This window comes from Salvelinus fontinalis, unplaced genomic scaffold (assembly GCF_029448725.1).
Source record: "Salvelinus fontinalis isolate EN_2023a unplaced genomic scaffold, ASM2944872v1 scaffold_0961, whole genome shotgun sequence".
NCBI classification, from domain to species: domain Eukaryota; kingdom Metazoa; phylum Chordata; class Actinopteri; order Salmoniformes; family Salmonidae; genus Salvelinus; species Salvelinus fontinalis.
This window is the reverse complement of record NW_026601170.1, coordinates 7,130-71,523: the sequence shown is the minus strand read 5'-3', so window position 1 is coordinate 71,523 and position 64,394 is coordinate 7,130. Positions and strand designations below refer to the sequence as shown.

At 41.8% G+C, this 64,394-nt stretch overlaps 2 protein-coding genes and 2 long non-coding RNA genes across 5 annotated transcripts in view; all 4 read right to left on the bottom strand.

Moving 5' to 3' along the window:
* Positions 1-5,275: 5,275 nt before the first annotated feature.
* Positions 5,276-15,318, bottom strand: LOC129847943 (uncharacterized). Its single transcript, XR_008758474.1, has 2 exons — positions 14,717-15,318; positions 5,276-7,140 (listed from the first exon to the last, which is right to left on the bottom strand). It is a non-coding gene; the product is annotated as an uncharacterized LOC129847943 (long non-coding RNA).
* A 5,246-nt stretch (positions 15,319-20,564) lies between these two features.
* On the bottom strand, positions 20,565-23,502 carry LOC129847944 (uncharacterized). The gene is made up of 2 exons (XR_008758475.1): positions 23,056-23,502; positions 20,565-22,849 (listed from the first exon to the last, which is right to left on the bottom strand). It is a non-coding gene; the product is annotated as an uncharacterized LOC129847944 (long non-coding RNA).
* Positions 23,503-43,164: 19,662 nt separating this feature from the next.
* Positions 43,165-52,730, bottom strand: LOC129847946 (gastrula zinc finger protein XlCGF26.1-like). 2 transcript variants are annotated; one of them, XM_055915526.1, is made up of 3 exons: positions 52,642-52,730; positions 49,183-49,434; positions 43,165-45,616 (listed from the first exon to the last, which is right to left on the bottom strand). In XM_055915526.1, exons 2-3 carry the CDS (start codon positions 49,286-49,288, stop codon positions 44,238-44,240), a joined length of 1,485 nt encoding a protein of 494 aa, XP_055771501.1. In that variant the 5' UTR covers positions 49,289-49,434; positions 52,642-52,730; the 3' UTR covers positions 43,165-44,237. The 2 variants fall into 2 exon arrangements, with proteins under 2 accessions (XP_055771501.1, XP_055771500.1); XM_055915525.1 differs by lacking the exon at positions 52,642-52,730 and adding an exon at positions 50,007-50,139.
* Positions 52,731-59,978: 7,248 nt separating this feature from the next.
* LOC129847945 (gastrula zinc finger protein xLCGF3.1-like) overlaps positions 59,979-64,394 on the bottom strand; it is an 11,397-nt gene continuing 6,981 nt past the window's right edge. Inside the window, exon 2 of the mRNA XM_055915523.1 lies at positions 59,979-63,114. Within this exon, the coding sequence (XP_055771498.1) occupies positions 62,111-63,114 (1,004 nt within the window). The 3' untranslated portion in view covers positions 59,979-62,110. The remainder of the gene's footprint in view (positions 63,115-64,394) is intronic.

Sequence of the window (64,394 nt, the reverse complement as noted above, 5' to 3'; positions counted from 1 at the left end):
CCGGAGTCACCTCTACACAGTTGACGTTGAGACTGTTGTTTTGCGTGTACTATTTAATTAAGCTGCCAGTTGAGGACTTGTGAGACGTCTGTTTCTCAAACTAGACACTAATGTACTTGTCCTCTTGCCCAGTTGTGCACCGGGGCCTCCCACTCCTCTTACTATTCTGGTTAAAGCCAGTTTGCGCTGATTAAATTAAAGAAAATATATATTCTCATCAATCTACAAACAATACCCCATAATGGCATCACAATACCCCATAATGACTGAAATATGACATTTACGTAAGTATTCAGACCCTTTACACAATAGTTAGTTGAAGCACCTTTGAGTCTTTTTGGGTATGAAGCTACAAGCTTGAAACACTTGTATTAACGTAAGTTTGGAGCGAGCGGTCGCATTCGCACTTCGCTCCGCAGGTAGTATAACTTTTCATTACATTTCATTACATTTCATTATAGTACAACGGTTTGATTTGTCTAATCTTAGCAATTTCTTCTTAGCTAGCTACATAGCCGTCCTTGTATCAAAGATAATTGCGTAATTATCGTATTTCGTCGTCCTAACGTAGTCCACACTGCTATCTGCCCAGCAGCTAGCCAGCTAGCCAGCTAGCAAACGTCCACCGTCTACCGAATAGTAGTATAACTTTTCATTACATTTCATTATAGTACAACGGTTTGATTTGTCTAATCTTAGCAATTTCTTCTTAGCTAGCTACATAGCCGTCTTTGTATCAAAGATAATTGCGTAATTATCGTATTTCGTCGTCCTAACGTAGTCTACACTGCTATCTGCCCAGCAGCTAGCCAGCTAGCCAGCTAGCAAACGTCCACCGTATACCGAATAGCAGCACTGTAGAAACTATTACACTCAACGGAACGACTTGATTAGTGTAGTGTTAGCTAGCTACATAGTTGTCTTTGCTGTCTTCGTATCCAAGATAATTGGGTAGTTCAGAGTGTGTAGTTTTAGAGTGATTATCTTAATTTACCGAGGTTAGCAAGCCAGCTATTTGTCGTCCTTAACGTAGGAAACACTGCTAGCTAGCCAACAGCTAGCCAACGTCTACCGAATAGAACTTCCACATTCAACAACCCGGTCACATTCAACAACATAGCTAGCTACATAGCCGTCTTTGTATCAAAGATAATTGTGTAGTCTAGAGCGATTTTCTAGGTTAGCTAGCCAGCTATTGTCGTTCTTTTAACGCAACGTAACGTAATCAACACTGCTAGCTAGCCAGCTAGCCACCGAATAGCAGCACTGTAGCAGCACTGTAGAAACTATTACACTCAACGGAACGACTTGATTAGTGTAGTGTCAACAACGCAGCCACTGCCAGCTAGCCTACTTCAGCAGTACTGTATCATTTTAATCATTTTAGTCAATAAGATTCTTGCTACGTAAGCTTAACTTTCTGAACATTCGAGACGTGTAGTCCACTTGTCATTCCAATCTCCTTTGCATTAGCGTAGCCTCTTCTGTTGCCTGTCAACTATGTGTCTGTCTATCCCTGTTCTCTCCTCTCTGCACAGACCATTCAAACGCTTCACACCGCGTGGCCGCGGCCACCCTAATCTGGTGGTCCCAGCGCGCACGACCCACGTGGAATTCCAGGTCTCCGGTAGCCTCTGGAACTGCCGATCTGCGGCCAACAAGGCAGAGTTCATCTCAGCCTATGCTTCCCTCCAGTCCCTCAACTTCTTGGCACTGACGGAAACATGGATCACCACAGATAACACTGCTACTCCTACTGCTCTCTCTTCGTCCGCCCACGTGTTCTCGCACACCCCGAGAGCAGCTGGTCAGCGGGGTGGTGGCACCGGGATCCTCATCTCTCCCAAGTGGTCATTCTCTCTTTCTCCCCTGACCCATCTGTCTATCGCCTCCTTTGAATTCCATGCTGTCACAGTTACCAGCCCTTTCCAGCTTAACATCCTTATCATTTATCGCCCTCCAGGTTCCCTCGGAGAGTTCATCAATGAGCTTGATGCCTTGATAAGCTCCTTTCCTGAGGACGGCTCACCTCTCACAGTTCTGGGCGACTTTAACCTCCCCATGTCTACCTTTGACTCATTCCTCTCTGCCTCCTTTCCACTCCTCTCCTCTTTTGACCTCACCCTCTAACCTTCCCCCCCTACTCACAAGGCAGGCAATACGCTTGACCTCATCTTTACTAGATGCTGTTCTTCCACTAACCTCATTGCAACTCCCCTCCAAGTCTCCGACCACTACCTTGTATCCTTTTCCCTCTCGCTCTCATCCAACACTTCCCACACTGCCCCTACTCGGATGGTATCGCGCCGTCCCAACCTTCGCTCTCTCTCCCCCGCTACTCTCTCCTCTTCCATCCTATCATCTCTCCCCTCTGCTCAAACCTTCTCCAACCTATCTCCTGATTCTGCCTCCTCAACCCTCCTCTCCTCCCTTTCTGCATCCTTTGACTCTCTATGTCCCCTATCCTCCAGGCCGGCTCAGTCCTCCCCTCCCGCTCCGTGGCTCGACGACTCATTGCGAGCTCACAGAACAGGGCTCCGGGCAGCCGAGCGGAAATGGAGGAAAACTCGCCTCCCTGCGGACCTGGCATCCTTTCACTCCCTCCTCTCTACATTTTCCTCTTCTGTCTCTGCTGCTAAAGCCACTTTCTACCACTCTAAATTCCAAGCATCTGCCTCTAACCCTAGGAAGCTCTTTGCCACCTTCTCCTCCCTCCTGAATCCTCCTCCCCCTCCCCCTCCCCCCCCCTCTCTGCAGATGACTTCGTCAACCATTTTGAAAAGAAGGTCGACGACATCCGATCCTCGTTTGCTAAGTCAAACGACACCGCTGGTTCTGCTCACACTGCCCTACCCTGTGCTCTGACCTCTTTCTCCCCTCTCTCTCCAGATGAAATCTCGCGTCTTGTGACGGCCGGCCGCCCAACAACCTGCCCGCTTGACCCTATCCCCTCCTCTCTTCTCCAGACCATTTCCGGAGACCTTCTCCCTTACCTCACCTCGCTCATCAACTCATCCCTGACCGCTGGCTACGTCCCTTCCGTCTTCAAGAGAGCGAGAGTTGCACCCCTTCTGAAAAAACCTACACTCGATCCCTCCGATGTCAACAACTACAGACCAGTATCCCTTCTTTCTTTTCTCTCCAAAACTCTTGAACGTGCCGTCCTTGGCCAGCTCTCCTGCTATCTCTCTCAGAATGACCTTCTTGATCCAAATCAGTCAGGTTTCAAGACTAGTAATTCAACTGAGACTGCTCTTCTCTGTATCACGGAGGCGCTCCGCACTGCTAAAGCTAACTCTCTCTCCTCTGCTCTAATCCTTCTAGACCTATCGGCTGCCTTCGACACTGTGAACCATCAGATCCTCCTCTCCACCCTCTCCAGGTGGAGAGGAGGTCGCTCCTACCAGGTGGCGTGGCGAGAATCTGTCTCCTCACCACGTGCTCTCACCACGGGTGTCCCCCAGGGCTCTGTTCTAGGCCCTCTCCTATTCTCGCTATACACCAAGTCACTTGGCTCTGTCATAACCTCACATGGTCTCTCCTATCACTGCTATGCAGACGACACACAATTAATCTTCTCCTTTCCCCCTTCTGATGACCAGGTGGCGAATCGCATCTCTGCATGTCTGGCAGACATATCAGTGTGGATGACGGATCACCACCTCAAGCTGAACCTCGGCAAGACGGAGCTGCTCTTCCTCCCGGGGAAGGACTGCCCGTTCCATGATCTCGCCATCACGGTTGACAACTCCATTGTGACCTCCTCCCAGAGCGCTAAGAACCTTGGCGTGATCCTGGACAACACCCTGTCGTTCTCAACTAACATCAAGGCGGTGGCCCGTTCCTGTAGGTTCATGCTCTACAACATCCGCAGAGTACGACCCTGCCTCACACAGGAAGCGGCGCAGGTCCTAATCCAGGTACTTGTCATCTCCCGTCTGGATTACTGCAACTCGCTGTTGGCTGGGCTCCCTGCCTGTGCCATTAAACCCCTACAACTCATCCAGAACGCCGCAGCCCGTCTGGTGTTCAACCTTCCCAAGTTCTCTCACGTCACCCCGCTCCTCCGCTCTCTCCACTGGCTTCCAGTTGAAGCTCGCATCCGCTACAAGACCATGGTGCTTGCCTACGGAGCTGTGAGGGGAACGGCACCTCAGTACCTCCAGGCTCTGATCAGGCCCTACACCCAAAAAAGGGCACTGCGTTCATCCACCTCTGGCCTGCTCGCCTCCCTACCACTGAGGAAGTACAGTTCCCGCTCAGCCCAGTCAAAACTGTTCGCTGCTCTGGCCCCCCAATGGTGGAACAAACTCCCTCACGACGCCAGGACAGCGGAGTCAATCACCACCTTCCGGAGACACCTGAAACCCCACCTCTAAGGAATACCTAGGATAGGATAAAGTAATCCTTCTGACCCCCCCCCCCTTAAAAGATTTAGATGCACTGTTGTAAAGTGGCTGTTCCACTGGATGTCATAAGGTGAATGCACCAATTTGTAAGTCGCTCTGGATAAGAGCGTCTGCTAAATGACTTAAATGTAATGTAATGATTTGGGGAGTTTCTCCCATTCTTCTCTGCAGATCCTCTCAAACTCTGCCAGATTGGATGGGGAGCGTCTCTGCAAAGCTATTTCCAGGTCTCTCCAGAGATGTTTGATCGGGTTCAAGTCCGGGCTCTGGCTGCGCCACTCAATGACATTCAGAGACTTGTACCGAAGCCACTCCTACGTTGTATTGGCTGTGTGCTTAGGGTCATTGTCCTGTTGGAAGGTGAACCTTAAGTAGGTTTTCATCAAGGATCTCTCTATACTTTGCTACGCTCATCTGTCCCTTGATCCTGACTAGTCACCCAGTCCCTGCCGCTGAAAAACATCCCCACAGCAAGCTGCTGCCACCACCATCCTTCACCGTAGGGATGGTGCCAGGTTTGCTCCAGACATGACGCTTAGCATTCAGGCCAAAGAGTTCAATCTTGGTTTCATCAGACCAGAGAATCTTGTTTCTCATGGTCAGAGTCATTTAGGTGCCTTTTGACGAACTCCAAGTGGACTGTCATGTGCCTTATACTGAGCAGTGGCTTCCGTCTGGGCACTCTACATAGAGGAAGAGTTCCATAGAGGAACTCTGGAGCTCTGTCAGAGTGACCATCGGGTTCTTGGCCACCTCCCTGACCAAGGCCCTTCTCCCCCGATTGCTCAGTTTGGCCGGGTGGCCAGCTCTAGGAAGAGGCTTGGTGGTTCCAAACTTCTTCCATTGAAGGATGATGGAGGCCTCTGTGTTCTTGGGGACCTTTAATGCTGCAGAAATGTTTTGGTACCGGTCCCCAGATCTGTGCCGATACAATCCTGTCACGGAGCTCTACGGACAAATCCTTCGACCTCATGACTTGGTTTTTTACTCTGACATGCACTGTCAACTGTGGGACCTTACATAGACAGGTGTGTGCCTGTCCAAATCATGTCCAATCAATTGAATTTATCACAGGTGGACTCCATGTTGTAGAAACATCTCAAGGATCATCTCATAGCAAAAGGTCTGGGAAAACTTACTTAAATAAGCAATCCTTATCATTATTATTTTTTTTTTACATTTGCAAGAATTTCTAAAAACCTGTTTTGGCTTTGTCATTATGGGGTATTGTGTGTAGATTGACGAGGAAAAACATGTAATCAATTTTAGAATAAGGCTGTAACGTATCAAAACGGGAAAAATGGGAAGGGGTCTGACAGTGCCCTCGGAAAGTATTCAGACCCCTTGACTTTTTCCACATTTTGTTATGTTACAGCCTTATTCTAAAATTAGATACAAAAATATCATCAGCAATCTACAAACAATACCCCATAATGACAAAGCTAAAACAAGTTTAGAAAATTTTGCAAATTAATTATTTTTTTAAAACAAGAGACTCAAAATTGAGTTCAGATGCATCCTGTTTCCATTGATCATCCTTGAGATGTTTCTACAACTTGATATATAAAATATTAAATATCCACTACTGTTCAAATGTTTGGGGTCACTTAGAAATGTCCTTGTTTTGAAAGAAAAGCACATTGTTTGTCCATTAAAATAACATCAAATTGATTAGAAATACAGTCAAGACATTGTTATTGTTGTAAATGACTATTGTAGCTGGAAACGGCAGATATTTTATGGAATATCTACATAGGCGTACAGAGGCCCATTATCAGCAACCATCACTCCTGTGATCCAATGGCATGTTGTGTTAGCTAATCCAAGTTTATAATTTTAAAAGGCTAATTGATCATTAGAAAACCCTTTTGAATTCATGTTAGTACAGCTGAAAACTGTGGTGCTCATTAAAGAAGCAATAAAACTGGCCTTTGCAACTCTGCCAAGAAGGCCAGCATCCCGGAGTCGCCTCTTCACTGTTGACGATGAGACTGGTGTTAAGTGACCCCAAACTTTTGAATTGAGCTCAGGTGCATCCTGTTTCCATTGATCATCCTTGAGATGTTTCTACAACTTGATATAGAAAATATTAAATATATATGTATGAGATATAAATCATCAGGATGTGGTAGTCTACTGGTTATGTTCATCACTTCTCCAATCGTTGTTGAGATCTGATATTCTGTGCAGCAAACAAATTATAATTCAATATTGACAGTAATGATGCCATGGCCTATTTTGAAATGTGATATGCCTAACAAGGTGATTGAGGGCATTAAACATTTTCAACGTTCTTAAAACAATGTGTGGGAAAAGGCAGGCGTTACAAGTTTTAAAATGTTTTGCTTTGCTGTGAAGTCTTGAGGTGTTCAGGGATGTGTAATGTCAGAATTACAGAATTCAACCTAGCAATAGACTGGGTCATAACTTATGGAGGTCTAATATATGAAGATAACTTATGGATAGAACCAGCTTTTACAATGACTAACAGTTGTCCTAATCTTCTCCTCCTCTTCTTCTTCATCTTTAATGTTGACATTCCGCTCCAGTGTTTGACTGCAGTCCTCCAGCTTCACTGATGCCATCTCTGGATCCTGCGGTGCAAACTGGGCTCCACTGTCACAATCAGGACCCAGTGACTGTAGGTTTCTACTCAGTGTGGAAGGAGAGTGGCAGGCTGGGTTTGTCCTCACTGTTGATGTTACCGGCCTCAGACTTAATCTGAGTCGGCCTGTAGTAATAAAGACAAACGGACACAAAAGTTATTTTCTTGACAGTTCTGGCACTTTATTCTGTAAAAATATGTTCTCTTTTTTCTTGTTCAATTATCTCATTTCAGCAGATCAGGTAGCTAATCCTTGACAAAACATTCATTCACATTAGACACAAAGTACACATTTTAACCTCTACAGAGTACCTAACCCGGATCCGGGAGCACCCCCCACACCCCCCACACTGATTAGCATCGCTAGCATAGCGTCACAATTAAATAGTAGCATCTAAATATCATTAAATCACAAGTCCAAGACACCCAATGAAAGACACAGATCTTGTGAATAAAACCACCATTTCAGATTTTTTAAATGTTTTACAGGGAAGACACAATATGTAAATCTATTAGCTAAACACGTTAGCAAAATGACACCATTTTCTTACTCCAACAGTTTCTTACTCCATCAGGTGCTATCACCAATTCGGCTAAACTAAGATATTGATAGCCACTAACCAACAAAAAAATTCTTAAGATGACAGTCTGATAACATATTTATGGTATAGCATAGTTTTTTTTTTTTTAATGTGCATTTTTCAGGTATAAATCACAGTTCTACTGTAATAGCTGTCGCTTTCCTCATCCTCAGATGAGGTGAGGAGAGAAGGATCTTCTGACCAAAATGCGGAGTCAGGGAAATAAGCCATCTTTATTACAAATACGACGTTGACTAAACAAAACAAAACACTTTCAAAACTTACAAAATAACAAAACGTAACGAACGGAACCTGAACATAAACTTACATCGACAAACGTAAACTCACGAACAGGAACGTTACATTGAAACATACGAACAGCCAAACAGCTCCGAAAGTGAATAACATCGACAACACGAAAACATCACAGGAGACAATCACCCACAAACACACAGTGATAATGCCCTACCTAAATATGACTCTTGATTAGAGGAAAATGCAAACCACCTGCCTCTAATCAAGAGCCATACCAGGCAAACCGAAACCAACATAGAAACAGGTAACATAGACTGCCCACCCAAAACACATGCCCTGACCATAAACACATAAAAACTAACATAAATAGGTCAGGACTGTTACAGTACCCCCCCCCCCCAAGGTGCGAACGCCGGGCGCACCAGCACAAAGTCCAGGGGGGGGTCCGGGTGGGCAGTTGACCACGGTGGTGGTTCCGGTTCAGGACGCTGTCCCCGTACCACCATAGTCACTCCCCTCTTCTTTCTACCCCTTCCACTGACCACCCAAACATTACCTTCCCCTAAATAAACAGCTAGCACCGGAACAAGGGGCAGCACCGGGACAAGGGGTAGCACCGGGACAAGGGGCAGCACAACAACAAGGGGCAGCACCAGGATAAGGACCATCACCGGGATAAGGGGCAGCACCGGGACAAGGGGCAGCACCGGGACAAGAGGCAGCACCGGGACAAGGGGCAGCACCGGGACAAGGGGCAGCACCGGGACAAGGGGCAGCACCGGGACAAGGGGCAGCACCGGGACAAGGGGCAGCACCGGGACAAGGGGCAGCACCGGGACAAGGGGCAACACCGGGACAAGGGGCAACACCGGGACAAGGGGCAGATCCCTGCTGAAGGACTCTGGCAGGTCCATGCAGGCTGACGACTCTCGACGCTCATGGCAGACTGACGGCTCTCTACGCTCATGGCAGGCTGACGGCTCTCGACGCTCATGGCAGGCTGACGGCTCTCGACGCTCATGGCAGGCTGACGGCTCTCGACGCTCATGGCGCTCTGACGGCTCTGGCTGCTCATGGCTCTCTGACGGCTCTGGCTGCTCATGGCTCACTGACGGCTCTGGCTGCTCATGGCTCACTGACGGCTCTGGCTGCTCATGGCTCGCTGGCGGCTCTGGCAGATCCTGTCTGATTGGCGGCTCTGGCAGATCCTGTCTGGTTGGCGGCTCTGGCAGATCCTGTCTGGTTAGCGGCTCTGGCAGATCCTGTCTGGTTGGCGGCTCTGGCAGATCCTGTCTGGTTGGCGGCTCTGGCAGATCCTGTCTGGCGGGCGGCTCTAGCGGCTCCTGTCTGGCTGACGGCTCTAGCGGCTCCTGTCTGGCGGATGGCTCTGTAGGCTCATGGCAGACGGGCGGCTTTGCAGGCTCATGGCAGACGGGCGGCTTTGCAGGCTCCTGGCAGACGGATGACTCAGATGGCGCTGGGGAGACGGATGGCTCAGATGGCGCTGGGGAGACGGATGGCTCAGATGGCGCTGGGGAGACGGATGGCTCAGATGGCGCTGGGGAGACGGATGGCTCTGGCCGGATACGGCGCACTGTAGACCTGGTGCGTGGTGCCGGAACTGGAGGCACCGTGCTAATGATAAGCACCTTCCTACTAGTGCGTGGAGCAGAGACAGGGCACACTGAACTCTCAAAGCGTACTCTATACCTGGTGCGTGGTACCGGCACTGGTGGCACCTGGCTGAGGGCACGCACCTCAGGACTAGTACGGGGAGAAGTGACAGTGTGTACAGGACTTGGGAGACGCACAGGTGGCTTAGTGCGTGGGGCCGGAACTGGAGGCACCGAACTGGATACACGCACTATAGGGAGAGTGCGTGGAGGAGGAACAGGGCTCAGGATACGCACTGGTAGCCTAGTGCGTAGTGTAGACACTGTAGGTACTAGGCTGGGGCGGGGAGGTGGTGCCGGAAATACCGGACCGTGGAGGCGTACTGGCTCTCTTGAGCATTGAGCCTGCCCGACCTTACCTGGTTGAATGCTCCCGGTTGCCCGACCAGTGCGGGGAGGTGGAATAACCCGCACCGGGCTATGTAGGCGAACCGGGGAAACCATGCGTAAGGCAGGTGCCATGTATGCCGGCCCGAGGAGACGCACTGGAGACCAGACGCGTTGAGCCGGCCTCATGACACCTGGCTCAATACCCAATCTAGCCCTCCCAGTGCGGGGAGGTGGAATAACCCGCACCGGGCTATGCACTCGTACAGGAGACACCGTGCGCTCTACTGCGTAACACGGCGCCTGCCCGTACTCCCGCTCTCCACGGTAAGCCTGGGAAGTGGGTGCAGGTCTCCTACCTGCCCTTGGCCCACTACCCTTTAGCCCCCCCCCCCAAGAAATTTTTGGGAGTTACTCACGGGCTTTTTCGGCTTCCGTGCCAGACGCGTTCCCTCATAGCTCCGGTTCCTCTCTCCGGTAGCCTCCGCTCTCCTCAGTGCCTCCAGCTGTTCCCATGGGAGGCGATCTCTACCCGCTAGGATCTCCTCCCATGTGTAGACACCCTTTCCATCCAGAACATCGTCCCATGTCCATTGCTCCTTCTTCTGTCCCTTACTCCGTTTATTTTTCCCATACCGCTTGGTCACATTTTGTTGGTGGGTGATTCTGTAATAGCTGTCGCTTTCCTCATCCTCAGATGAGGTGAGGAGAGAAGGATCTTCTGACCAAAATGCGGAGTCAGGGAAATAAGCCATCTTTATTACAAATACGACGTTGACTAAACAAAACAAAACACTTTCAAAACTTACAAAATAACAAAACGTAACGAACGGAACCTGAACATAAACTTACATCGACAAACGTAAACTCACGAACAGGAACGTTACATTGAAACATACGAACAGCCAAACAGCTCCGAAAGTGAATAACATCGACAACACGAAAACATCACAGGAGACAATCACCCACAAACACACAGTGATAATGCCCTACCTAAATATGACTCTTGATTAGAGGAAAATGCAAACCACCTGCCTCTAATCAAGAGCCATACCAGGCAAACCGAAACCAACATAGAAACAGGTAACATAGACTGCCCACCCAAAACACATGCCCTGACCATAAACACATAAAAACTAACATAAATAGGTCAGGACTGTTACATCTACATTGCAGCTGCAATCTGATATAGTGCTGATGCAGCTAGAACAATTACAGAGACCAACGTTATATAACTAATTACTTGTCTTAAAACATTTCAGAAAAAATACACAGCGTACAGACATTGAAAGCCCAACATCTGGTGAATCCAAACAATATTTCAGATTTTTTAAATGTTTTATAGCGAAATTAGCATAACTAGCTAATTAGCATAACCAGGCCAGCCAAAACCAGCTGGACGCGCGCGACCAGTTCACATGCACGACAGATATATGAAATAACATCGTAAATTGGGTCTTACTATTGCTGGTCTTTCATCAGAATGTTGATCAAGGTGTCCTTAGTCCTGATGAGTCGTTCAATCCATTCACAATGGCAACTTCCCCTCTTCATTTAGCCTGGGTACTGGTCGACTGGCACGGTCCATGTCCAAAGTTAAAAAACTCAAAGAACGGAACACGGCAAAACTCCCGAAAAAATTCTAATAATCTGATTAAACTATATTGAAAAAACATACATTACGGTGATATGGTCACATGTATCAAACAAACTTCGACACGGAGATAGTTTTCATCCGTAACGTCAGCATAACAAAAGACAATGCCACCTCTGAAAACGCGCATCTCAGAAACCGGAAGTTGTCGGTCACGCTAAAGAAATAGATCTTATTTCACGTCAGTACAAGATAAACAAAAAATTTCTCCTCTGACGTCTTCCAGACACCCAGAGGAAGAAGAAGGAAGTGTCATTCGGGTCATAGGTCGCGTGACCATATATAGGCAGAGCTTTGAAGCGAGCATACACATCTTGCAATCTTTTTCTGGCTCAGGGAAAGTGCTGTGAAATGACCTGTGTTTGACTCAGAGACTCAATTGGAACGGTTTTAGAAACCATAGCTTGTTTTCTATCCAATGCTATATGGTTATATGCATATAGTAACAGCAATAATTGAATAAGAGGCAGTTTAGTCTGTAGAGGCAATTATGCTAATGCGAAACAGCACCCCCTGTATTCTCAAGAAGTTAAATTGCACAACATAAGAGCACTTAATCTATAGTAGATTTCCTAAATTCACATAAATGCATAAATGACTCAAAAACCATTTAGTACAAGGTTGCAGTATGTTTCAGGCAGCACCATGTACTATTTTCCTGAATAACCTTGTCTCTTACTACGGGACCAGCCATGGAAGCTCCATCAGTCTGACAGTAGGTCCTCTTACTACAGGACCAACAATGGAAGCTCCATCAGTCTGACAGTAGGTCCTCTTACTACAAGACCAACCATGGAAGCTCCATCAGTCTGACAGTAGGTCCTCTTACTACAAGACCAGCCATGGAAGCTCCATCAGTCTGACAGTAGGTCCTCATACTACGGGACCAGCCATGGAAGCTCCATCAGTCTGACAGTAGGTCCTCTTACTATGGGACCAACCATGGAAGCTCCATCAGTCTGACAGTAGGTCCTCTTACTGCACTGTAGTTCCACCAGTCTGTCTTACAGCCTCTGCATATGATACATCATGAAGGATTCTATATCTCTGAGCATCTCTCTGCACCTGGCATCCACCAAATGCTGCTCTCTGCGTCCTCCACACAATTGCAACACTTAACCGTCACATTGCTCCAACATTCACCGTAATCATGTTCCCCACCACACTTGGCACATCTTTTCACTCAACAGCTACATGTCCCATTCTTTGGCTTTTAAAAACACTGTGATGATTCACTGTTCCTGCTCCAGTTTCAACTGTTCTGTTATGGAACCCTGACCTGTTCACCGGACGTGCTACCTGTCCCAGACCTGCTGTTTTCAACTCTCTAGAGACAGCAGGAGCGGTAGAGATACTCTGAATGATCGGCTATGAAAAGCCAACTGACATTAACTCCTGAGGTGCTGACCTGTAGCACCCTTGACAACCACTGTGATTATTATTATTTGACACTGCTTGTCATCTATGAACATTTGAACATCTTGGCCATGTTCTGTTATAATATCCACCCAGCACAGCCAGAAGAGGACTGGCCACCCCTCATAGCCTGGTTCCTCTCAAGGTTTCTTCCTGGGTTCTGGCCTTTCTAGGGAGTTTTTCCAAGCCACTGTGCTTCTACACCTGCATTGCTTGCGGTTTGGGGTTTTAGGCTGGGTTTCTGTACAGCACTTTGTGACATCAGCTGATGTAAGAAGGGCTTTATAAATACATTTGATTGGTTGATTGATGAGGCTGGGTCAAATTCTCTGACATGGAAGCTAAGGAATCCTATTCTGTACTTTTCCAGACAAAACCTTCTCAAACCTCAACAGCACTGATAAGCTTTCACTTCTTTAACCCTCTTTCCTACTGATCAACCTTTAGGCTTCAACCACTCGGTCTCCTTCACATGTTCTTTAACAATATCATCCATGGACATAGATATTGGGACCTCAGATTACTCCCTTCAATTTAGCATAAGCTCCAGGGTCATGGCTTCTGAGCTTCGTCCCATTATGATTTTCCAATTGAATAATCTTCCCTGAACCTGACTAGCACAAGATATTAACAATCTACCATTTTAAATGTTTAATTTCATCTTTATTTAACCAGGTAGGCTAGTTCAGAACAAGTTATCATTTACACGGATGCAGCCCAATTTAACTTCATCTCTCTTTTTATGGCCTTGGTTAATCAAATAGGGTGTAAATGAGGCCCTGTGGTCACCTCAAACACCATCCCAACTTTCCACTGTGACACATTATTACTCTAGCTCCCTACCTTGGGCCTCTTTAGAGTTTCTATACTACATGCACCTCTGCTTCCAGTACCATTATCTCTGTTCTTCCTATGTCTTTCCACTACAGACCATTCACATACTAGACCCTCATCCTCCCGCTCCATATCATCACAACTGTCCCCCACATTGATCGCATTCCAGCACAGCTGTTGCTTCTCAAACTCTCTCCATTTCCATTGTTTCAGGGGTGTCAAACTCACTCCATTGATGACCGAGTCTCCGCGCGTTAAATTTTTTTCCTTTCAATTAAAACCTAGACCATCAGATGAGGGGAGTTCCTTACTAATTAGTGACATTAATTCATTAATCAAGTATAAGGGTGGAGCGAAAACCCGCAGACACTTGGTCCTCCATGGAATGAGTTTGATACGTGTTCCGATTCATCCGCATTAATCGACCCCATTCCATGCAGTTGGCCTCACTCTCCAAATGGTGAAGGATAACTTCAGTTCGCTTCCCTCTATTTTGACACTCCATCACACAGCCTCGTATCGCCATGTCACCACGAGCAAACTCCTAGAGAGACGACCGAAACCGTTGACGCCGCCATTTGACCTCCGAACTATCCTGACTATCCTAACTTACACTAACGAAACAGTGTATGTAAACTCGCGAGATCAGGATGGTTCGGACGAGGCTATTTACCAGCTCATAAACAACATGTTACACAAAACCAAGAACGTGTTAAAACGAACTCAAATAAGTGGAATCTTTATGAAATTACGTTGACGAAATTATGTACATACACTCAGGCGAACCCAAAGTCTACCTAAGTGACTTGTAAAATCGTTTTTAATCACGTTCTTCACTCACACTTGACCCCAAAATAACACACACAATTAAAACCTTTACCAAACGTGATAATACCTTGACGAATTTGTTACATATCATATATTCTTTTGACATTAGAAACTTTAAACGTGCTATTACATACCTACAATAATACAGTTGAAACGGACACAACCAATATCGACATAACAACACAGTTCTGTCGTTTGCCACCCGGAACTTCCTGTTCCCCTCTACGACAGTACAACAGCGTCATCTTCTTCTCTGGTATACTGACATTTACACAAATATAACGTGTCTGCCTCCACCTACTGTACGGTTAGTAAACTGTAGAAATAAATACATGTCCATTGCGGAAGCAACGACATCAAAACAAAATACAAAAATAAAAACATCCCACTCCTTCAGTCACAGTTCTCTTCAAATCACATCCCTACACAGTCTCATGGGCCTCGTAGGGAGGAACATCTTCAGTCAGTATTCCCTGCAATCAGTGGTGTAAAGTACTTAAGTACAAATATTTTAAGTACTACGTAAGTAGTTTTTGGGGGTATCTGTACTTAACTTTTGATAATTTTGACAACTTCTACTTTTACTCCACTACATTCCTAAAGAAAATAATGTACTTTCTACTCCATAAATTTTCCCTGACACCCAAAAGCACTCGTTAGATTTTGAATGATTAGCAGGACAGGAAAATTGTTCAATTCGCGCATCCCTACTGCAGCTGATCTGGCGGACTCACTAAACACAAATGCTTTCTTTGTAAATGATGGGTGTGATCTTAAATTCAATCTGGAGTGCCAGAGTGCGCTTGGGCGTTCGTAAATTCAGAGCGTTGTCAGATTGTCAGTTCGTATCGCTCTCGGAGCGTTCAGAGCCACACTGGACGCTCTAGCGGAGGAGTAGGGTTGATTCAAGCGTTCTGACCTCACAACGGCAGCCAAGCATCCAAGCTAACTGGTTAACATTGGCTAGCTTGCTAGCTATTTCCAATACAAATGAAAGAACACTGACCATTTTACTCGCCTTAGCAGAGCTGGTTAGGCTGTGTTCATGTTATACAGAGCATTGGTGACTTTAACTGAGCTACAGGCAACAATTTCATTACGCCTTTTTTTGCCAAAGTTTACTGACACCGGCCGTTTTCAAGGGGTGTTGAGCGTTCGTTTGTCATCAATTATTCTTCCCTCTGGCAGCCTCAGACCAGTGCTCTGAAATCGGAGAAAATGGCCAGAGCGAATTTAGAAACGCACCCTGAGTGTTGGAGTGTGCCCCTTACATTTAAACTACAATAAAATCGTGCTGTCTGGTTTACTTAATATAATGAATTTGAAATGATATGTACTTTTACTTTTGATACTTAAGTATATTTAAGCAATTACATTTACTTTTGATAATTATGTATATGTTTAACTAAATATTTTTTTACTTTTACTCAAGTAGTATTTTACTGGGTGGCTTTTACTTTTACCTTGATAGGAAAGGACTCAAGTACCTTTACTTTTACTCAAATAATACAATTGGGTATTTTTTCCACCACTGCCTGCAATGCTTCCAATGTTAATTCCTGAACTCCCAGAAACCTTTCAGCCGCACGTACAATTCACCTACAATCGGTATCCTTCAACCGGTAAACGACATTATGAATCTCAACAGGTTGCTGGCCATCCACTGCCATAGCTTCCTCAGCACCAATCGCTCTTTAAACTATTTCCCGGGCCTCCAAGTAGGAGAACTACTGTACAGTTTCTTGATGTGGATGTTCCCTGATATAAGAAAAATTGATAAATGCCATTGGTCAGATCCGGTGTTATGAAACTGATGGAGTTTATTTTGTATTGAAGTAGGCACATAGCATACATAACAGGTTAGGATAATTAAAGTGGCAGTTAGGTGAATTAGCTTGGCAGGTTAGGAGTCTGAGATTAAGGTTAGGAAAAGGGTTAGGCTTAGCTACAATGCTACATCTGTCAACAAGTGTTGTTCCAACGCAAACGAAACGGCCACGGACCAATGGGGAGCATCAATTGGTGTAAACTTGATATCATGAAACACCCGATATCAGAGAACGCCCCTAATTGCGGTCTGCAATTACACCCTTCTCGGATCAAGGGGCCAGGCTTCCAGTCTATAAGCATGCTTTCCACTGTGCTCAGAGGGCATTTTCCGTACTGCAGTTCAGCTGAAGCACGGCCCAATTCCCATTGATGGCCCCATAGCGAAGTCAATAAAATAAAAAAAAGACAATTTAGTTTTCAAGTTTGTTAATAAAACATCCTTTGAATTATTCAAGTAATTGCCTTAAAGTCTGATTTTTTCCCATCACTCACAGCCAAAGTTAACTATTTTAGATTCATGCTGTGAGGTGGGTGAGCTTATGCCACATGCAGATGCTGAAGGGAAAACACACCTCTTGATCTGCGTGTTTATAATGTAGGTTAAGGTGCAGCCTCGTCTCATAGACTAGACGTAACATAGTAAATATAAATCAGGGACTCTCAAAATAGTGTGATATGTAACCAGAAAAACTTACCTAAGACAGATGGTTACTTAAGAAATTGAATTTTATTAAGCATGGAGGTAGAAATGCAAATTAATTACTTAAAAAACATACAATGTGATTTTCTGGATTTTTGTTTTAGATTCCGTCTCTCACAGTTGAAGTGTACCTATGATAAAAATGACAGACCTCTACATGCTTTGTAAGTTGGTGTCACGTTCTTGACCTTATATCCCTTTTTTTGTATTTATTTAGTATGGTCAGGGCGTGAGTTGGGGTGGGTTGTCTATGTGTGTTTTTCTATGTTGGGGTTTTGTGTTCGGCCTGGTATGATTCTCAATCAGAGGCAGCTGTCAATCGTTGTCCCTGATTGAGAATCATACTTAGGCAGCCTGGGTTTCACGTTTGGTTTGTGGGTGTTTGTTTCCTGTGTCAGTGTTTGTGCCACACGGGACTGTTACTGTTAGTTCTTTTGTTATTTTGTATTGTATCTTGTTTTCGTGGATATTAAAATCATGGAAACTTACCACTCTGCATTTTGGTCCTCCGATCCTTCTCGCCTCTCCTCGTCTGAAGAGGAGGAAGAGATAGACTGCCGTTACAGTAGGAAAACCTGCAAAATCGGCAGTGTTACAAATATTTGTTCTCCCCACTGTAGGTGTTTTAATGTTGGTAATACTAATACAGAGATAACCATTGGACATGCATTTTCCATTATGTCATTGTGTTTACCACTTCAGAACCTTACATCTGTTTGAAGCATATACAGGGCATTATATAAGAGCCCTTGACTTTTTCCACATTTTGTTACGTTACAGCCTTATTCGAAAATTGATTAAATGCATTTTTTCCCTCGTCAATATAAACACAATAGCCCATAATGATAAACCGAAAACAGGTTTTTAGAAATTTTAGCAAATCTATACCTTATTTGGTAAGTATTCAGACCCTTTGCTCTGAGACTCCAAATTGAGCTCAAGTGCATCCTGTTTCCATTGATCATCCTTGAGATGTTTCTACTTGACTGGAGTCCACATGTGGTAAATTCAAATGATTGGACATGTTTGGAAAAGGAACGCACCTGTCTATATAAGGTCCCACAGTTGACAGTGCATGTCAGAGCAAAATCCAAGCAATGAGGTCGAAGAAATTGTCCTTTGAGCTTCGAGACAGGTTTGTGGCGAGGCACAGATCTGGAGAAGGGTACCAAAACATTTCTCAAATCTCTGTTGGCTGGGCTCCCCGCTTGTGTCGTCAAACTCCTACCCCACGTTGGGCGCAAACCTTTTAAGGGCTCCCGAGTGGCGCAGGGGTCTAAGGCACTGCATCTCAGTGCAAGAGGCATCACTACAGTCCCTGGTACGAATCCAGGCTAAATCACATCCGACCGTGATTGGGAGTGCCATAGGGAAGCGCACAATTGGCCCAGCATCGTCTGGGTTTGGCAGTCATTGTAAATAATAATTGTTTTTTTAACTGACTTGCCTAATTAAATGATAAAATTAAAAAGTGGGATGCATGCCAGCAAAGCCACTACACAACACATTCCTAAACAATACATTAATTGCACTATAACGGTGAGAAAGGGTGCCCACAAACTGTTACATAAAGCTGACCCAAAAGCATAGTCCAAACAACTTACCACTGCTACACCTGGCTATCAGCGGAGCCTTGTCTGGAAACGAAACAGTTCATTCAGCCTCATTTACTGTCTTCTAAAAAAACATGGCTGACTTGATTAAACAAATGTGGTTTCTACTGACAATTGAGATGTACAAACTATGGCATAAGGGGACAAGCGGATAAGAGGCAAAACCTAATTTTGATTAAGACATTCATGAGCGAAATAGGACGGACGTAGTCAATATAACTATTTGCTCAGCACTGTTGAACTATTTTCTCAGCACTTTTGAAATGCACAGTGACAAAATTCAGAACATGGGCCGTTCTTACAGTGTTCTCCCTGTACGCCAAGTCAGAACCGTAGGATAAATAAAAGGCATACACGCAGACAATGAAAATTCTTGCAATATTCAATGATTACATTTCTCAAAAACAGGTTATAGGCTACATGTGAACCACCAAGTCAGAACAGTAGGCAAAATTAAGAGGTGAAAATAGACCAAATTATTAGGGTGAGGCACATGGGCTACTAACATCTTACTACACAACATACACTTAGTATTACTTTCTTAGCTACAGTATACACATCTCCCTGGCATGTTACATCATTTATGCAGCAGCAGACAAGACATTTTTTGACTCACCTTGTTGTGCTGTGCTCACTTGAACAGGAAGGTGGCACGGCAGTCCATCGTGGGCATATTCTGTCATCAAACTTTGTCATCAAAGTCTGGCTTTCTCTGGATTTATGGTGCTTTCAAGACAACTGGGAACTCGAAGGGGAAAAAATGGAATCATGATGACGTCAGTGATCTTCAGGTAGTAGCTGTAGAAAGAGGCCCGAGTTCCCAATTTACAATTCCGAGTTGGATGAAAGTTTAAAACTTATTTTCCCAGTCGTAGCTTGCTTTTCCCTGAGTTCCCAGTTGTCTATAACTCACTCAAGTCAGATGTTGCAGAACCGAGTTAAGTTGTTTTGAGCGCGGCACAAATCAAGCTTCATTGACAGAATGGCCAATGTTGAATGTTTACAATTATAAACTAGGAAAAGAGCCCCTTAATCTTAGACTTGGGACCACACAGAGCCACTCCACTGAATAGCAGGCTAATGATTGCTTTGCAATGCTTGCAGTTAGCCACTGATTCCCTGACAAAGCACTCATTGTTGAATTTGCAATTTCCAACTTGTTGTGTAATGTTTGTCCAACGGCCGATGAGCACTGATACTTTATCTATAATTTATCATTATTTCTCTTCATATGACAAAGATTAAAAAGGATTTGCCAGTAGATTGTCGACTTAATTCATGATGATGACTGCTAGCTCAGATTTTGAAAGTATGATGTTGACATGATCAGTCCAATCAAAGCGACTGTAGATATCACATGATTTGACGTTATTTTATCTGTGGACAATGACCTTGAGCCTTCTTGGATGGGCACTTCTAATGTAACTCTATGGCAGCACCCAAGGGGCTTGAATTTTCAAGTTCTACCCTTAGACTTGGCAGTGATGTATTGTCCCCATGAATGACAGAACACTTAGCCAATCAAGGCACAAAGCTCCATATTTTCTGTGGGCTTGCCCCACCTCCACAGAAAGCACTGAGCGAGGCTGAAAGACCTGCATTTTGGAGCTGCCTTACTCAAGAAAACAAAAAAAGAGACCATGTCTGTGTGCGGCTTTAATAACAACTCAATTACAGGGACAGAGAGAAATCCTGACTGTAGTCATACAAAAACACTCCAGGCACTCAGCCAATAAGAACCATTCATACTGTCGGATCTAATATGAAGAACTGAATACAACCATAAGAACCATTCATACTGTCAGATCTAATATGAAGAACTGAATACTAAAGAGAAGAAGAGGTTGACCAGTACATATTCATGTAACTTTATTTTTCATTGGCAGATCAATAAAGTTTTCTTCAATGCAGTTATCCAAACACATTCATGATCAGTAACTAAAATAACTCATCTAGTTTTAAAGACAATTAATAAACACATGTATTCATTTCATAAACTGTGTATCATTAAATAAAGTTGTAAAATAATCCCCCCCAAACTAATGGTGAAAAGTGATCATCACACCATCTCTATCTGATACATGTTAGGGGCGGAAGGTAGCCTAGTGGTTAGAGCATTAGGCCAGTAACCAAAAGGTTGCTAGATCAAATCCCCGAGGTGACAATGTAAAAATGTGTTGTTCTGCTTCTGAACAAGGCAGTTATCCCACTGTATCTAGGCCATCATTGTAAATGAGAATTTGTTCTTAACTGACTTGCCTAGTTAAATAAAGGTTCAATAAATAAAAAAAATGTATACTAGCTCCTTCCCACAGAATACTGCAGAGGGACAACCTGGTCTCAGAGCAAAACGTATTATATTATCCATGCCACTCCATTTAATATGTTTGGTTACATTACATTGGACTACCAATATAAACTAAACATGTAAAGTGTTGGTTTCATGAGCTGAAATAAAAAAAAACAGCAATGTTCCATATGCACAAAAAGCTAATGTCTCTCAAATGTTGTGCACAACTTTGTTTATATCCCTGTTAGTGAGCATTTCAGCCTTTGCCAAGATATTCCATATTAACATCCATCCATATCAAGATGCTGATAAAACAGCATGATCATTACACAGGTTCACCTTGTGCTGGGGGACAATAAAAGGCCACACAATGTCACAGATGTCTCAAGTTTAGGGAATGTGCAATTCTCATGATGACTGCAGGAATGTCCACCAGAGCTGTTGCCAGAGAACTCAATATTTATATCTCTACCATAAGACACCTCTAACGTCCTTTTAGAGAATTTTGCAGTACATCCAACCGGCCTCACAACTGCAGATCACATGTAACCACGTTGCTAATTAGCTAAAATGCTAAAGTCCTCTGTGATGAGATTCAAAAACGCAACCTTTGGCTAGACGTTTGAGTTACACGCCCATCCTACCACAGAGCAGGAGTAAGGCTTCTCTCCTACGTGTAAATGTTGGTGTGTTTTTAAGCTGCCCAGTTGAAACTCTCCGCACAGACAGAGTCAGACCAGGCTGAGAGGGAAGCAGTACCACCTAGTCAATTGTCAGACTAGTGTCTGACAAATCTCAAATCAAAATGAGAAGCCTCACAGAGGGTCAACACTAAGTGCACATCTTTACAGTAGAAGCTAACAAAACAAAGCACACTAAAACTGACAAGGTGCACACTGATCAGTAAAGTAAAGAGAGGCTAACATTATGTAATGCTCCCTTTCCTCTGGACAGTTCTCTCACAGTGAGAAACAATAGGATTACAATAGTGTTCTATACTTTCTTCATTTGATCCAATTCAACGTTACAACTTCTTTTATGAGATGAATTAAGTGATGGAGTGACTTTATTCTTAGCTGGTCAGAGAACTGATGAGGCTTTTCTCCTTAATGTACACGTTGGTGTGTTTTTAAGTTGCTCTGGTGAGAGAAACTCTTGCCACAGCCAGAGCAGACGTAAGGCTTCTCTCTTGTGTGTGTTCTCTGGTGAACTTTTAGCTCATTTGATGTTTTAAAACATTTTCCACAGACAGAGCAGTAATAAGGCTTCTCTCCTGTGTGTGTTCTCTGATGTACTTTTAGCTCAGTTAATGTTTTGAAGCATTTTCCACAGTCAGAGCAGAAGTATGGCTTCTCTCCTGTATGTATACGTTCATGTGATTTCAAGTTATCCAATCGGGAGAAACGTTTTCCACAGTCAGAGCAGTAGTAAGGCTTCTCTCCTGTATGTATACGTTCATGTGATTTCAAGGTATCCGATCGGGAGAACCTCTTCCCACAATCAGAGCAGGAGTAAGGCTTCTCTCCTGTATGTATTTGTTGGTGTGCTTTTAAGCTGCTCATTTGAGAGAAACTATCCCCACAGTCAGGGCAGTAGTAAGGCTTCTCTCCCGTATGTATACGTTGGTGTGTTTTTAAGGTATCCAGTCGAGCGAAACTCACCCCACAGTCAGAGCAGGAGTAAGGCTTCTCTCCTGTGTGTATTTGTAGATGTATTTTTAGCTTTGATAGAAATGGGAAAATCTCCACACAATGTGGGCAGTGGTGAGACCTCTTAGCTCTGTGATCTTCCTGCTGTTGCTCTCTGGATGTAGAGAATGTCTCAACATGGTCTCCTGTGTGAACAACATCAGAAGAACCAGTCAGTTGGTGTGATATACATGTCAGTCAAATGTATTTTATGAAGCCCTTTTCACATCAGTAGTTGTCACAAAGTGCTTTACAAAAACCCAGCCTAAAATCCCCAAAGAGCAAGCAATGCAGTTGTAGAAGCACAGTGGCCACGAAAAACTCGCTAGAAAGCAGGAACCTCGGAACAAACCTAAAGAGGAACCAGACTCTGAGGGGTGGCCAGTCCTCTTCTGGCTGTTCCGGGTGACATATAAATTCATGTAAGTCGGCTGTACAATTACAGAACGGGAATAAAACTATTTTAAAACTGGGTAGGAGTCAAAAACTAAAAAGGGGCGAAAGTCAAACACTATGAGCCATATCATCCTCCATTCACTATCACAAGAGTTAAAAACTACACAGCCGTATCACAGAACTTAACTACTTCACATCTTTAGTCTCCTCTCTGATCACTCCAGACAGCCCAGTGAATAAAACACATGCTGACAATACTGGTGTCAAACCATGCAAGTGTCAGTAGCATGAAATAACATCTTCCTTCTCATTGAAACAGTTCATCATGAAACAGTTCTACTGTAACTTTTCATGCACAGTGGGAAGTTGGAATGAACAACAAACTTAGTTAGATAGAACCTGCTCTTACCATGAGAAACAGATTTCCCAATATTCTCCTCCTCTTCTTCATCTTTAATGTTGACATTCAGCTCCAGTGTTTGACTGCAGTCTTCCAGCTTCACTGATGCCATCTCTGGATCCTGCCGTGCAAACTGGTCCAATCAGGACCCAAACACTGTCACAATCAGGACCCAGTGACTGTAGGTTTGGACTCAGTGTGGAAGGAGAGAGGCAGGATGGGTTTGTCCTCACTGTTGATGTTACCGGCTTCAGACTTAATTCAAGTCGTCCTGTAGATATAATGAGAAACGGACACAAAAAGTTATTGTCTTGACAGTTCTGCCACTTTCTTTATTATAACAAAATATATTAAAAAATGATTTTGTTAATTTCTCTCATTTCCATATATCAGGTAATTAATCATTGACAACAAAATATTAATTCACATTAGACAAAGTACACACTTTAAATTACACAACATAAGCGCACTTAATCTATAGTAGATCTCCTAAATTCACATAAATGCATAAATTACTCAAAAACCATTTAGTACAAGGTTGCAGAATGGTTTAGGCAGTACTATGTAATATTTTCCTGAATAATATTCACTGTATTATTTAGCGTTATGTTGGCCTTTGGCCATCCCTATCTACCGTCCAACGGAGAGGGATGGAGGACAGAGATAGGAAGACAGGACAGAGATAGGGAGACAGGATAGAGATAGGGAGACAGGACAGAGATAGGGAGACAGGACAGAGATAGGGAGACAGGACAGAGATAGGGAGACAGGACAGAGATAGGGAGACAGGACACACACACAGAGAAAGAGAGAGTGGGAGAACGAGAGCGAGCGAGGGATGGAGGACAGAGAGAGGGATGGAGGACAGAGAGAGAGATGGAGGACAAAGAGAGAGATGGAGGACAAAGAGAGAGATGGAGGACAAAGAGAGAGATTGAGGACAAAGAGAGAGATGGAGGACAGAGAGAGAGACGGAGGACAGAGAGCGAGATGGAGGACAGAGAGAGAGACGGAGGACAGAGAGCGAGATGGAGGACAAAGAGAGAGATGGAGGACAAAGAGAGAGATGGAGGACAAAGAGAGAGATGGAGGAGAAAGAGAGAGATTGAGGAGAAAGAGAGAGATGGAGGACAGAGAGAGGGATGAAGGACAGAGAGAAAGATGGAGGACAGAGAGAGAGACGGAGGACAGAGAGCGAGATGGAGGACAAAGAGAGAGATGGAGGACAGAGAGAGAGATGGAGGTCAAAGAGAGAGATGGAGGACAGAGAGAGGGAGAGAGGCCAGAGAGAGGGAGAGATGACAGAGAGAGGGAGAGAGGACAGAGAGAGGGAGAGAGGACAGAGAGAGGGAGAGAGGACAGAGAAAGAGGACAGAAAAAGAGAGAGAGGACAGAGAGAGGGAGAGAGGACAGAGAGAGGACAGAGAAAGAGAGAGAAAGAGAGAGTGATGGACTGACCTGCTGGGAGAGGTAGATATAGGGGGGAGTGAGTGTGTGTGTGTGTGTGTGTGTGTGTGTGTGTGTGTGTGTGTGTGTGTGTGTGTGTGTGTGTGTGTGTGTGTGTGTGTGTGTGTGTGTGTGTGTGTGTGTGTGTGTGTGTGTGTGTGATATGAACAATTAATCAAACTTAATCAAACAGTACCGACCACTCCCCCTCTTTTGTTTTGAGTAAGGCAGCTCCAAAATGAAGGTGTTTCAGGCCAGAGAAATAATAGATCAAACGTATCGGTGCTCATCGGCCATTGGGCATAAACATTACACACCTAGGTAGAGCAGTGGTTATCTCTGTACTAGTATTATTCACATTATAACACCTAGGTAGAGCAGTGGTTATCTCTGTACTAGTATTATTCACATTATAACACATAGGTAGAGCAGAGGTTATCTCTGTATTAGTATTATCTCTGTATTATCCACATTATAACACCTAGGTAGAGCAGTGGTTATCTCTGTACTAGTATTATTCACATTATAACACCTAGGTAGAGCAGTGGTTATCTCTGTACTAGTATTATTCACATTATAACACATAGGTAGAGCAGTGGTTATCTCTGTACTAGTATTATTCACATTATAACACCTAGGTAGAGCAGTGGATATCTCTGTACTAGTATTATTCACATTATAACACCTAGGTAGAGCAGTGGTTATCTCTGTATTAGTATTATCTCTGTATTATCCACATTATAACACCTAGGTAGAGCAGTGGTTATCTCTGTACTAGTATTATCCACATTATAACACCTAGGTAGAGCAGTGGTTCTCTCGGTATTAGTATTATCTCTGTATTACCCACATTAAAACACCTAGGTAGAATAGTGGTTATTTCTATTAGTATTATCTCTGTATTACCCACATTATAACTCCTCGGTATAGCAGTGGTTATCTCTGTATTAGTATTATCTCTTTATTACCCACATTAAAACACCTAGGTAGAGTAGTGGTTATCTCTATTAGTATTATCTCTGTATTACCCACATTATAACACCTAGGTAGAGCAGTGGTTATCTCTGTATTAGTATTATCTCTGTATTACCCACATTAAAACACCTAGGTAGAGCAGTGGTTATCTCTGTTTTAGATTATCTCTATTAACCACATTAAAACACCTAGGTAGAGCAGTGGTTCTCTCGGTTATAGTATTATCTCTGTATTACCCACATTAAAACACCTAGGTATAGCAGAGAGGACAGAGCATGTGGCTTTGCAACACACAGGTGTTTCATCTCCACACTGGGATGATTTTAACAGTGCAACGCCACACAGGTCTCATGCCTCTCAGGTAGGAGAGTACCAGCAATAAATGAATAAAAACACAAAACTAATGAAGGAACACACAGTCACCAACAATATATCCCTGGCGTCAATACTTTCAACTTTCTCAGCTCGCTGTTACAGAACAGCACCACCAAATTCCATTTATTAAGTAACCATCTGTCTTATGTAACCATAAAAACGTAATATATCACACTATTTTGAGAGTCCCGGATTTATATTTACTATGTTACATCTAGTCTATGAGACGAGGGTGCACCTTGACCTACATTATAAACACGCAGGTTAAGAGGTGTGTTTTTATTTGTCAAACGGCAGTCAAGCATCGATCACAATGTCACCAGAATAAGACCCTGGAAATGTATTGGAAAGGAGTATCAAGATAACCTTGCACTTTCACCAAGCTGTGAAGGTAATCCTGTTGTTTAATCTGTAATAAACTGCATGGTTTCCCGAGTTCTAGTGGGAGGACCACACACCGTATCATCGCGTGACTCCAAGTTTACTCAGCAAACTGGATGCAGTTTATCACAGTGCCATCCGTTTTGTTACTAAAGCACCTTATACGACCCACCACTGCGACCTGTATGCCCTAGTCGGCTGGCCCTCGCTACATGTTCGTCGTCAGACCCACTGGCTCCAGATCATCTACAAGGCTATGCTAGGCAAAGTGCCGCATTATCTCAGTTCACTGGTCACGATGGCTACACCCACCCGTAGCACGCGCTCCAGCAGGTGTATCTCACTGATCATCCCTAAAGCCAAAACCTCATTTGGACGCCTTTCCTTCCAGTTCTCTGCTGCCTGCGACTGGAACGAATTGCAAAAATCTCTGAAGTTGGAGACTTTTATCTCCCTCAACAACTTTAAAAATCTGCTATCCGAGCAGCTAACCGATCGCTGCAGCTGTACATAGTCCATCTGTAAACTACCCACCCAATTTACCTACCTCATCCCCATACTGCTTTTATTTATTTACTTTTCTGCACTTTTGCACACCAGTATCTCTTCTTGCACATGATCATCTGATGATTTATCACTCCAGTGTTAATCTGCTAAATTGTAATTATTCGATTTATTGCCTACCTCATGCCTTTTGCACACATTGTATATAGATTCTCTTTTTCCTACCATGTTATTGACTTGTTTATTGTTTACTCCATGTGTAACTCTGTGTTGTTGTCTGTTCACACTGCTATGCTTTATCTTGGCCAGGTCGCAGTTGCAAATGAGAACTTGTTCTCAACTAGCCTACCTGGTTAAATAAAGGTGAAATAAAAAATAAAATAAAAATAAAACTTCCATATCGTGGTTATTATAGCAAGATTTGTACATAAAGCCGTTTACATCGCCATTTCTCGCATAATACATTTAATCGCCTACGGTGGTAGGCTTGATCACCGACGACGACGAGACAGCCTATAGGGAGTAGGTCAGAGACCTGGCAGTGTGGTGCTAGGACAACAACCTCTCCCTCAACATGGGCAAAACTAAGGAGCTTATCAAGGACTAAAGGAAACAGAGGGCCAAACACGCCCCCCATTCACCTTGACGGGGATGTAGTGGAGCGGGTCGAGGGCGTCGAGTTCCTCAGTATTACCACAATTAACCCTGCAGATTCATCCTGTATTACCACAATTAACCCTGCAGATTCATCCTGTATTACCTCAATTAACCCTGCAGATTCATCCTGTATTACCACAATTAACCCTGCAGATTCATCCTGTATTACCACAATTAACCCTGCAGATTCATCCTGTATTACCACAATTAACCCTGCAGATTCATCCTGTATTACCTCAATTAACCCTGCAGATTCATCCTGTATTACCACAATTAACCCTGCAGATTCATCCTGTATTACCACAATTAACCCTGCAGATTCATCCTGTATTACCTCAATTAACCCTGCAGATTCGTCCTGTATTACCACAATTAACCCTGCAGATTCATCCTGTATTACCTCAATTAACCCTGCAGATTCATCCTGTATTACCTCAATTAACCCTGCAGATTCATCCTGTATTACCTCAATTAACCCTGCAGATTCATCCTGTATTACCACAATTAACCCTGCAGATTCATCCTGTATTACCTCAATTAACCCTGCAGATTCATCCTGTATTACCACAATTAACCCTGCAGATTCATCCTGTATTACCTCAATTAACCCTGCAGATTCATCCTGTATTACCACAATTAACCCTGCAGATTCATCCTGTATTACCTCAATTAACCCTGCAGATTCATCCTGTATTACCTCAATTAACCCTGCAGATTCATCCTGTATTACCTCAATTAACCCTGCAGATTCATCCTGTATTACCTCAATTAACCCTGCAGATTCATCCTGTATTACCACCCTGCACATTGATGCTGTATTACCTCAATTAACCCTGCAGATTCATCCTGTATTACCTCAATTAACCCTGCAGATTCATCCTGTATTACCTCAATTAACCCTGCAGATTCATACTGTATTACCACCCTGCACATTGGTCCTGTATTACCACCCTGCACATTGATCCTGTATTACCACCCTGCACATTGATCCTGTATTACCACCCTGCACATTGATCCTGTATTACCACCCTGCACATTGATCCTGTATTACCACCCTGCACATTGACTCGGTACTGGTACTCCTTGTGCTACTATTACTTTCTTTAGAAAATATTTCCCTTTATTTATTAACTATGTATTATTGGAAGCAAGAGTTTCACTGTAAAGTCTACCAGTTGTTATATATATTAACTATGTATTATTGGAAGGAAGAGTTTCACTGTAAAGTCTACACATTGTATTTGGCGCATGTGACCAATAAAATGTGATTCAACTCGCAAAAACAAAAACCATTTGTATTTACCATTCACACCATAGTAACAAAAATAGATAACATAGAAACAACTGAATGTGTCTGAATATTAGTACACATGTAGAAAACTGATAATCATTACATTCAGCTTCAAAACAGTAGAGCAACCGTGAAATTGTCTCTCTGATGCAACCTGAAGTCCATCGACTCAGACAGAGTTGCCGCCGCCATTTTATCAGCTCGTAAAAAAACATTACACAACAAAACAATAACATGTAAAACGAACTCAGAAATCTCAAATACATGGATTCTTTATGAATTTATCTGGACGAAATAATGTATATTAATTCACTCAGACAAACCCAGTCTCTAACGATGTGACTTATCACGATCTTCACTCACTCGGTTTGACACAACAAAAACGTCATAAAACCTTTACCAAACGTGACAATACCTTGACGGATTTACTACCTAACATGTTATGACATGTTCTTTCGATATTATAAAGTGTAAACGTGCTATTACATACCTGTAGTAATACATTTGAAACGGACACAAAAGCTATCGTCTTCATAGCACAGTTCTAGTGCTCCTTCTTCTTCTGAGGTTTTAACGGCAGTTGGCATCCAATGCATGTTGCATTACCGCCACCTACTAGACTGGAGTACAACTCGTTAATACTTCGCTTGGAAAAATAAACAAATACGCGACTATCTACACTCACAAATATACCACCCTACTCCACTATTTAAATCTATGTAGTGCTATCTCAGGCCAACAACCTGAAAGGATGGGACACCACCACTTAACACACCCTGTAACTCTTTTGATGTCAAGTCTCGCACACACAAATACCTCTCTGCAGCTGCCACCAGAACTTCAGTTTTCAGCTACCTACATTCCATCTCTTCAGTACAGTTGATAACCATTGCTATAAATGCCAAAAATCCAATCTTACTGAAAAATATATCACTTGTTGGTTTAACACCTATGTACTGGTCCAAATCTACTACTCACACCGCTCCTCTCAGAATCCCTCCCCCTTGACCCATCTTCCTCTACTTTCTTCACTGCCTCAGCATATGACAACTTCTGCACTACACTAACCCTGGAAACCTCAACCTGCCTCTCTCGCACGGGACATTTCTGATCCCCAGCCCCATGGACACCCCTACAATTAACACATACCACTACTTTCCCCAATGCTACACATTCCTTTGTCTCATGCCCTTCTGCACACTTCTCACACCCAGGAACCTCCCTCCTACACACTGCTGTCACATGCCCATAAGCGTGGCACCTGTAACAACGTAATGTATCGTACAGGATACTTATATATCCTAACGTCACTTTTAGTGCTAGTTCTTCTTCAATGTTTTATGGCAGACTTCACCTATTGGTGTATTGCTGCCAACTACAGTACCGGTAGTGAATAAAAAATGTAAATATCAGGCCTCCCGAGTGGCGCAGTCGTCTAACGCACTGCATTGCAGTACCAGCTGTGCCACTAGAGATCCTGGTTTGAGTCCAGGCTCTGTCACAGCTGGCCACGACTGCACAATTGGCCCAGTGTAATCCAGGGGAGGGTTTGGCCAGCAGTCCTATGTGGGTAGTTGTTTTGTGTGTCTTCACCTTACAGAAATGTTTCGTTCACTCTCTTGGTTGTTTTTTTTGTTATTGCAGTGTTCAGTTTATTTATTAAAATTAACATGGACACTAACCACGCTTCGTTTTGGTCCGATCTTTCCTATTCCTCATCCGACGAAGACGACGATCGTTACAGGTGTGCCATCAAGCCCTGGGTTTTTTCCAGACTGAAAGGATTTAATTGCCTCAAAAAGTTCTTCCTCTGTAATTTGGCCTTCGCAGTGATCTTTCTGTACATTTGTTAGTTTACATTTTTTTATATTATTTGTAAAGAATTCCTTACCATAATCTTCATTCAGCGGGAAAGGATGAGATGGAAAAGAGAACATCTGCCTAAAATAATTAGCTTCCTCTTTTAAAATATCATTCGGAGAATCTTAGATGACTCCGTCTTCAGTAACGAGTTTCTGCAAATTATTTTTGTTAGCGTTCCTGTATTGGAGAGTCAGGAAGAATTATGTGCATTTTTCTCCATATTCTATCCAGTTTGCTTTATTTTTGTAATAGATTACATTAGATTGTTCTTGAATAAGTTCCTCAAGTTCTTTTTGTTTTTCCTCTGACTTATTTTGTATCTCTGTAGTATCCTTTTTATTGCTATCTACCTGTACTATTAGTTCATGGATTTCCCTTGTTAGTCTTGGCTCTTTAGCCAGAAACTGCTTTTTTATTATTGATGAATATTGAATTGAATGACCCCTTAAGGTACATTTAAAGGTATACCAAACAGCAAACGGATTTGCTGAACCTATATTATACTGGGAAAAATTCTGTTAGAAATTATTTTGTCTTAGTTAAAAATAAGTTGTCCTCCAGTAAACTTTGATTAAATTTCCAAAATCCACGTCCACGTGGAAAACCTATAAGAGTTATGTGAATGCCAATTAGATGATGATCCGATCCCATTCTGTCTCCTATTAAAACTTTTTAAACCTTTGATGCAAGAGAGAAAGAGACAAGAAAGTAGTCAAGACGACTAGCTTGATTAAGTCTCCTCCATGTATATCTCACTAGGTCGGGGTTTTTTAGTCTCCAAATATCCACTATTTCTAATGTGTCCATAATATTTCTGATTTCCTTAAGGGCACGGTGATGATAGTTTGTAGAGTGATTAGCTTTACGGTCCATTGAGGTACTTAACACTGTGTTATAGTCTCCTACCATAATGATTAGATCATCTGTTGCCTGTCAGTTCAATAAATTGGTATAAATGTTTTCGAAGAAGTGTGGATCATCCTGATTTGGACCATATAAATTAATGAGCCAAATCTCTTTTTCGTCCACTTTCATATTCAAAAGGATCCACCTTCCTTGAGAATCATTCCTGATTATTTGCACATTCAGATCGAAATGATTGTTAATTAATTAATATCATCACTGTAACGGCTTTCTTCCTGGGATGAAGGAGAGGACCAAAATACAGCGCAGTTAGTGTTCAACATGTTTAATTAAACAATAAACGAGGAACATTAACAAATAACAAAATAACAAACGTGAAAGCCGAGACAGTCCTATCTGGTGCAGAACACAAACACAGAGACAGGAAACAACCACCCACAATCCCCAACACGAAACAAGCCACCTATATATGATTCTCAATCAGGGACAACGATTGACAGCTGTCTCTGATTGAGAACCATATCAGGCTGAACATAGAAACAGACGAACTAGACACACAACATAGAATTCCCACCCAGCTCACATCCTGACCAACACTAAACAAGCAAAACACATAAGAACTCTGGTCAGGACGTTACAATCACACCCTTTCCCCATTCCTTTTTCCACACAACTTCATCTAAGGATGTAGAGTGAGTTTCCTGTAAACAGTATATGTTATATTCCTTTTTCCACACAACTTCATCTAAGGATGTAGAGTGAGTTTCCTGTAAACAGTATATGTTATATTCCTTTTTCCACACAACTTCATCTAAGGATGTAGAGTGAGTTTTCTGTAAACAGTATATGTTATATTCCTTTTTCCACACAACTTCATCTAAGGATGTAGAATGAGTTTCCTGTAAACAGTATATGTTATATTCCTTTTTCCACACAACTTCATCTAAGGATGTAGAGTGAGTTTCCTGTAAACAGTATATGTTATATTCCTTTTTCCACACAACTTCATCTAAGGATGTAGAGTGAGTTTCCTGTAAACAGTATATGTTATATTTCTTTTTCCACACAACTTCATCTAAGGATGTAGAGTGAGTTTCCTGTTAACAGTATATGTTATATTCCTTTTTCCACACAACTTCATCTAAGGATGTAGAGTGAGTTTCCTGTAAACAGTATATGTTATATTCCTTTTCCCACACAACTTCATCTAAGGATGTAGAGTGAGTTTCCTGTAAACAGTATATGTTATATTCCTTTTCCCACACAACTTCATCTAAGGATGTAGAGTGAGTTTCCTGTAAACAGTATATGTTATATTCCTTTTCCCACACAACTTCATCTAAGGATGTAGAGTGAGTTTCCTGTAAACAGTATATGTTATATTCCTTTTTCCACACAACTTCATCTAAGGATGTAGAGTGAGTTTCCTGTAAACAGTATATGTTATATTCCTTTTTCCACACAACTTCATCTAAGGATGTAGAGTGAGTTTCCTGTTAACAGTATATGTTATATTCCTTTTCCCACACAACTTCATCTAAGGATGTAGAGTGAGTTTCCTGTAAACAGTATATGTTATATTCCTTTTCCCACACAACTTCATCTAAGGATGTAGAGTGAGTTTCCTGTAAACAGTATATGTTATATTCCTTTTCCCACACAACTTCATCTAAGGATGTAGAGTGAGTTTCCTGTAAACAGTATATGTTATATTCCTTTTTCCACACAACTTCATCTAAGGATGTAGAGTGAGTTTCCTGTAAACAGTATATGTTATATTCCTTTTTCCACACAACTTCATCTAAGGATGTAGAGTGAGTTTCCTGTAAACAGTATATGTTATATTCCTTTTCCCACACAACTTCATCTAAGGATGTAGAGTGAGTTTCCTGTAAACAGTATATGTTATATTCCTTTTTCCACACAACTTCATCTAAGGATGTAGAGTGAGTTTCCTGTAAACAGTATATGTTATATTCCTTTTCCCACACAACTTCATCTAAGGATGTAGAGTGAGTTTCCTGTAAACAGTATATGTTATATTCCTTTTCCCACACAACTTCATCTAAGGATGTAGAGTGAGTTTCCTGTAAACAGTATATGTTATATTCCTTTTCTTTTAGCTATGTAAAGACAGATCTTTTTTTATAATCTGCTAAACCATTACAAATATAACTGGTTATACTTATTTCACCCCTTACTGTAACTAGATACTATTCCCAGTCAAAATTGACCATAATTAGTGCTTGTAAAGTTACTGCCATCAGAGGTATTATGAAGGTCAAAACTAGAGCTTTCAAATGTTTGATATTTAGAATTCAAGAAATAGGTTCTAGCAATATTTGTTTATTCCCTTGCCTGTTTGCCTGTGAGCCAATGTCACAGATGTTAGAAAATTGAGACAAGATATTATGTGTGTGGCAAATCGGAGTGGGTTGATGTGTATGATATTGGATGGGATATAGTGAGAGTGTGTACAATGTCTGTATAAGAGTAAGACTATAATCTGTGATGTCCAAATAAATAATAACTCTGCCAATGTGCATGGTTGAGTGTCTATGTGTGTAACATGTAGTGCGTATAGCCTTGATATTCATGATGATAATTGTAATCCATATCATATCACCATCATTGTTGCATCATAATTACCTTTAACATAATTGAAAAATATAACCCAGCATTTCCATAGCAGTTGACGTTTCACATGATCATGAAAGAGACCTTGCATTACTCTAGAGACGACTTCACTACAGTACAAATGTATTCCGTACAATATGTTATTATTCCCCAATGCCCCTATTCTGATATCTTCCCCTTGCTTGTTGTAAACATATATAAACTTGTAGACAAATACATAAAAAAGATAGACAAACAATAAACACATTAAATTATGAAACAGTTCTCAACAAGAGAGAGAAAGGGAGAGAAGAGAGAGAGAGAGAGAGAGAGAGGAGAGCGTGATCAGGTGTGTGTGTTTGTATGTATAAGTCCGTATGTGTAAGCAAGCATGTAATTGAGTATGTGTGTGTTCATATCCACTTCATAATGTTCAGATAATTTTACAGTTCCCATACCTTCTATTGTTTTCTCGTAACCTGAAGTCCCTGTAGAATTTAGTACAGTCACGGTGTTATGGAGCTGTCTCGGAATAGCTGTCCATCTATAAAGAGTTGGTCCACAATGATAAAGGCACGCCTACCATCCTTCCTTTGTTGTCTTTGTACCGGATACAGTCTCTTAAGACGTTCGTTTATCTCCCTTAGAAATTGGTCATTGAGACCGAATTTGGTCCCTTTAAACTCCCTTCCTCTGCTTTTGATCAGCTCCTTTTCTTTGGTAGTGTTCAAATTTTGCGATGATCGGTCGGGGACCCTTGGTCTTGTCGCTCCGAGCTCCAAGTCCGTGTACTCAGTGGAAAGCCACCTTGTTTACAGACTCTATAGGAAGTTTCAAGGTGGATTGCATGAATTCTCTGATCACGCCCTCTGGATTATTGGATGCGTCCTCAGGAATCCCAGAAAAAAATAGATTTTCACGCATGTCTAGTAGCGACTCCTTCATCACCCTGTTTTCCCTGAGTAGACAATCCATGTTGGAATCGTGGATTTTTACCTTGGCTGTGAGTGTCTTGTTTTTCTCTTTGGAGCGTGAGAATTACACTCTGGCTGATCTCCAAACTCCCCCTCAGCCCTGCTAAGTAAATCGTCCGTGTCTGTAGATTAATCTGTTTTTCTTTTTTTTTTGTCGGGTTAAAGTTATTTTGTGAGGTGGTCGGATCTTTCCACGAAGGAGTATGTTGTTCCTCCATAGCGTAAAGCTGTTGATACTCGTCGATTTCCCTCAGGATCTCCTGCAACCAGTTATTTTACAAAAAGATAACAATGAGTCTTTCCCACGACGACGACAGGTGTCTGTAGTACAGCCAGCTAGCACTCACTGAATCCACGCAAAACAAAGGAACACAAACTTGCAGTCCCAGCCGTAAAGGCTAACCGCGTCGTGGAATCCTTAGCAACAAAACGTTTGTTCGGATTAAAAACGATTTAATGAAAATGTTTTAATGTAAACAACAAACCGAGTGTAGTCAGTACAATGTCCTGTTGCGCGCTCTGATGACGTTTTGACGCTGCATCACCACTTGGTATAGCAACTGTTCGGCATCTGACCGCCTAAACCAGGGGTGTCAAACTCATTCCACGGAGGGCCTAGTGTCTGCAGGTTTTTGGTTTTTCCTTTCAATAAAGCCCTAGACAACCAGGTGTGGGGAGTTCCTAACTAATTAGTGATGTTAATTCATCAATCAAGTACAAGGGAGGAGCGAAAACCCGCAGACACTCGGCCCTTCGTGGAATGAGTTTGACACCTGTGGCCTAAACCAAATACTTTTAGACTTTTACTCAAGTAGTATTTTACTGGGTGGCTTTCACTTTTACCTTAATAGGAAAGGACTCTAGTATCTTAACTTTTACTCACATATGACAATTAGGTACTTTTTCAACCACTGCCTGCAATGCTTCCAATGTTAATTCCTGAACTCCCAAAAACCTTTCAGCAGCACGTACAATTCATCTTTACAATCGGTATCCTTCAACTGGTGAACGACGTTAGGAATCTCAACCGGCTGTGGGTCATCCACTACCATAGCTTCCTCAGCACCAATTGCTCTTTCAACTATTCCCCGCGCCACCCAGTAGGAGAACTACTGTACAGTCGTGGCCAAAAGTTTTGAGAATGACACAAATATAAATTTTCACAGTCTGCTGCCTCAGTTTGTATGATGGCAATTTGCATATACTCCAGAATGCTATGAAGAGTGATCAGATTAATTGCAATTAATTGCAGACTCTCTTTGCCATGCAAATTAACTGAATCCCCAAAAAACATTTTCACCGCATTTCAGCCCTGACACAAAAGGACCAGGTGACATGTCAGTGATTCTCTCGTTAACACAGGTGTGAGTGTTGACGAGGACAAGGCTGGAGATCACTCTGTCATGCTGATTGAGTTCGAATAACAGACTGGAAGCTTTAAAAGGAGGGTGGTGCTTGGAATCCTTGTTCTTCCTCTGTCAATCATGGTTACCTGCAAGGAAACATGTGCTGTCATCATTGCTTTGTACAAAAAGGGCATCACAGGCAAGGATATCGCTGCCAGTAAGATTGCACCTAAATCAACCATTTATCGGATCATAAGAACTTCAAGGAGAGCGGTTCAATTGTTGTGAAGAAGGCTTCAGGGCGACCAAGAAAGTCCAGCAAGCGCCAGGACCGTCTCCTAAAGTTGATTCAGCTGCGGGATCGGGGCACCACCAGTACAGAGCTTGCTCAGGAATGGCAGCCGGCAGGTGTGAGTGCATCTGCACGCACAGTGAGACAAAGACTTTTGGAGGATGGCCTGGTGTCAAGGGCAGCAAAGAAGCCACTTCTCTCCAGGAAAAACATCAGGGACAGACTGATATTGTGCAAATGGTACAGGGAATGGACTGCTGATGACTGGGGTAAAGTCATTTTCTCTGATGAATCCCCTTTCCGATTGTTTGGGGCATCCGGAAAAAGCTTGTCCAGAGAAGACAAGGTGAGCGCTACCATCAATCCTGTGGCATGTGTAACAGATGTATAGTGTACTCTCCATGCGTTGTGTTTTATAATAATAAATAACTTCGGCCAGTGGTCCCAGTTGAGCATCATTTATTTCTGCTGTTGTTAAATGGGAAACAGCACGTTAGTTGTGCAGGGCTTAACAGTGTTGATGGCTGTCGATGACAAAATCCCTTGCATCACATTTTCATACTGGGAAGACCTGACGTTCGCGATCTCCCCCTATCTGCAAGTGGGGCCAATCACAACACCCCTTATTGTCATCAGAATTGAACTAACCAATAAGAATGCTTGAACATCAAATACACATTTCTTTAGAGGCAAGTGGAAACATAACCAACTCTGTTACACATGCCAACAGTAAAGCATCCTGAGACCATTCATGTGTAGGGTTGCTTCTCAGCCAAGGGATTAGCTCACTCACAATTGTGCCTAAGAACACAGCCATGAATAAAGAATGGTACCAACACATCCTCTGAGAGAAACTTCTCCCAACCATCCAGGAACAGTTTGGTGACGAACAATACCTTTTCCAGCATGATGGAGCACCTTGCCATAAGGCAAAAGAGATAACTAAGTGGCTCGGGGAACAAAACATCAATATTTTGGGTCTATGACTAGGAAACTCCCCAGACCTGAATCCCATTGAGAACTTGTGGTCAAGCCACAAAAGGCGGGTGGACAAACAAAAACCCACACATTCTGACACACTCCAAGCATAGAATGGGCTGCCATCAGTCAGGATATGGCCGAGAAGTTAATTGACAGCATGCCAAGGCAGATTGCAAACGTCTTAGAAAAAGAAGGGCCAAAACTGCAAATATTCACTATTTGCATCAACTTCATGTAATTGTCAATAAAAGCCTTTGACACATATGAAATGCTTGTAATTATACTTCAGTATTCCATAGTAACATCTGACAAAAATATCTAAAGACACTGAAGCTGCAAACTTTGTGGAAATGAATATTTGTGTCATTCTCTAAGCTTTTGACCACGACTGTACAGTTTCTTGATGTGGATGTTCCCTGTTATAATAACAATTGATACACGCCATTGGTCAGTTCCGGTGTTATGAAACTGATGGACACAATTTGTTAAAAAAAATAAGTATTTATTTAACTAGGAACATAGCATACATAACAGGTAAGGATAATTAAAGTGGCAGGTTAGGATAATTCAAGTGGCAGGTTAGGAGAATTAGTGGCAGGTTAGGTGAATTAGCTTGGCAGGTTAGGAGACTGAGGTTAAGGTTTGGAAAAGGGTTATGGTTTAGCTACAATGCTAAATTTGTCAACAACTGTTGTCCCCAACGCAAAAGAAACGGCCACGGACCAATGGGGAACATCAATTGGTGTAAACTTGATTTCATGAAACACCCGATATCAGAGAACGCCCCTAATTGCGGTCTGCAATTACACCCTTCTCGGCTCAAGGGGTCAGGCTTCCAGTCTATAAGCATGCTTTCCACTGTGCTCAGAGGGCATTTTCGATACTGCAGTTCAGCTGAAGCACGGCCAAATTCCCATTGATGGCCCCATAGCGAAGTCACATTTAAAAAAAAAAAACATTTTTATCATCAAGTTTGTTAACAAAACATTCATTGAATGATTCAAGTAATTGCTTTAAGAGTCAGATTTTCTCCCATCACTCACAGCCAAAGTTATTAACTATTTTAGATTCATGCTGTGAGGTGGGTGAGCTTATGCCACATGCAGATGCTGAAGGGAAAACACACCTCTTGATCTGTGTGTTTATAATGTAGGTCAAGGTGCAGCCTCGTCTCATAGACTAGATGTAACATAGTAAATATAAATCTGGGACTCTCAAAATAGTATGATAGGTAAGTTATTCTGGTTACATAAGACAGATGGTTACTTAATAAATGGAACTTGGTGGTGCTGTACTGTAACAGCGAGTGTAACGGATGTGAAATGGCTAGCTAGTTAGCGGTGGTGCGAGCTAGCAGCCTTTCAGTCGGTTACGTCACTTGCTCTGAAACCTAGAAGTAGTGGTTCCCCTTGCTCTGCAAGAGCCGCGGCTTTTGTGGAGTGATGGGTAACGACGCTTCGTGGGTGACTGTTGTTGATGTGTGCAGAAGGTCCCTGGTTCGCGCCCGAGGTTGGGGCGAGGGGACGGACTAAAGTTATACTGTAACAGTGAGCTGAGCCAGTTGAAAGTATTGACGCCAGGGATATATTGTATTCATTTATTTCTGGTACTCTCCTACCTGAGCGGCATGAGGCCTTTGTGGCGTTGCACTGTTAAAATCATCCCAGTGTGGAGATGAAACACCTGTGTGTTACAAAGCCACATGCTCTGTCCTCTCTGATCTACCTAGGTGTTTTAATGTGGGTAATACAGAGATAATACTAATACCGAGATAACCACTGCTCTACCTAGGTGTTTTAATGTGGGTAATACAGAGATAATACTAATACCGAGATAATCACTGCTCTACCTAGGTGTTTTAATGTGGATAATACTAATACAGTGATAACCATTGAACATGCATTTTCCATTATGTCATTGTGTTAACCATTTCAGAAACGTACATCTGTAGTTTAAAGCATATACAGGGCATTATACAAGACCCCTTGACGACATTTTCCACATTTTGTTACCTTACAGCCTTATACGAAAATTGATTAAATGCATTTTTTCCCCCTCATCAATATACACACTATAACCCATAATGACAAAGTGAAAACAGGTTTTTAGAAAATTTTGCAAATATATAAAAATGAACACCTTATTTATTATTCAGACCATTTTCTCAGACTCGAAATTGAGCTCAAGTGCATCCTGTTTCCATTGATCATCCTTGAGATGTTTCTACAACTTGACTGGAATCCACATGTAGTAAATTCAAATGATTGGACATGATTGGAAAAGGATCACACCTGTCTATATAAGGTCCCACAGTTGACAGTGCATATCAGAGCAAAAACAAAGCAATGAAATCAAATAAATTGTCCGTCGAGCTTCGAGACAGGTTTGTTGCAAGGCACAGATCTGAGGAAGAATACCAAAACATTTCTCAAATCTCTGTTGGCTGGGCTCCCTGCTTGTGCCGTCAAACTCCTGCCCCACGTTGGGCGCAAACCTTTTAAGGGCTCCCGAGTGGCGCAGTGGTCTAAGGCACTGCATCACTACAGTCCCTGGTTCGAATCCAGGCTAAATCACATCCAGCTGTGATTGGGAGTCCCATTGGGAAGCGCACAATTGGCCCAGCATCGTCCGGGTTTGGCCGGGATAGGCCGTCATTTTAAATAACTATTTGTTCTTAACTGACTTGACTAGATAAATAAAGATTAAATAAAACATTTGTGGTTAGGGTTACAACAGTGTGGTACAAATAATAATGTGACACTGACAAATTGAGGAGAAATGTATTTACTGTGATATGTGGTTGTCTCACCTGGCTATCTTAAGATGAATGTACTTAATGTGCTGGTGACATCACAGGGTCAGAGAGAACTCCTGACTGTAGTCATACAAAAACACTCCAGGCACTCAGCCCATAAGAACCATTCATACTGTCAGATCTAATATGAAGAACTGAATACAACCATAAGAACCATTCATACTGTCAGATCTAATATGAAGAACTGAATACTAAAGAGAAGAGGTTGACCAGTACATATTCATGTAACTTTATTTTCCATTGGCAGATCAATAACGTTTTCTTCAATGCAGTTATCCAAACACATTCATGATCAGTAACTAAAATAACTAATCTAGTTTTAAAGACAATTCATAAACACATGTATTCATTTCATAAACTGTGTATCATTAAATAAAGTTGTAAAACAATCCCCCCCAAACTAATGGTGAAAAGTGATCATCACACCATCTCTATCTGATACATGTTAGGGGTGGAAGGTAGCCTAGTGGTTAGAGTGTTGGGCCAATAACCAAAAGATTTCTAGATTGAATCCCCGAGCTGACAAGGTACAAATCTGAACCCACTGTTCCTAGGCCACCATTGTAAATAAGAATTGGTTCTTAACTGACTTGCCTAGTTAAACAAAGGTTCAATAAAAACAAATAAAAAGGGTATACTAGCTCCTTCCCACAGAATACTGCAGAGGGACAACCTGGTCTCAGAGCAAAACGTTTTATATTATACAAAAACATCAGTGCCACTCCATTTAGTATGTTTGGACTATCACAGTAAATAAACTAAAATATAAACTAAACATGTAAAGTGTTGGTTTCATGAGCTAAAATAAAATCCAGCAATGTCCCATATGCACAAAAAGCTAATGTCTCTCAAATGTTGTGCACAACTTTGTTTATATCTCTGTTAACTTCTTGAGAATACAGGGGGTGCTGTTTCGCATTAGCATAATTGCCTCTACAGATTAAACTGCCTCTTATTCAATTATTGCTGTTACTATATGCATATAACCATATGCCATTGGATAGAAAACAAGCTATGGTTTCTAAAACCGTTCCAATTTTGTCTCTGAGTCAAACACAGGTCATTTCACAGCACTTTCCCTGAGCCTGAAGAAGATTGCAAGATGTGTATGCTCGCTTCAAAGCTCTGCCTATATATGGTCACGCGACCTATGACCCGAAACACACTTCCTTCTTCTTCCTCTGGGTGTCTGGAAGACGTCAGAGGAGAAATTTTTTGTTTATCTTGTACTGACGTGAAATAAGACCTATTTCTTTAGCGTGACCGACAACTTCCGGTTTCTGAGATGCGCGTTTTCAGAGGTGCCATTGTCTTTTGTTATGCTGACGTTACGGATGAAAACTATCTCCATGTCGAAGTTTGTTTGATACATGTGACCATATCACCGTAATGTATGTTTTTTCAATATAGTTTAATCAGATTATTAGAATTTTTTCGGGAGTTTTGCCGTGTTCCGTTCTTTGAGTTTTTTAACTTTGGACATGGACCGTGCCAGTCGACCAGTACCCAGGCTAAATGAAGAGGGGAGGTTGCCATTGTGAATGGATTGAACGACTCATCAGGACTAAGGACACCTTGATCAACATTCTGATGAAAGACCAGCAATAGTAAGACCCAATTTACGATGTTATTTCATATATCTGTCGTGCATGTGAACTGGTCGGGCGCGTCCAGCCGGTTCTGGCTGGCCTGGTTATGCTAATTTAGCGATACATTTTGTTTTCGCTATAAAACATTTAAAAAATCTGAAATATTGTTTGGATTCACCAGATGTTGGGCTTTCAATGTCTGTACGCTGTGTATTTTTTCTGAAATGTTTTAAGACAAGTAATTAGTTATATAACGTTGGTCTCTGTAATTGTTCTAGCTGCATCAGCACTATATCAGATTGCAGCTGCAATGTAGAACTGTGATTTATACCTGAAAAATGCACATTTAAAAAAAAAAAACTATGCTATACCATAAATATGTTATCAGACTGTCATCTTATAAATTTGTTTGTTGGTTTGTGGCTATCAATATCTTAGTTTAGCCGAATTGGTGATAGCACCTGATGGAGTAAGAAACTGTTGGAGTAAGAAAATGGTGTCTTTTGCTAACGTGTTTAGCTAATAGATTTACATATTTTGTCTTCCCTGTAAAACATTTAAAAAATCTGAAATGGTGGTTTTATTCACAAGATCTGTGTCTTTCATTGGGTGTCTTGGACTTGTGATTTAATGATATTTAGATGCTACTATTTAATTGTGACGCTATGCTAGCGATGCTAATCAGTGTGTGGGGGGGGGGGGGGGTGCTCCCGGATCCGGGTTAGGTACTCTGTAGAGGTTAATGAGCATTTCAGCCTTTGTCAAGATAATCCATCCACCTGATAGGTGTAGCATATCAAGATGCTGATAAAACAGCATTATCATTACACAGGTGCACCTTGTGCTGGGGGACAATAAAAGGCCACACAACACAATGTCACATTTGTCTCAAGTTTAGGGAATGTGCAATTGTCATGATGAATGCAGGAATGTCCACCAGAGCTGTTGCCAGAGAACTCAATATTTATATCTCTACCATAAGACACCTCTAAAGTCCTTTTAGAGAATTTGGCAGTACATCCAACCGGCCTCACAACTGCAGATCACATGTATCCACGGCAGCCCAGGACCTCTTCACCTGCAGGATTGTCTGGGAGGGGGGTGAGTCGTATTTATGTCTGTAATAAAGACCTTTTGTGGGGAAAAACTCATGCTGATTGGCTGGGCCTGGCTCCCAAGTGGGCCTATGCCCTCCAAAGTCCCACCCAAGCCTGAGCCCCTGCCCAGTCATGTGAAATCCATAGATTAGGGCCTCATTTATTTCAATTGACTGATATGCTTATACGAACTGTAAATCTTTGAAATTGTTCCATTTAGATTGTTGTTCAGTATAATACGACTTGTAGGACATATCAGATGTTAAGAATTACAATTCATATGTTATGTTACGCATTGCTATTCATACAATATGTTACGAACTTGTAATATGTATGATTTCTTACGAATTCCAATTTGTTGTTGCTAACGTTAGCTAGATTAGGGGTGAGGGGTTTAAGGTAGAGTTAAATGGGTTTAGGGGAAAGGTTAGCTAACATGCTAAGTAGTTGCATGCTAAGCTAACATGCTAACATAGCTAAAAAATAGTAAGAAGTTGCAAAGTTGCTAATTAGCTAAATTGCTAAAGTCCTGCTTGATGAGATTCAAACACGCAGCCTTTGGCTAGACGTTTGACTTACACGCTCACCCCTCCACAGAGCAGGAGTAAGGCTTCTCCCGTGTCTAAACATTGGTGTGTTAAGTTGCTATGGTGAGAGAAACTCACCCAAAAGTCAGAGCAGACGTAAGCAGGCTTCTCTCATGCCTGTGTTCTCTGATGAACTTTTTTTCTCCCCTGTGTGTGTTCTCTTATGAACTTTTAGCTGAGTTGATGTTTTGAAGCATTTTACACATTCAGAGCAGAAGTAAGGCTTCTCTCCTGTGTGTATACGTTCATGTGTTTTTAAGTTGGAAAGTTGAGAGAAACTAGTTCCACAGTCAGAGCAGAAGTAAGGCTTCTCTCCTGTGTGTGTTCTCTGGTGAAGTTTTAGCTCAGTTGCTGTTTTATAACATTTTCCACAGTCAGGGCAGGAGTATGCCTTCTCCCCTGTATGTATACGTTCATGTGATTTTAAGTAGGAAAGGTGAGAGAAACTAGTTCCACAGTCAGGGCAGAAGAAAGGCTTCTCTCCTGTGTGTGTTCTCTGATGAACTTTTAGCTGAGTTGATGTATTGAAGCATTTTACACAGTCAGAGCAAAAGTAAGGCTTCTCTCCTGTGTGTATACGTTCATGTCTATTTAAGTTGGAAAGATGAGAGAAACTAGTTCCACAGTCAGAGCAGAAGTAAGGCTTCTCTCCTGTGTGTGTTCTCTGGTGAAGTTTTAGCTCAGTTGCTGTTTTATAACATTTTCCACAGTCAGAGCAGGAGTATGCCTTCTCCCCTGTATGTATACGTTCATGTGATTTTAAGTAGGAAAGTTGAGAGAAACTAGTTCCACAGTCAGGGCAGAAGAAAGGCTTCTCTCCTGTGTGTGTTCTCTGATGAACTTTTAGCTGAGTTGATGTTTTGAAGCATTTTACACAGTCAGAGCAGAAGTAAGGCTTCTCTCCTGTGTGTATACGTTCATGTGATTTTAAGATGGAAAGTTTAGAGAACCTAGTTCCACAGTCAGGGCAAGAAAAAGGCTTCTCTCCTGTGTGTGTTCTCTGATGAACTTTTAGATCAGTTGACGTTGTGAAGCATTTTACACAGTGAGAGCAGGAGTAAGGCTTCTGTCCTGTGTGTGTTCTCTGATGAACTTTTAGTTGAGTTGATGTTCTGAAATATTTTACACAGTCAGAGCAGGAGTATGGCTTCTCCCCTGTATGTATACGTTCATGTGATTGTAAGTGGTTAAGTTTAGAGAACCGAGTTCCACAGTCAGGGCAGGAAAAAGGCTTCTCTCCTGTGTGTGTTCTCTTATGAACTTTTAGCTCATTTGATGTTTTGAAGCATTTTCCACAGCCAGAGCAGGAGTAGGGCTTCTCTCCTGTGTGTATTTTTAGGTGTATTTTTAGCTTTGATAGAAATGGGAAAATCTCTTCACAATGTGGGCAGTGATGAGACCTCTTAGCTCTCTGATCTTCCTGCTGTTGCTCTCTGGATGTAGAGAATGTCTCTACATGGTATCCTGTGTAAACATCAGAAGAACCAGTCAGTTGGTGTGATATACATGTCAATCAAATGTATTTTATGAAGCCCTTTTACATCAGTAGTTGTCACAAAGTCCTTTACAGAAACCCAGCCTAAAATCCCCAAAGAGCAAGCAATGCAGATGTAGAAGCACAGTGCCCACAAAAAAATCGCTAGAAAGCAGGAACCTAGGAAGAAACGTAGAGAGGAACCAGGCTCAGAGCGGTGACCATTCCTCTTCTGGTCATATCGGGTGACAGGTAGCCTAGTGGCTAGAGCAACCGAAAGGTGGCAAGATCAAATCCCCGAGCTGACAAGGTAAAAATCTGTCGTTCTGCCCCTGAATAAGGCAGTTAACCCACTGTTCCTAGGCCGTCATTGAAAATAAGAATTTGTTCCTAACTGACTTGCCTAGTTAACCTGTTTGGGCGCATGTCCAAACGCTAGCGGGACACCTACGACAACATCCGGTGAAATTGCAGAGCGCAAAATTCAAAATACAAAAATCGTAATATTAAACATTCATGAAAATACAAGTGTCTTACATCATTTAAAAGCTTCTTGTTAGTCCAACTGCGTTGTCAGATTTCAAAAAACTACAAAATACCTGAAACCCATTCTAAAGACTGTTGACATCTAGTGGAGGCCATAGGAACTGCAATCTGGGTCCTATCTATTTGTATATCCCATAGGCAAGCACTGAAAAAACCTGTGACCTCAAAAAATAAACATTCCGGATGGATTTTCGTGCCATATCAGTTCTGTTATAGTCACAGACATTATTTTAACAGTTTTAGAAACTTCAGAGTGTTTTCTATCCAATGCTATCTAGTATATGCATATCATAGCTTCTGGACAGTTTACAGGCAGTTTACTTTGGGCACGTCAGTCATCTGAAATTCAGGACAATAACCAGTATGCTAAGGAAGTTAAATAAAGGTAATTTTTTTTATAATAATACAAATAAATACACTACCACTTGTGGTGAAATAAATGAATAAATTCTAAAGATTGGAGTCATTTACAAATGTCCTTGTTTTTGAAAGAAAAGCACATTTCTGTCCATGCAAATTATGTCAAATTGATCAGAAATACAGTGTAGACATTGTTAATGTTGTAAATGACTCTTGTAGCTGGAAACGGGTGAAGATCTCATACAACGCTGTGTACTACTCCCTTCACAGAACAGCGCAAACTGGCTCTAACCAGAATAGTGTCTAGAAGGCCAGTATCCCGGAGTCACCTCTTCACAGTTGACGTTGAGACTGTTGTTTTGCGTGTACTATTTAATTAAGCTGCCAGTTGAGGACTTGTGAGACGTCTGTTTCTCAAACTAGACACTAATGTACTTGTCCTCTTGCCCAGTTGTGCACCGGGGCCTCCCACTGCTCTTTCTATTCTGGTTAAAGCCAGTTTGCGCTGTTCTGTGAAGGGAGTAGAACACAGCGTCCCTCTACCATAAGCTGCCTCCAACGTCGTTTTAGAGTATTTGGCAGTGCGTCCAACCGGCCTCACAATCGTAGACCACGTGTAATAACGTCAGCCCAGGACCTGAGGTGGGTCTGGCTGCCAAGTGGGTGGGCCTATGCCTTCCAAGGCCCACCCATGGCTGCACCCCTGCCCAGTCACGTGAAATCTACAGGTTAGGGCCTAATTCATTTCAATTGACTGATGTCCTTATTATATATATATATATATTTTTTTTTTAAAATTAGATTTAACCTTTATTTAACTAGGCAAGTCAGTTAAGAACAATTCTTACTAACAATGATGGCCTTCCGGGGAACAGTGGGTTAACTGCATTGTTCAGGGGCAGAACGACAGATTTTTACCTTGTCAGCTCAGGGATTCGATCCAGCAACTTTTCGGTTACTGGCCCAACGCTCTAACCACTAGGCTACCTGCCGTCCCTTATATGATCTGTAACTCAGAAAAATCTTTGAAATTGTTGCATGTTGTGTTTATATTTATGTACAATAAACATACAAGAAGCTGGTGAATAGCTACAAAAGGAAGTAAATATCTCAAATAGACTGAAAGATGATGAAATTTCATTCAACTTATGAGCTCCCGAGTGGCACAGCAGTTTAAGGCACTGCAGGCGTCACTACAGACACCCTGGTTAGATTCCAGGCTGTATCACAACCGGCCGTGATTGGGAGTCCCATTGGGCGGCGCACAATTGGCCAAGTGTCGTCCGGGTTTGGCCGGTGTAGGCCGTCATTGTAAATAATAATTTGTTCTTAACTGACTTGCCTAGTTAAATAAAGGTTAAAAATAATAATTGTGAGGCTCTCCATGAGCATTAGCTGCTACTTCACTCAATCCTGTTTTAAAAAGTCTCCCTGTGTGACATTCCTTGAGACCAACCAGAAATGTTTCCTTGGCCAAATATTCCCAGATTTTCATAAAAACATGTTCTCTCATTTCTGCATCACCAAATGTTGTGTAAGGCAAAAGAGTAGGCTAGGTGAGCATCAATCACTAGTTCGGTGCAGCAGACTGCAGGGGTGTAGTACTGATAGAGCAATGAGCCGCCACAATGGTTGTCACGTCCTGACCATAGTTCTTATTTGTTTTGCTTGTTTAGTGTTGGTCAGGACGTGAGCTGGGTGGGAATTCTATGTTGTGTGTCTAGTTTGTCTGTTTCTATGTTCAGCCTAATATGGTTCTCAATCAGAGGCAGCTGTCTATCGTTGTCCCTGATTGAGAATCATATATAGGTGGCTTGTTTTGTGTTGGGGTTTTGTGGGTGATTGTTTCCTGTCTCTGTGTTTTGTCTGCACCAGATAGGGCTGTCTCGGTTTTCACATTTGTTATTTGTATAGTGTTACCGTTTATTTCGTCTAAATAAACTTGTTGAACACTAGCCGCACTGCAGTTTGGTCCTCTCCTTCACCTATGGAAGAAAACCGTTACAATGGTGTTTGTTTAGTAAAGGTAGATCAATGTCTTGGACGATCACCTAATGATTAATTAGTAGTCCACATAACCAAATATTATAGCATAACATTACTGTTAAAACAAAAACAACACCTCATTTCTTACGAGATTTTAGAATGGTTTGCCGAATCGTCCCAAACTCAACAGCGCGCCATTAGGCAGAATGTGCTTTGATTAAAACAAAATACAGGAAGTCTATATAATTTAACACCATCTGCTCTAATTTGCTAACCAAACAGTAATTCGAGAAGATTTAAATGCATATTCCCATGAAATTGATTGAGATCGAACGATTGGCATGCAGAAACAGCTTGGTCATTTCACTGGTAAAACGCAAAGAATTATAATTCAATATTGACAGTGATGATGTCATGGCCTATTTTGAAATGAGGTATGCCTAACTTGGTGATTGAGGGTATTAAACATTTTCAACGTTCTTGAGACAATGTGTGGGCAAAGGCAGGCGTACAAGTTTTACAAAGTTTTGCCTCGCAGTGAAGTCTTGAGGTTTTCGGGGATGTGTGATGTCAGAATTACAGAATTCAACCTAGCAATAGACTGGGTCATAACTTATGGAGGTTTAATTTATGAAGATAACTTATAGAGAGAACCTGCTCTTACCATGACTAACAGTTGTTCTAATCTTCTCCTCCTCCTCTTCTTCATCTTTAATGTTGACATTCAGCTCCAGTGTTTGACTGCAGTCTTCCAGCTTCACTGATGCCATCTCTGGATCCTGCAGTGCAAACTGGGCTCCACTGTCACAATCAGGACCCAGTGACTGTAGGTTTCTACTCAGTGTGGAAGGAGAGAGGCAGGCTGGGTTTGTCCTCACTGTTGATGTTACCCTCCTCAGACATAATCTGAGTCGGCCTGTAGTAATAAAGACAAACGGACACAAAAGTTATTTTCTTGACAGTTCTGGCACTTTATTCTGTAAAAATATTTTCTCTTTTTTCTTGTTCAATTATCTCATTTCAGTAGATCAGGTAGCTAAACATTGACAAAACATTCATTCACATTAGACACAAAGTACACATTTTAAATTGCATAACATAAGAGCACTTAATGTATAGTAGATTTCCTAAATTCACATAAATGCATAAATGACTCAAAAACCATTTAGTACAAGATTGCAGTATGTTGTAGGCAGTACTATGTAAACATTTTTGTGAATAACCTTGTCTTCACTGTATTATTTCACTCACAAAAAACAATTATATTTCCCGTTCACACCATAGTAAGAATTATCAGGGATCGTACAGTGGCAAGTCAAATTCAAGGACTTTCAAGTACTTTTTCAAGCGCTAATATTTATTTACTTTAAGCCCCGTGTGGAAAACCTGAAATGGTATATTAGTACACATGTAAAGGACTGATAATCATTACATTCAGCTTCAAAACTGTAGAGCAACTGAAATGTTCTCTCTCTGATGAGGCACTACCTGCACTGAAGTCCGTTGATGCAGACCTCCTATGGTATCATGGCGGTCCGCAAACAAATGTTTAAGGTCCATGTCTGTCTAATTCTGTACTAAGAAAATAAACCAAGAAATCCTTATTAACTTCTACCACACCCTCCCCTTCCCCAAAAACCCTCCCACACCCCCAATAAACTTTATCAATAGATCAATTTCTGTGTTTGCAAACATTGGGGTCTATATCATGCTGAAACAATCCACCCCCATGTTATCCAGCTTATCAAAAACCATACCGACAGTAACATCTGTTACCCCCAACAACTCTGCTACAGTTTACAAGATAACTTTCAACCTGGTATTTCTGCTTTACACAATCCAAGTTGTTGATAACCTTACCAATGAAAGCTATGAAGTATATTTTATTCAATATTAAAGTATCCTTTGTCACAGCGCATTTATGGGCGCAAGATTTCTGAACAGCCCTCGAAACTATGTCAGGACTAGTAGAAAGACCAGTTCTGACAGTAGGTCCTCTTACTACGGGACCAGCCATGGAAGTTCCATCAGTCTGACAGTAGGTCCTCTTACTACAGGACCAGCCATGGAAGCTCTATCAGTCTGACAGTAGGTCCTCTTACTACGGGACCAGCCATGGAAGCTCCATCAGTCTGACAGTAGGTCCTCTTACTACGGGACCAGCCATGGAAGCTCAATCAGTCTGACAGTAGGTCCTCTTACTACAGGACCAGCCACTTGGCACATATTTTCACTCAACAGCTACATGTTCCATTCTTTGGCATTTAAAAACACGGTGATGATTCTCCGTTGCTGCTCCAGTTTCAACTGTTCTGCCTGCGGCTATGGAAGCCTGACCTGTTCACCAGACGTGCTGTTTTCAACTCTCTAGAGACAGCAGGAGCGGTAGAGATACTCTCAATGATCGGCTATGAAAAGCCAACTGACATTTACTTCTGAGGTGCTGACCTGTTGCACCCTCGACAACCACTGTGATTATTATTATTTGACACTGCTTGTCATCTATGAACATTTGAACATCTTGGCCATGTTCTGTTATAATCTCCAGCCAGAAGAGGTCTGGCCACCCCTCATAGCCTGGTTCCTCTCAAGGTTTCTTCCTAGGTTCTGGCCTTTCTAGAGAGGTTTTCCTAGCCACTGTGCTTCTACACTTTGCTGTTTGGGGTTTTAGGCTGGGTTTCTGTAAAGCACTTTGTGACATCAGCTGATGTAAGAAGGGCTTTATAAATACATTTGATTGTTTGATTGATGAGGCTGGGTCAAAAACTCTAACATTGAAGCTAAGGAATCCTATTCTGTACTTTTCCAGACAAAACCATCTCAAACCTCTACAGCACTGATAAGCTTTCACTTCTTTAACCCTCTTTCCAACTGATCAACCTTTAGGCTTCAACCACTCTGTCTCCTTCACATGTTCTTTAACAATATCATCCATGGACATAGATATTGGGACCTCAGATTACTCCCTTCAATTTAGCATGGCTTCTGAGCTATTATGATTTTCCAATTGAAGAATCTTCCCTTGCTGAACCTGACTAGCACACGATATTAACAATCTACCATTTTAAATGCTTTATTTCACCTTTATTTAACCAGGTAGGCTAGTTCAGAACACATTCTCATTTATGGCCTTGGTTAATCAGATAGGGTGTAAATGAGGCCCTGTTGTCTCCTCAAACACCATCCCAACTTTTTACTGTGACACATTACTACTCTGTTCTTCCTGTCTTTCCACTACAGACCATTCACATACTAGGCCCTCATCCTCCCGCTCCGTATCATCAGAAATGTCGCCCAGATTGATCGAATTCCAGCACAGCTGTTGCTTCTCAAACTCTCTCCATTTCCATTGTTTCAGGGGTGTCAAACTCATTCCATTGAGGGCCTAGTCTCCGCGGGTTACATTTTTTTCTCCATTTCAATTATAACCTAGACAATCAGATGAGCGGAGTTCCTTTATAATTAGTGACCTTAATTCATTAATCAAGTATAAGGGTGGAGCGAAAACCCGCAGACACTTGGTCCTCCATGGAATGAGTTTGATAAGTGCTCCGATTCATCCGCATGAATCGACGCCATTCCATGCAGTTGGCCTCTCTCTCCAAATGGTGAAGGAAAACTTTAGTTAGCTTCCCTCTATTTTGACACTCCATCACACAGCCTCATGTCGCCATTTCATCACGAGCAAACTCCTCGTAAGACGACCGAAACCGTTGAAGCAGCCATTTGAAGAGCCTCGTCCGAATCATCCTGATCTCGCGAGCTTACATTTACGAAACAGTGTATGTAAACTCGCGAGATCAAGACGGTTCGGGCGAGGCTATTTACCAGCTCATAAACAACATTTTACACAAAACCAAGAACATGTAAAAACGAACTCAAATAGGTGGAAGCTTTATGCAATGACTGACAAAATTATGTTCATACACTCAGACAAACCCGAAGTCTACCTAAGTGACTTGTAAAAACGTTTTTAATCACGTTCTTCACTCACTCGGTTTGACCCCAAAATAACAAATACAATTAAAACCTTTACCAAACGTGAAAATATCTTGACGAATTTGTTACCTAGCATGTTATATATTCTTTCGACATTATAAAGTTTAAACGTGCTATTACATACCTACAATAATACAGTTGAAACGAACTCAACCACTAACGACATTACACAGTTCTTTCGTTTTCTACCCGGAACTTCCTGTTCCCCTCTACGACAATGCAACAGCATCATCTTCTTCTCTGGTATACTGACATTTGCACAAATATAACGTGTCTGCCGCCACCTACTGTACGGTTAGTAAACTGTAGAAAAATATACATTTCCAATGAGGAAAAGGGCAGGGGGAACAACATCAAAACAAAATACAAAAATAGATAAATAAAAACGTCCCACTGCTTCAGTCACAGTCCTATTCAATTCACATCTCTACACAGTCTCATGGGCCTCGTAGGGAGGAACATTTTCAGTCACAGTCCTATTCAATTCACATCTCTACACAGTCTCATGGGCCTCGTAGGGTGGAACATCTTCAGTCACAGTCCTATTCAAACTACAGTGTATGATATATATAGGACAATTGTTCAATTCACACATCCCAACTGCATCTGATCTGGCGGACTCACTAAACACAAATACTTTGTTAGTAAATTATGGGTGTGATCTTACATTCAATCTGGAGTGGCAGAGTGCGCTTGGGCGTTCGTAAATTCAGAGCGTTGTCAGATTGTCAGTTCGTATCGCTCTCGGAGCGTTCAGAGCCACACTGGACGCTCTGGCGGAGGAGTAGGGTTTTATTTATTACATTATTTATACTTTTACTTTTAATAAGTAAGTATATTTTAGCAATTACAATTACTTTTGATACTTATGTATATGTTAAACCAAATACGTTTAGACTTTTACGCAAGTAGTATTTTACTGGGTGGCTTTCACTTTTACCTTGATAGGAAAGGACTCAAGTATCTTTACTTTTACTCAAGTTTGACAATTATAAACAAAATAATACAAATGGGTATTTTTCCACCCCTGCCTGCAATGCTTCCAATGTTAATTCCTGAACTGGGGAGCATCAATTGGTGTAAACTAGATAACATGAAACACCCGATATCAGAGAACGGCCCTAAATGCGGTCTGCAATTACACCCTTCTCGGATCAAGGGGTCAGGCTTCCAGTCTATAAGCATGCTTTCCACTGTGCTCAGAGGGCATTTTCGGTACTGCAGTTCAGCTGAAGCAAGGCCCAATTCCCATTGATGGCCCCATAGCGAAGTCAATTTAAAAAAAAAAGACAATTTGGTTATCAAGTTTGTAAATAAAAAATCAATTGAATTATTCAAGTAATTGCCTTAAGAGTCAGATGTTATCCCATCACTCACAGCCAAAGTTAACTATTTTAGATTCATGCTGTGAGGTGGGTGAGCTTATGCCACATGCAGATGCTGAAGGGAAAACACACCTCTTGACCTGCGTGTTTATAATGTAGGTCAAGGTGCAGCCTCGTCTCATAGACTAGATGTAACATAGTAAATATAAATCAGGGACTCTCAAAAATAGTGTGATATGTTACGTTTTTATGCTTACATAAAACAGATGGTTACTTAATAAATGGAATTTGGTGGTGCTGTACTGTAACAGCGAACTGAGAAAGTTGAAAGTATTGACGCCAGGGATATATTGTTGGTGACTGTGTGTTCCTTCATTAGTTTTGTGTTTTTTATTCATTTATTTCTGGTACTCTCCTACCTGAGAGGCATGAGGCCTGTGTGGCGTTGCACTGTTAAAATCATCCTAGTGTGGAGATGAAACACCTGTGTGTTACAAAGCCACATGCTCTGTCCTCTCTGCTCTACCTAGGTGTTTTAACGTGGGTAATACAGAGATAATACTAATACCGAGAGAACCACTGCTCTATCTAGGTGTTTTAATGTGGGTAATACTAATACAGAGATAACCATTGAACATGCATTTTCCATTATTTCATTGTTTACCACTTCAGTTCCTTAAATGTGTAGTTTAAAACATATACAGGGCATTATACAAGACCCCATGACGACATTTTCCACATTTTGTTACGTTACAGCCTTATACGAAAATTGATTAAATGCATTTTTCCCCCCTCATCAATATACACACTATACCCCATAATGACAAAGTGAAAATACGTTTTTAGAAATATTTTCCAATGTATAAAAATGAACAGCTTATTTGCATAAGTATTCAGACCCTTTGCTCAGACTTGAAATTGAGCTCAAGTGCATCCAGTTTCCATTGATCATCCTTGAGATGTTTCTACAACTTGTCTGGAGTCCACATGTAGTAAATTCAAATGATTGGACATGATTTGGAAAGGAACACACCTGTCTATATAAGGTCCCACAGTTGACAGTGCATGTCAGAGCAAAAACCAAGCAATGAAATCAAAGAAATTGTCCGTCGAGCTTCGAGACAGGTTTGTTGCAAGGCACAGATCTGAGGAAGAAAACCAAAACATTTCTCAAATCTCTGTTGGCTGGGCTCCCTGCTTGTGCCGTCAAACTCCTGCCCCACGTTGGGCGCAAACCTTTTAAGGGCTCCCGAGTGGCGCAGTGGTCTAAGGCACTGCATCACTACAGTCCCTGGTTCGAATCCAGGATGAATCACATCCAGCCGTGATTGGGAGTCCCACAGGGAAGCGCACAATTGGCCCAGCATCGTCCGGGTTTGGCCGGGGTAGGCCGTCATTTTAAATAACTATTTGTTCTTAACTGACTTGGCTAGATAAATAAAGATTAAATAAAACTATTTTTAAAAAGTGGGATGCATTGCCAGCAAAGCCACTACACAACAAGACACTAAACAATACATTAATTGCACTGAAACGGTGCCCACAAACTGTCAGGGCCTACATAAAGCTGTCCCAACAGCATAGTCTCAACAGTTTACCACTGCTACACCTGGCTATCAGTGGAACCTTGTCTGGCAGCGAAACAGTTCATTCAGCCTCATTCACTGCCTTTAAAAAAAACATTTTCTTGTCAATAGGGGGGCGCTGTTTTCACTTTGGAAAAAATCGTGCCCAAATTAAATGGCCTCGTACAATATGCATATTATTATTACTATTGGATAGAAAACACTGTGAAGTTTCTAAAACTGTTTGAATTATATCTGTGAGTAAAACAGAACTCATTTGGCAGCAAACTTCCATACAAGAAGTGAAAAATCTGAAAAAGAGGCTCTGTTTCAGGGCCTGCCTATTCAACTGGCTTTTATTTATCGATATGTATGCACTTCATACGCCTTCCACTAGATGTCAACAGGCAGTGGAAGGTGGAATGGGGTGTCTAGCTTGATCTGAGGTCGAATAAGAGCTTTTGGAGTGACAGGTCCGGTATTTTCTTTGTCTTCGATGGCGCGCGAGGGACCTCGACATTGTCTTCTGAAAAGCGTTCTGTATACACGGCAAATATCTCCGGCTATGATTTTATTTGATACATATGATAATAACATCATAAAGTAGGTTTTTTCAACCGAGTTTTATCAGTTTATTGGGACTTTTGGAGTTTTCCGTTCTTTGCGCCAAGAGAGGATGGGAATGTTAGCAACCTTGGCTAGCATTGTGGAGCGAATTCGACAGAAGAAATGGACCTTCTAAAACCAAACAACGATTTCTTCTGGAAATAGGACTCCTTGTACAACATTCTGATGGAAGCTCAGCAAAAGTAAGAAAACATTTATGATGTTATTTCGTATTTCTGTGGAATATGTAGAATCCAACAGGGCGGAGAATATGTGAGCGCTGTCTCACAATAATGTATTTTGTATGTTGTAGTAAAGTTATTTTTAAAAATCTAACACAGCGGTTGCATTAAGAACCAGTGTATCTTTCATTTGCCATACAACAAGTATTTCTATGTAAAGTTTATGATGAGTTCTTTGGTCAGATTAGGTGAGTGTCCAAAATATCTCCGGACATTCTGGTAAAATGTTGCTACGTATTCACAATGTACAACCACGATTTGCAGCTCTAAATATGCACATTTTCGAACAAAACATAAATGTATTGTATAACATGATGTTATAAGACTGTCATCTGATGAAGTTGTCCAAAGGTTAGTGATTCATTTTATATTTATTGCTGGTTTTTGCGAAAGCTACCTTTGCGGTGAATAAATGCCGTTGTGTGTTTGGCTATTGTGGTAAGCTAATATAATTCTATATTGTGTTTTCACTGTAAAACACTTAAAAGATCTGAAATATTGACTGGATTCACAAGATGTTTATCTTTCATTTGCTGTACACCATGCATTTTTCATAAATGTTTTATGATGAGTATTTATGTATTTCACGTTGCTCTCTGTAATTATTCTGGCTGCTTTGGTGCTATTTTTGATGGTGGCTGCAATGTAAAACTATGATTTATACCTCAAATATGCACATTTTTGAACAAAACATAAATGTATTGTATAACATGTTATAAGACTGTCATCTGATGAAGTTGTTTCTTGGTTAGTGACAAATTTTATCTCTATTTTGTCGGTTTTGTGAAAGCTACCTATGCGGTGGAAACATGGTGAAAATATGCGGTTGTGTGTTTGGCTATTGTGGTTAGCTAATAGAAATACATAGTGTTTTCGCTGTAAAACATTTGAAAAATCGGAAATGATGGCTGGATTCACAAGATGTTAATCTTTCATTTGCTGTATTGGACTTGTGATTTCATGAAAATTATATTATATGATATCCCTGTCCCGTTAGCTGACTAGCATAGCCTAGCCTTTTTTGATGAGGAGGATCCCGGATCCGGGAGGGTGATGAAGTAGAGGTTAAACAAATGTGTTTTCTACTGACATTTGAGATGTACAAACTATGACATAAGGGGACGAAAAGCGGATAAGAGGCAATCTGTAATTTCGATTAAGACATTAATGAGCGAGCTTGGACGGACGTAGTCAATATAACTATTTGTTCACCACTTTTGAAATGCACAGCGACAAAATTCAGAACATGGGCCGTTCTTACAGTGTTCTCCCTGTGCGCCAAGTCAAAACCGTAGGATAAATAAAGGGGCATATAAGCAGACAATGAAAACCCTTACAATATTCAATGATTACATTTCTCTAAAACAGGTTATAGGCTACATGTGAACCACCAAGTCAGAACAGTGGGCAAAATTAAGAGGTGAAAATAGTGGTGAGGCACACAAGGTGAGGCACATGGGCTACTAACATCTTACTACACAACATACACTTAGTATTACTTTCTTAGCTACAGTATACACATCTCCCTGGCATATTACATCATTTATGCAACAGCTTACAAGACATTTTTTGACTCACCTTGTTGTGTTGTGCTCACTTGAACAGGAAGGTGGCACGGCAGTCCTTCGTGGGCATATTTTGTCATCAAACTTTGTCATCAAAGTCTGTCTTTCTCTGGATTTATGGTGCTTTCAAGACAACTGGGAACTCAGTAAAAAAAAATATGACGTCAGCGATCTTCAGGTCGTAGCTGTAGAAAAAGGCCTGAGTTCCCAATTTACAATTTTTTATTTTTATTTTTTTTACCTTTATTTAACTAGGCAAGTCAGTTAAGAACAAATTCTTATTTTCAATGACGGCCTAGGAACAGTGGGTTAACTGCCTGTTCAGGGGCAGAACGACAGATTTGTACCTTGTCAGCTCGGGGATTTGAACTTGCAACCTTCCGGTTACTAGTCCAACGCTCTAGCCAATAGGCTACGCTGCCGCCCCAATTCCGAGTTGGATGAAAGTTCAAAAAGTATTTTTCAGTCGTAGCTTGTTTTCCCCCCGAGTTCCCAGTTGTCTTGAACTCACTCAAGTCAGATTTTGCAGTACCGAGTGAAGTTGTTTTGAGAGCGGCACAAATCAAGCTTCATTGACAGCACGGCCAATGTTAAATGTTTACAATTTTAAACTAGGAAAAGAGCCCCTTAATCTTAGACTTGGGACCACACAGCCACTCAACTGAATAGCAGGCTAATGATTGCTTTGCAATGCTTGCAGTTAGCCACTGATTCCTTGACAAACCACTCATTGTTGAATTTGCAAATTCCAACTTGTTTTGTAATGTTTATCTCCAATGGCCGGTGAGAACCGATACGTTTAATCTATAATTTCTCATTATTTCTCTTCATATGACAAAGATTAAAAAGGATTTGACAGTAGATTGTCAACTTGATTCATGATGATGACTGCTAGCTCAGATTTTGAAAGTATGATGTTGACATGATCAGTCCAATCAAAGCGACCGTAGATATAAAATGATTTGACATAATTTTATCTGTGGACAATGACCTTGAGCCTTCTTGGATGGGCACTTCTAATGTAACTCTATGGCAGCACCCAAGGGGCTTGAATTTTCAAGTTCTACCCTTAGGCTTGGCAGTGACGTATTGTCCCCATGAATGACAGAACACTGAGCCAATCACGGCGCAAAGCTCCTTATTTTCTGCTGGCTTGCCCCATCTCAACAGAAAGCACTGAGCTAGGCTGAAACACCTGCATTTTGGAGTTGCCTTACTCAAGAAAACAAAAAAGAGACCATGTTTGTATGCGGCTTAATTAATAACTCAATTATATATATGTTGTTTTTTTACATTGTTTGCAAACAGATCATTTTTTTCACGCTTTTTTAGCGCTAAAACTGTGGGGCTCAAAACAGGTGGCTCACCTGCCCTGAATGATGGGTCGCCACTGAACTTATCAAAAAAACACTGCAGTCCATCTGGGTGTTTAACTTTCCCAAGTTCCCCCATGTCACCCTGCTCCTCCGTACATTCCACTGGCTTCCAGCCGAAGCTCACATCCACTACAAGACAATGGTGTTTACTTACGGTGCAGCAAGAGGAACTGCCCCATCTCTACCTTCAGGCTATGCTCCAACCCTGTATCCCAACCTGAGCACTCAGTTCTGACACCTCTGGTCTCATGGCCGTCCCACTGCTACAGGAGGTCAAGCTCCCTCTCAGCCCAGTCTAAGCACTTCTCTGTCCTGGCACCCCAATGGAGGCACCAGCTTCTATCTGATGCTAGGACAGCAGAGTCCCTGCCCATCTGCCCGAAAAGGTCTGAAACCCTACGTCTTTAAAGAGTACCCCCCCCCCCCAAAAAAAATACAAATAATAACAATAATAATACAAATAATAATAATGTGACACTGACTAATTGAGGAGAAATGTATTTACTGTGATATGTGGTTGTCTCACCTGGCTATCTTAAGATGAATGTACTTAATGTACTGGTGACATCACAGGGTCAGAGAGAACTCCTGACTGTAGTCATACAAAAACACTCCCGGCACTCAGCCCATAAGAACCATTCATACTGTCAGATCTATTATGAAGAACTGAATACAACCATAAGAACCATTCATACTGTCAGATCTAATATGAAGAACTGAATACAACCATAAGAACCATTCATACTGTCAGATCTAATATGAAGAACTGAATACTAAAGAGAAGAGGTTGACCAGTACATAATCATGTAACTTTATTTTTCATTGGCAGATCAATAACGTTTTCTTCAATGCAGTTATCCAAACACATTCATGATCAGTAACTAAAATAACTCATCTAGTTTTAAAGACAATTAATAAGCACATGTATTAATTTCATAAACTGTGTCTCATTAAATAAAGTTGTAAAATAATCCCCCCCAAACTAATGGTGAAAACTGATCATCACACCATCTCTATCTGATACATGTTAGGGGTGGAAGGTAGCCTAGTGGTTAGAGCATTGGGCCAGTAACCAAAAGGTTGCTAGATCAAATCCCTGACCTGACAAGGTAAAAATCTGTTGTTTTGCCTCTGAACAAGGTACTTTAACCCACTGTTGCTTGGCCATCATTGTAAATGAGAATTTGTTCTTAACTGACTTGCCTAGTTAAATAAAGGTTCAATAAATAAAAAAAGTGTCTACTAGCTCCTTCCCACAGAATAATGCAGAGGGACAACCTGGTCTCAGAGCAGAACGTATTATATTATACAAAACACATCCATGCCACTCCATTTAGTATGTTAGGTTACATTACATTGGACTACCAATATAAACTAAACATGTAAAGTGTTGGTTTCATGAGCTGAAATAAAAAAAATCAAACAATGTTCCATATGCACAAAAAGCTAATGTCTCTCAAATGTTGTGCACAACTTTGTTTATATCCCTGTTAATGAGCATTTCAGCCTTTGTCAAGATAATCCATCCACCTGACAGGTGTGGCATATCAAGATGCTGATAAAACAGCAGTATCATTACACAGGTGCACCTTGTGCTGGGGGACAATAAAAGGCCACACAACACAATGTCACAGATGTCTCAAGTTTAGGGAATGTACAATTGTCATGATGACTGCAGGAATGTCCACCAGAGCTGTTGCCAGAGAACTTAATATTTACATCTCTACCATAAGTCACCTCTAAAGTCCTTTTAGAGAATTTGGCAGTACATCCAACCGGCCTCACAACTGCAGATCACATGTAACCACGGCAGCCCTGGACCTTCTGTCTGAGGGGGGCTGAGTAGTATTTCGGTCTGGAATAAAGACCTTTTGTGGGGAAAAACTCATGCTGATTGGCTGGGCCTGGGTCCCAAGTGGGCCTATGCCCTTCCAAGTCCCACCCATGGCCGAGCCCCTGCCCAGTCATGTAAAATCCATAGATTAGGGCCTCATTTATTTCAATTGAATGATTTCCTTTTAAAAACTGTAAATCTTTGAAATTGTTGTGTTTAGATTGTTGTTCAGTATAATACGACTTGTAGGACATATCAGATGTTAAGAATTACAATTCATATGTTATGTTACGCATTGCTATTCATACAATATGTTACGAACTTGTAATATGTATGATATGTTACGAATTCCAATGTGTTGTTGCTAACGTTAGCTAGGTTAGGGGTGAGGGGTTTAAGGTAGAGTTTTGTTTTAGGGGAAAGATTAGCTAACATGCTAAGTAGTTGCATGCTAAGCTAACATGCTGACATAAGTAAAAATTGCAAAGTTGCTAATTAGCTAAAATGCTTAAGTCCTCCTTGATGAGATTCAAACACGCAGCCTTTGGCTAGACGTTTGACTTACACTCCCACCCCTCCACAGAGTAGGAGTAAGGCTTCTCCCCTGTGTGTATACATTGGTGTGTTAAGTTGCTATGGTGAGAGAAACTCACCCAATAATCAGAGATGTCAGCAGGCTTCTCTCATGTGTGAGTCTTCTGATGAACTTCTAGCTGAGTTGATGTTTTAAAACGTTTTCTACAGTCAAAGCAGTAATAAGGCTTCTCTCCTGTGTGTGTTCTCTGATGAACTTTTAGCTCATTTGATGTTTTAAAACGTTTTCCACAGTCAGAGCAGTAATAAGGCTTCTCTCCTGTGTGTGTTCTCTGATGAACTTTTAGCTCATTTGATGTTTTAAAACGTTTTCCACAGTCAGAGCAGTAATAAGGCTTCTCTCCTGTGTGTGTTCTCTGATGAACTTTTAGCTCATTTGATGTTTTAAAACATTTTCCACAGTCAGAGCAGTAATAAGGCTTCTCTCCTGTGTGTGTTCTCTGATGAACTTTTAGCTCATTTGATGTTTTAAAACGTTTTCCACATTTAGAGCAGTAATAAGGCTTCTCTCCTGTGTGTGTTCTCTGATGAACTTTTAGATGAGTTGATGTTGTGAAGCATTTTCCAGTCAGAGCAGACGTAAGGCTTCTCTCCTGTGTGTATACGTTCATGTGTTTTTAAATGGGAAAGTTGAGAGAAACTAGTTCCACAATCAGAGCAGATGTAAGGCTTCTCTCCTGTGTGTATACGTTGGTGTGTTTTTAAGGTGCCCAGATGAGAGAAACTCGCCCCACAGTCAGAGCAGACGTAAGGCTTCTCTCCTGTATGTATTCGTTCATGTGTTTTTAAGTGGGAAAATTTCGAGAAACTAGTTCCACAGTCAGAGCAGTAATACGGCTTCTCTCCTGTGTGTGTTCTCTGATGAACTTTTAGCTCAGCTGATGTTTTGTAGCATTTTCCACAGTCAGAGCAGGAGTAAGGCTTCTCTCCGGTGTGTATAAGTTGGTGTGTTTTTAAGGTGCCCAGATGAGAGAAACTAGTTCCACAGTCAGAGCAGACGTAAGGCTTCTCTCCGGTGTGTATAAGTTGGTGTATTTTTAAGGTGCCCAGATGAGAGAAACTCGCCCCACAGTCAGAGCAGAAGAAAGGCTTCTCTCCTGTGTGTGTTCTCCGATGAACTTTTAGCACATTTGATGTTTTAAAACCTTTTCCACAGTCAGAGCAGTAATAAGGCTTCTCTCCTGTGTGTGTTCTCTGATGAACTTTGAGCTGAGTTGATATTTTAAAACATTTTCCACAGTCAGAGCAGACGTAAGGCTTCTCCTCTGTATGTATACGTTCATGTGATTTTAAGTGGGCAAGTTGAGAGAAACTAGTTCCACAGTCAGGGCAGGAGTAAGGCTTCTCTCCTGTGTGTTTTCTTAGGTGTATTTTTAGATTTGATAGAAATGGGAAAATCTTCCCACAATGTGGGCAGTGGTGAGACCTCTTAGCTCTCTGATCTTCCTGCGGATGCTCACTGGATGTAGAGAATGTCTCAACATGGTATCCTGTGTGAAAATCAGAAGAACCAGTCAGTTGGTGTGATAAACATGTCAATCAAATGTAGTTTATGAAGCCATTTTTACATCAGTAGTTATCACAAGGTGCTGAACAGAAACCCAGCCTAAAATCCCCAAAGAGCAAGCAATGCAGATGTAGAAGCACAGTGGCCACAAAAAAACTCCCTAGAAAGCAGTAACTTAGGAAGAAACCTAGAGAGGAACCAGGCTCAGAGTGGTGACCAGTCCTCTTCTGGCCATACCGGGTGACAGGTAGCCTAGTGGTTAGAGCAACTGAAAGGTTGCAAGATTGAATCCCTGAGCTGACAATGTAAAAATCTGTTGTTCTTACCCTGAATAAGGCAGTTAACCCACTGTTCCAAGGCCGTCATTGAAAATAAGAATTTGTTCCAAAAATCGAAATATTACACATTCATGAAAATACAAGTGTCTTACATAATTTAAAAGCTTCTTGTTAATCCAACTGTGTTGTCAGATTTGAAAAAGGCTTTACGGAGAAAGCATACCATGCGATTATCTGAGGACAGCGCCCCACATCAAAATACTTTTTCAACCAGCACAGGCGTCACAAAATCACAGACAGCAATTAAATAAATCTCTTACCTTTGAAGATCGTCCTCTGATTGCAATCCCAAGGGTCTCAGCTACACAATGAATGGTCGTTTTGTTCGATAAAGTCCTTCATTATATCCCAAAAATGTCAGTTTACATGGCACGCTTGATTCAGTAATTCACTCATTCAACATGCACACAAACCAATCCAAAAAGTTACTGGTAAAGTTCGTCCAAACAAGTCAAACAATGTTTTTAATTAATCCTCAGGTATTCTAATATCTAAATAAAAAATCATATTTAAGACGGAGAATAGTGTGTTTAATAGCGGAGATAAATAACGAAGAGCGCACTGTCGTTGATGCACGCAACATGACTACTTTTCTAATGGGGGACACCTTGGAAAAACTACAAATACCTGAAACCCATTCTAAAGCCTGGTGATATCTAGTGGAAGCCATAGGAACTGCAATCTGGGTCCTATCTATTGTACATTTATATTTACATTTAAGTCATTTAGCAGACGCTCTTATCCAGAGCGACTTACAAATTGGTGCATTCACCTTATGATATCCAGTGGAACAGCCACTTTACAATAGTGCATCTAAATCTTTTAAGGGGGGGGGGGGGGGGTTAGAAGGATTACTTTATCCTATCCTAGGTATTCCTTAAAGAGGTGGGGTTTCAGGTGTCTCCGGAAGGTGGTGATTGACTCC

Excerpts from the sequence above, each read along its gene's own strand:
- LOC129847946 (XM_055915526.1), bottom strand. The coding sequence starts at position 49,288 with ATGGCATCAGTGAAGCTGGAAGACTGCAGTCAAACACTGGAGCTGAAT. Across the intron at positions 45,617-49,182 it reads TAGAACAACTGTTAGTCATG|GATACCATGTAGAGACATTC; the intron begins GTAAGAGCAGGT and ends ATGTTTACACAG.